The sequence below is a fragment of the Magnolia sinica genome, chromosome 4 (assembly GCF_029962835.1).
Source record: "Magnolia sinica isolate HGM2019 chromosome 4, MsV1, whole genome shotgun sequence".
In the NCBI taxonomy this organism is placed as follows: Eukaryota; Viridiplantae; Streptophyta; class Magnoliopsida; order Magnoliales; family Magnoliaceae; genus Magnolia; species Magnolia sinica.
The window spans coordinates 24,391,053-24,463,141 of record NC_080576.1 but is presented as its reverse complement, the minus strand read 5'-3'; the positions used below and the strand labels follow the sequence as shown (position 1 = coordinate 24,463,141).

At 41.5% G+C, this 72,089-nt stretch overlaps 3 protein-coding genes across 6 annotated transcripts in view; 2 read left to right on the top strand and 1 right to left on the bottom strand.

Annotated features, from left to right (window-relative positions):
• LOC131242808 (F-box protein At3g07870-like) overlaps positions 1 to 831 on the top strand; it is a 1,414-nt gene extending 583 nt beyond the window's left edge. Inside the window, exon 1 of the mRNA XM_058241703.1 lies at positions 1 to 831. This exon is cut by the window's left edge and continues 583 nt beyond it. Within this exon, the coding sequence (XP_058097686.1) occupies positions 1 to 617 (617 nt within the window). The 3' untranslated portion in view covers positions 618 to 831.
• A 39,292-nt stretch (positions 832 to 40,123) lies between these two features.
• Positions 40,124 to 47,710, top strand: LOC131242807 (uncharacterized). 4 transcript variants are annotated; one of them, XM_058241699.1, is made up of 4 exons: positions 40,124 to 40,409; positions 44,349 to 44,398; positions 44,588 to 44,889; positions 46,627 to 47,710. In XM_058241699.1, the coding sequence occupies exons 3-4, from the start codon at positions 44,736 to 44,738 to the stop codon at positions 47,376 to 47,378; spliced, it is 906 nt and encodes a 301-aa protein (XP_058097682.1). In that variant the 5' UTR covers positions 40,124 to 40,409; positions 44,349 to 44,398; positions 44,588 to 44,735; the 3' UTR covers positions 47,379 to 47,710. The 4 variants fall into 4 exon arrangements, with proteins under 4 accessions (XP_058097682.1, XP_058097683.1, XP_058097685.1 ...); XM_058241700.1 differs by having other exon boundaries at positions 40,124 to 40,452; XM_058241701.1 differs by lacking the exon at positions 40,124 to 40,409 and adding an exon at positions 40,442 to 40,465.
• Positions 47,711 to 50,028: 2,318 nt separating this feature from the next.
• On the bottom strand, positions 50,029 to 64,681 carry LOC131242806 (heat shock 70 kDa protein 6, chloroplastic-like). The gene is made up of 9 exons (XM_058241697.1): positions 64,436 to 64,681; positions 63,641 to 64,278; positions 62,380 to 62,632; positions 60,483 to 60,562; positions 60,221 to 60,363; positions 60,015 to 60,113; positions 51,438 to 51,627; positions 50,862 to 51,260; positions 50,029 to 50,569 (listed from the first exon to the last, which is right to left on the bottom strand). Exons 2-9 carry the CDS (start codon positions 64,205 to 64,207, stop codon positions 50,177 to 50,179), a joined length of 2,124 nt encoding a protein of 707 aa, XP_058097680.1. The 5' UTR covers positions 64,208 to 64,278; positions 64,436 to 64,681; the 3' UTR covers positions 50,029 to 50,176.
• Between the last annotated feature and the right edge of the window lie 7,408 nt (positions 64,682 to 72,089).

Here is a 72,089-nt window from a genome sequence, read left to right as displayed (position 1 = left end):
TCCCTCTTGGATGTGAGATTACGACCGTCGGTTCGGATTCTTGGAGAGAGATCGACGGTCCATTTTTTGGGCTAACTGAATTACGCATTCCAATCTCAGCAAGTGGGATTTTGCATTGGGCAATTGGGATGGATTATATAGTTTCAATGGATGTGGGCAATGAGAAGTTCCACAAGACTCCATTTCCCAATTGTAGCAGGAGAAGTTACCATTTTCTTGAATTGGGTGAGTTTCTATCTTTTGCGAACCGCGAATCGCCGGTCCAAATCGATGTGTGGATCTTGAAGGATTTAGATGGTGGAGAATGGATTAAACAGCTTAGCATTGGTGTGGATTGTTTAGGGTCATTGCTGTCGCAGGATTTGCGTTGGGGCGGGTCGCTCGATCCGGTTCTTCTTCTTGCTAGTTTTAGGAATGGTGAGGTTATAATCTTTGAGTGCTTTGCTATTGACATTGGTGGATTCTACTTATATGATTTCAAGCTAGAGCGGATAATCAAATTCGATGGGAGCTGCGGCATTCAGCTGATTGCGATGGATACATTGTCGTCTCCGATTCATGTCAATAGTCTAGTCTCATGCGAACCTCGCAACAATCGCAGATACTTGAGTAACTAAATCAGCTTTAATATCCCAAATTAATATATATGATATTCGACAGAATGATTGTAATAAGTCTATTGAAATATATACTCTGGCTGAAATATGAGGAAACATCCCAACTTCGGGAGAGTCACAAATTATGTAAGGATCACAAATGAGTGACTTATCAATGTTTTTTAACCATTCGTTTTAATGGCTAACGTTTGGACAGCTCGGATCATTTTATCGATGTGATTTAATTGTTGCAGCTAATAATTGGTTGATTTTGGGTATCATTAGTTTGCCACATATGCAATGGATTAGCAGCCTAGCAACACCTTTGTTGTTTATGCCTTGTCTTTAAAAAGGAGCTGAAAAGGCATTTCTCTTATATTATACTGAGATTTTAAAGCATACCAAAAATGTATATTTTGAATATTTCCAATTTCATTTACATCTAAATACACATAACCAAACAATGGATTTGGAGTAAAACCCCCATAAATCTTCTCAAATGCATTCAAATACAAATGGCCCTTTGACATTTTCCAAACGGCCCCCCCCCCTTTTATTTTTTATGCTGTTGCAAACAATTTTGAGATTTTAGGGGAGGTTAAGCTTGACCTACAATGCCATGTGTGGGGCCCACCATGATGTTTACATGGCATCAAATCTGTCCATCTTGTGCTCCCCCCTCATGTCATCGCTGGGACTGAAAATCAGGCGAATCCATATCTCAGGTGGGCCACACCATAATAGGATGGGGACCTCCACCATCAAAAGCCTTCCTAAAATATTGTATGTGGGGCTACTCTGCTTTGTATACGCAATCCAATCCATTTAGAAGATGCCCCACTAGGATGAATGAATGCACCAGAAATCATGCCATATCAAAACTCTGGTGGGCCACAAGATTTTGGAGGTTCTAGTCGTGATTTTACATGGTGTCGCACACCTGAAATTTGAATGGAAAACATGAGCGGACACATGATGGATAGATTGATTTCATGAGCATTTCATGGTGGGCCCCACACAGACGTGGTTTAAGCTTAAGCTACTAGCTTGTACTGGATCCAATCTCATCATGTGCGGTTCACCTGATTTTGTAATGTTTGCGGCCTTGTACATGGATATCTCACTTCGGTTTCTTGGAATGTTTACTCTGGCTATATTCAGAGGAGAGAGTTTAGTGATCAAAGGGTCCACATTCAAAGGATCATTGGTCAGACATCCAGTTGTGTGATATCCAAAACTTTGGTGTGATGGGCTCGCCTTGAGTGGGCCATTCACCAAAAATCCCAACTTGAAGATTCTATCTGCAGAATATTTGGCCTTTTAGTGGTTGAATTGGAACTGTCATGGTGTGGCCCATGATTTCAATGGTTTGGATCATTAAAAATGGACCCCACTTGTAAGAAATGAAAATGGAGTGAATCGTGCGTGTCCAATCTCTCACATGGAACATTGCATAATATCTCATCAGAGCATGGCCAACCCTATCAATGCATGTACTGGCCTGACCGCACATTTGAATGTGTAACTGGGTCCCAACCATCCAAGTCACGGACTCCACTATGGTTGGAGTATGGAGCCTCACAAATGCAACTGTACTTGTGGGGCCTGAAGTCCCCAAATCTGACCATTGATCAGATGGGCCCACTATCATTGGGGTCGCCAAACATCTCCCAATGGGGAGATTTTAACTTTGATCTTGACCTATTAAACGTTGGAAGTGAATAGGAGTGGCAATGCATTTGCAAACAGGCCTAGAATTCTAGAACCCGACCTCACAATCCATTTCCTTGTGGCTCAACCTGACCCACTCAAAATTCATTAAACCCATTGAGTTGGGCTAAACTGACCTGACCCAAAGGAGAGAGAGAGATTTGGACGTGGATTTCCTGCGGACGCTTTTCACAGGAAGTTCTTGCGCTGGAAAGTTAGGTGGGCCCACCTTGATGTTTGTTAGAAATCCACCGACTTCATTCATATTATGAGCTCATTTTAGTGCATGCAACAAAAAAAAATAAAATGAGTTGGAACCAAGACTCTAGTGGACCACAAAAGAGGAAAAAGTAGGGAAAGAAATGCCTACCATTGAAATCTTTTTGGGCTCCACCTTGATGTTTTATATGCCATTCAAACCATTTATAAAGTCATTGCCACGGGAATGAAGGGGATGTGGATTTCCTGCAAAAGTCTTTATTAGGAAGTTCTTGTGCTAGAAGCCTAGGTGAGGCCACATATGTTTTTGAAAAATCCATCCCATCTATCCGTTTTGTGAGCTCATTTTAAAACATGGGGCAAAAAATTGAGCTGGATCCCATACTCAAGTGGGTCGAAAATGTGAGAATTGAATGTCCATAGTTGAGATATTTGTGGGGCCACATAAGTTTTGAATTAAGTTAATATTTTTGTTTTCAATTCATAATAGATTTCTCACAAATATCAGGGTGGCCTGTAAATAATACAAAAGTCACCTCATCCACAAGTAAATATTCGAGAAGGTGTATTGTACACGTAAGAGCCTGTAACTATTGGGGCTACTCGGTGCTAAAGAATGTTCATAAGATCTTCAAATGGATAAGGATGCATTCAAAAAAGGGCAAGCACGATCAAGTAAATGTAACCGTTACTTTATAGTTGGCAATGTGAGAAAGCATAACGTAGGCAAAGGATATTCTCATGACTACAACAAAGGGTCTATAAATAATAGAAAAGAACACAAGAAATGATACATGATCAATCAGTCAAAGCCGAACAAATCAATTCTAGTGCAAAGCTACTTATACCGTCACCTGAGACATTTAGCTTAGCTTCTTCCATCGCTCAACAATCATGGAATTCTTAGTCTAGGATTAGTTTAGTATGTTCCTACCTTAAGCTAGATCAACCTAGTGATAGCGAGTAACCGTAATTTCCTTCCATCTGTGCTCATGTGTCGAATTTAAATGAAAATTATAACTCTAGGAATCATCCACCTATGCTCACACATTGTGTCGATAATGGCTTGTAATTTCAACATTACTCAGTATTCGCTCATCAGCACACTTGTTGACGAAGCATCCTGTTGTTCTCAATTAGATTGGTGATTCTGTTATAGTGGTAAGTCTCACTTTTTCGCATTCATCTTCATTTCATTTCTGTTCAATCAAACAATTGTTGTATTTTCAAAAATTCCTGATTTTCCAGGCAAAAAAAGAACTAATTAGAAAAATATCTCCAGCCTTTGTAAATTTGAATTCTCGTATATCACATTCATCAATTGACCCAATAAATGGCAATTCACACATTCGGCCCTGCACTGCTTTATCTTGACACCAAGATCGATGGCTTTGGTTTTATTTGGACCCAATTGACCATGGCAAACTCACATATTTCTCACGTTTACCACATGACTGAATTTTAGACCAACACTAATAATATATAGTTACCACATATATATTAAACATAACACATGCTAACATTAATAAAAGCCACGTGATTGGACATGTATTAAAAAAGCTCTGTCCGTGTACAACTTTGGTCATGCCCTTGATTATGCTAGCAAAATTACCCAAAAAATAAAAATAAAAGCACATGTAGAATACATACTGACATTAGAACTACATTAAAAAGAATGCAATAGCACATTGGTATTCTCAATGCAGCGACTGGCTACTGGATGGTGTTCTGCGAGCCCCACCACAATGTTTGGAAACGGATTGGCTACTCCCCCTGACACCAGCCATGGCTGATGGTCAGTGCTCGCTGGTCCACCTGAGATTTAAATCTGCTTCATATTTTGTATCATTCACCAAAATGGGCGGTCAAAATGGATGCACGGCGTGGATGTAAGGTACATGCATCAAGCGCGCTCCTGGGGACAATGGATGCTTACGGTTGACTTACACGTGGAAAAAAGTATACATGTGCGAGACTGGAGACCCACAGCCGGCGATCCCGATTGTGTTGATGTCTGAAAACATTGGCTCATATGATCATCAGGTGGGCCCCGTTAACACAGAATTTGGACTTGATGTTAAATCTGTGGGGCCCGACGTGATGTATGTCTTATCCACACCGTCCATGCATTTTATCGGCTAATTTTAGGGTGTGATTCCAAAATTGAAGAATATTAAGAGTAAGTGGACCACACCACATGAAACAGTTTAGATTTAACGTCTACTGTTGAAAATTCCCTGGAGCTATTGCAATTTTGAATGAAGCTGATATTTATGTTTTGCCTTTAATCCAACTCCTTGTGACTTTACTAAAATGTTGGACGACCAATAAACATTACTGTAGGCCCTTGGAAGATTTCAACTGTAGATGTCATTAACCCCATTATTTCCTGAGGTGTAGTCCACTTGAGTTTTGGATGTTCTTAATTTTTTTTTGTTTTTACCAACGCCCTAAAATCCGCTGGTAAAACAGATAAACGGCGTGGATGAGTCATATCACACACCATGTGATTGGTCTAAGCTCCGTGAGGCACACCAGGATGTATATGTTTTATCCGTACTGTTCATCCCTTTTGAAAGCTCGTTTAAGGTTATGAGCGCAAAAATCATACGGATCCAAAGATGAAGTAGACCACACCACGGAAAACGATAAGATATTGAACACCTGCCCACCGTTGAGAACTTCATAGGGCCACAAGTTTTGGGTTAAGCTTGTATCTATGCTTTCCCACCTTATGAACAGATTTTATAGCAACTAAAACTTCACAGTGGGCCTTAGGAAGTTTTCAACGGTGGGGTGTGTGCGTGTTTAAAAAAAAAAGAAAAAAAAGGTGTGGTGGGTATTCAATACCCCATTGTTTTCTTTAGTGTGGTCCACTTAAGCTTTGGACCTGCATTATTTTTAAGCTCATGGCTAAAATGAATAGCCAAAACGGATGGACAGAATGGATAAAACAAATACATTATTTTTGTGGGCCCCACAGATCTTGGGCCACGACGTGCCACGAGGATATTCCTGTGGCGGGTGATGCTGGCAATCCGCTCAGTAGGCTTTTATGGTATTGAGTAAACTTTGTTGGGCCCACCGTGAATGTATGTGGTCTTCTAACCCCACTGCCCAAAACAGACCCTTAGGGTTTAGCCCAAAATTGAAACATATCCAAAGCCCAAGTTGATCACACCACAAGAAACAGTAGGAATAATGATTTCCACCGTTTAAACCTTCTTAGGGTTTACAGTAACGTTTGTTTGTCATCCAATCTGTTCATAAGATCATACACACATAGATGAAGGGAAAACACAAATATCAGCTTGATCCAAAACTTCTATGCCCCCAAAAGTTTTTCAACGGGAGACGCTCAATTCATATTATTTCCTGTGGTGTGGTACACTTGAGATTTAAATATGCTTCATTTTTGGGTTCAACCCGTAGAATTATCTTGTAAAATAGATGGACGGAGTGGATAAAATACATAAATCACAGTGGGCTCCACGTAGTACGCAATTCGCTTCCGTGTGAGGGTGAAGCTACGGCAACGTCTATTTCAAATTTCGAAGTGCACTCCAGCGAATGCACGGACCACGTACCGGTCGGGCTAGCAATGGCATTCCCCCATGAAAAGTTTGATGCTCTGGCAGAAAGTGAAAGCTCATACACAAGCGCTTGCAAATTCTACACATTTCATGTAATAACAGAAAATAAAAAAATAAAAAAATCAACGGCATGAATAGAATAAAAATCCATTATAGAGGTTTGGATTATTCAAATAGTGGGCCATACCTTATCTGGATCTTAAATTGAGAATCCAAGTATTTGGACGGTTTAGTTTGATCTAGATGCATGCCAAGTGTACAATTTCCGAATGCACGAGTGTGAACCTTTACACTCTTCCAGAGTACTAAATAACCCTCTTTAATACGCCAGCTAATTTCTGATTTCCAATTAATTGCTTGCTTAAAATGACTCGCAACGCAAATGTTCAGAGCCTCTTGCTTAAAGCCCAGCTTTGAGGGATTACACAAAAGATTTTCTAGTTCTACACGCGCGTAGGACCGTACACAATCACACGCGATCACACGTCCAAATATGAAAACTTATGTAAGATCCAATCTTTCCATAAGGTTGGAAACCATATTCATATATTCTCTATAGAAAATCAGACACTTCATTCCTCGGTGGTCCGCAACGATCAAAGTAACTGATGGTTCATTTTTTGTTAGCTATTCAATTCATTATGGTGGGGCCCACATGAGTGTGAAATAACCTGATATTTGTGCAGAAGATCTAAGTAGTATATTTCATCTGATGGGAAGGTCAGATCTCACAAAAGCATTCTATTGCAACATATGTGCATGCACATCGATGCGTGCGGTTCTCCGTGCGTGTCCTTACCCAATTCTACGGGAATGTCTGTACTAGGGGTGTCAATGGACCGGGCTCGGGTTAGACAAAAGAATAATTTTAAATAAACCCGGCCTCCGGCCCGACCCGAAAAGTTCATAATCCAGCCGAGACCAGGCCCGGCCCGTTGACAGCCCTAGTCTGTATACACTGTCCATTACAGTATGGACAAGTGGGGCCAAGTGTCAGCGATCCAAGCTGTCAACATGGAAAGCGACTTAGCTGCGAGCCCGGATCCAACGATACCGTGGGGCCCACCTCAAATGTATAAGTTGTATATCTTTGATGCTGTTCCAAATTCAAGTGGACCACCCCACTCGTAGTCGTGAATGACCACTAAAAACTTTTTCAGATTGGGAAGAAGATAAGCATTTTGGTGGACCCAGGAAATTTTAGTGGACGTTTCATCACCGTCATTTCGTATGGTGTGGTCCACCTGAGATTTAAATTTACTTCATTTTTTAACCATGTCATAAAATTATTTGGCTCAATGAATGAATAACATAGATATACAATGCATACATCAAAGTGGGCCCCACAATTACAGTTCCTTTTGTATCGTTGGACTGTAGTTACAGCTAGGTTGCGCCTGTTATCCCATAAGGCTGACCAAACACCCAATTTGTTGAGGGTCGGACACGGCAATGTTTGACTGGTCCAGTCCTGTGTGTTGTTGTCACTACTTGAACCACTTTCAACAAGAAGCTTTACCTCTAACAATGACACGTGGCTCAATCAAATCGTGTTGGGGCTCAACTAGATGCGTGTTTCCCAACCCCATTAAGATGGGTACCGAATCAAATTCAGTGCCGTGGGGCACCTTTGGTGTGCCCAACTTGATTTGATTAGACCATTTGCTTTAGCCGCTGTTTCTTGTACTATTGTTTATGTGAGATTTGAAACTGTCTCATTTTTTTCATGCCATAAAATGAGCTTTAAATATGGATGGATGGTGTGGATGTAGTCACATAAATCACAGTGGGTAATAGGTGGGTCCCTTAACTGTGGGGCTCACGTTGATGTATGTACCTTAAATCCGCATTGTATAACTATTTTGAAAGCTCATCTTAGAGCATGATACTAAAACGAAGGATGCCAAAATCTTATGTAGACAACACCACATGAAACCGTACGTCATTGTTGAATTCCCATCATTAAATTTTGTGGAATCAGATTCTACCTAAATGTCTATTTACCATCTAACCTATTGATAAGGTCACAAACATTTAGATCAAGAGACCACACAAATAATATCTTAATTTAAAGCTTTTGTGGTCCACAGGAAACCGCCACTTCAGTGCTCTGGCTTATTTGGAAATTCGAACTTCTTTCTTTTTGGATCATGCCCTAAAATGAGCTTTCAATGCGGATATATGGGTGCATGTAGTCACACAGTTAACAGTGGGCCTATAGTCGGGTCCACCCACATTGGTGGATCCAGGGCGAGACCCCATCCACTGAGGAGGGTGAGACCCCTCGCTGTGGGGATTACAGTGATGTGTATGCCTTAAATCCATACTGTCCAACCATTTTGAAAGCTCATTTTAGGGCATGATGCCAAAAATGAAGTATGCCCAAATCTTAGGTGGACCACACCACAAAAAAGTGCTGGTCAAACCCCTACCATTAAAAATGAAGTATGCCCAAATCTTAGGTGGACCACACCACAAAAACAGTGCTGGTCAAACCCCTACCATTAAAAATGAAGTATGCCCAAATCTTAGGTGGACCACACCACAAAAACAGTGCTGGTCAAACCCCTACCATTAAAAACTTCGCGAATTCAACTGGAATATTTATTCTTGACATCCAACTTGTTGATATGGCCACAAACACCTGATTTAGGAAACCAAAGAAAGGAGATTTGGAGAATGTCCCTTCTCGTTATCTAATGGACTTGGGAAGAAAGAAATGAGAGATGTTTCAGGAATACTTCAAAATTGACAGATTTTTTAGTCAATAGGGTGAAGTTCCTCTCGGTGGAATGGGCCTCCAATGTTGCCTCTCTAAAGGGTTGTAATTTGTCTTTCTTAATAGAGTAATTTGCTCGTTGGGTTGATTTTCCTTTTTATAATATATATCTCTTATCAATATAGAATCGTCACTTTTCAACAAAAAAAAAATAAAACACCTAGATTAAGATACCCTACAAATATCATCTTGATCCAAAACTTTTGTGGCCCATAAGAAGTTTTTAATGGTCAATCACCACTGTTTACTCTACTATGGTCTATCTGGGATCTGGAAATGCTTTTTTTTTATTATTATTATCATACCCTAAAATGAGCTTTCAATAAGGGCAGATGGCGTGGATGTAGTCACATACATCGCAGTGGGCCCTACAGTCAGGGGTCCCACCCACCTCGGTGGATCCTCCGTCTCACCTAATCCGCTCTCGTTTCAAGGTGGTACACATGGGTAGAGCTGGGCATTTCATACCCGAACCGGTGGATCCGGCCCGATCAGACCCGATCCGACCTGATTCGAACAGAACCGATGGTTAAGATCGGTCAGGATCGGGTAGCATAATATAGATCCGAATTATTTTCGGGTCGAATTCGGATAGTCCCTGTTCCGAACCGACCCGATCCGAAACCCGATCCGATTGGATCCAATTCGGACCGACCCGATCCGGACCGCATATATTAGTGTGTGTGTGTGTGTGTGTGTGTGTGTGTGTGTGTGTGTGTGTGTGTATTGTTTTTACTTTTACCACTTAAGCTTTCGCCTCGGCGCCAAAAAATCCCGCCCAATATACACTTGAGCTCGTACCTATCACTCTATCTCTCTCCATCTTTCTATATCATATATTCTCTTTCTATATTTGCTTCTCTATTTCGGTTGAAGAAAGAAGGCGAGAAGGAGGTTTCGGAGCCTGGACTTTGCTGCTGGAGAGAGATAAAATGAGAAAGTTAGCAAGAAGAAGGCGAGAAGCCAACGGACTCAGGTAACGTTAGCACGTTTTGTGGATTTGATCACGAGGTATGTGTTATATCCAAACCGTCCATCCAGTTGGCGAGCTCATTTTAATGCTTGAGACAAAAAATAAGGCAGATCTAACCATCAACTAGACCACCCTGCAAACACTAGAGGGAGATTGGACGTCTACCATTAAAACCCTTTTTAGGGTCATAAGAATATGAAATTTGTTTTTTCGTTCAAGCATGTACCTGTCGCCTTATGAAATATGTTTTTTCAAGTAGTTGTTTCCGCATAAACAGATTGGATGTAAAATAAACGTTATGGTGGGCCTTAGAAATTTTTTAACGGTGAAAATCATGATATCTGCTGCTATTTATGGTGTGGTCCAGGTGATCTTTGGATATGATTCATTTTTTGGATAATGCTTCGAAATGATCTCTAAAAATAGATGAACGGTGAAGATATAGTAAACACGTCACTGTGGGTCATGTAACGTGTATCTCCTTTGAACCGTTCGTACAACTCAGAGCTCGAGGCACGTCAGTGCTCATTTCGCATGACACGTACCTAGATTAGCTAGGTAGGCTAGCTGGTGCTAGCTACAAACAGTAAGGCGCGTGGTGATGGTCGGTGCTGTGGGCCCCACCATGATGTATGTGTTTCATCCATTTGCATCCATTTGGCAACTCATTTTAGGGCTTGATAAAAAAATTATAGGGATATAAATCTTATGTGGGCCACACCACAAAAAACAATAATGAATGGATATTTACCATTAAAATCCTCAAGGCCCATCGTATCTGTTTAATTGAAATCCAATCGGTTGATTTGGTCATGAAGACCCAAGATGAAGGAAACAATAAATATAAGCTTGATCCAAAATTTTTATTACCCTAAAAAGTTTTTAATGGTCAAAATTTACTCAACATTGTTTCCTGTATGTGGTCCGTTTAAGATTGAGATATAGTTCTTTTTTTCATATCATAAAATGATATATAAAAATAGATGGACGGCATGGATGACACACATACATCATGTTGGGGCCCACAGAACATCGAGCACTGTACTTTGGAGTTATAAAACTTCTCCAAGAAGCCTCTTTGACGTAAAGCTTCTTCAAGAAGCTATCTGATGTACAGCTTCTTCGAGAAGCTAAGGGCCTGTTTGGCCGGCTGGAGTAGATGGGCTTAGGTGGGATGGAATAGCATCTGGTCCTGTGCCATGTTTGGGAAGAGTGGAAAAGCTTGGGAGTAGGTGAGATGGAATTGTATCGGGTCCCGTGCTAAATTCACTTAATGCTAGCAAGTTGTGTAGGTCCCACCATGATGTGTGGACTATATCCACACCATCCACCCATTTTTCGAGATCATTTTATAGCATGGAGAAAAAAATCAGGTAGATCTAAAGCTCAAGGGGACCTCACCATAGAAAGCAATGGGGATTGAATACTTACCGTTGAAAAATTCTTTGGGGCCACATAAGTTTTGGATCTGCCTCATTTTTAGGCCCATACCATAAAATGAGGTTACAAAACAAATGAACGGTTTAAATATAACACATGTATGTTATTGTCAATAGTTTCAAATGATGGTGGTATATCCTTTCAATGTACTACCCTATTACAAACCAAAAAAAAAGGGATTAAGCTTATCGCATGGTAACAGGGAACAGTCGTTGTCATGGGTAATAATGAGGTTTTTTGAATCCCATCCCACCTAATACCGTGGGTTCGGTCCGGCCAAACAGGCCCTAAGCGTCTATTTTATCCTACTGAGTTAATTATGTGAGGCCCATTTTGAGCTTTTTTTGGTTTATCCACACCATCCATCTGTTTTTTATTCAAACGTTACTTAATCCGATCCGACTCAGTTTTCTGACCGAGTCGGAGTCGGATCGATTCAGACCAGCAATGGTTAGGATCTGTTCGAGTTAAATGATTCGGATCCGGTCCCAAATCTGATCGGGTTCGGGTCAAGACCTACCAATTTTGAACCTGATCGGGTTGGACCAAATCCGATCCGACTCGGTCCGATGCCCAGCTCTACACATGAGCGAGGGCGATCAATAAGGGAAACGGATGGGCTACTCCTAGAGCTGGGCATCGGACCGAGTCGGATCGGATTTGGTCCAACCCGATCAGGTTCGAAATTGGTAGGTCTTGACCCGAACCCGATCAGATTCGAGACCGGATCCGAATCATTTAACTCAAACAGATCCTAACCATTGCTGGTCTGAATCGATCCGACTCCGACTCGGTCAGAAAACCGAGTCGGATCGGTTTGAGTGACGTTTGAATAAAAAACTGATGGATGGTGTGGATAAACCAAAAAAAGCTCAAAATGGGCCACACATAATTAACTCAATAGGACAAAATAGACGCTTAGGGCCTGTTTGGCCAAACCGAACCCACGGTATTAGGTGGGATGGGATTCAAAAAACCTCATTATTACCCATGACAGCGACTGTTCCCTGTTACCATGCGATAAGCTTAATCCCTTTTTTTTGTTTGTAATAGGGTAGTACATTGAAAGGATATACCACCATCATTTGAAACTATTGACAATAACATACATGTGTTATATTTAAACCGTTCATTTGTTTTGTAACCTCATTTTATGGTATGGGCCTAAAAATGAGGCAGATCCAAAACTTATGTGGCCCCAAAGAATTTTTCAACTGAAGTATTCAACTCTATCGCTTTCTATGGTGAGCTCCTCGAGCTTTAGATTCACCCGATTTTTTTCTCCATGCTATAAAATGATCTCGAAAATGGGTGGATGGTGTGGATATAGTCCACACATCATGGTGGGACCTACACAACTTGCTAACAATGAGTGATATTAGCACGGGACCCGATACAATTCCATCTCACCTACTCCCAAGCTTTTCTACTCTTCCCAAACATGGCACAAGACCAGATGCTATTCCATCCCACCTAAGCCCATCTACTCCAGCCGGCCAAACAGGCCCTTAGCTTCTGGAAGAAGCTGTACATCAGATAGCTTCTTGAAGAAGCTTTATGTCAAAGAGGCTTCTTGGAGAAGTTTTATAACTCCAAAGTACAATGCGCGATGTTCTGTGGGCCCCAACATGATGTATGTGTGTCATCCATGCCGTCCATCTATTTTTATATATCATTTTATGATATAGAAAAAAAAAAAAAAAAGAACTATATCTCAATCTTAAACGGACCACATTACAGGAAACAGTGTTGAGTAAATTTTGACCATTAAAAACTTTTTAGGGGTAATAAAAGTTTTGGATCAATCTTATATTTATTGTTTCCCTTCATCTGGGTCTTCATGACCAAATCAACCGATTGGATTTCAATTAAACAGTACGGTGGGCCTTCGGAGGATTTTAATGGTAAATATCCATTCATTATTATTTTGCTGTGGTGTGGCCCACGTAAGATTTATATCCCTATAATTTTTTTTATCAAGCCCTAAAATGAGCTGTAAAAATGGATGAACGGAATGGATGAAACACATACATCATGGTGGGGCCCACAGAGCACCGACCATCAGCCACGGGCGGGTGTACCGTGTTTGCTCTGTAGCTAGCACCAGCTAGCCTACCTAGCTAATCTAGGTACGTGTCATGCGAAACGAGCACTGACGTGCCTCAAGCTCCGAGTTGTACGAACGGTTCGAAGGAGATACACGTTACATGGCCCACAGTGACGTGTTTACTATATCTTCACCGTTCATCTATTTTTAGAGATCATTTGAGCATTATCCAAAAATGAATCATATCCAAAGATCACCTGACCACACCATAAATAGCGGCAGATATCATGATTTTCACCCTTAAAAATTTTCTAAGGCCCACCATAACGTTTATTTTACATCCAACTGGTTATGCCGAAACAACTACTTGAAAAAACATATTTCATAAGGCAACAGTACATGCTTGAACGAAAAACAAATTTCATATTCCTATGACCCTAAAAAGTGTTTCAATGGTAGACGCCCAATCTTTATGATTTGCAGGGTGGTCTAGTTGATGGTTAGATCTACCTTATTTTTGTCTCAAGCATTAAAATGAGCTCGCCAACTTGGATGGACGGTTTGGATATAACACATACCTCGTGATCAAATCCACAAAACGTGCTAACGTTACCTGAGTCCGTGGCTTCTCGCCTTCTTCTTGCTAACTTTCTCAGTTTATCTCTCTCCAGCAGCAAAGTCCAGGCTCCGAAACCTCCTTCTCGCCTTCTTTCTTCAACCGAAATAGAGAAGCAAATATAGAAAGAGAATATATGATATAGAAAGATGGAGAGAGATAGAGTGATAGGTACGTGCTGTAGTGGATAGTGGGCGGGGTGTTTTGGAGCGGAGGCGAAAGCTTACACACACACACACACACACACACACACACACACACACACACACACACACACTAATATATATGCGGTCCGGATTGGGTCGGTCCGAATCGGATCCAATCGGATCGGGTTTCGAATCGGGTCGGTTCGGAACAGGGACTATCCGAATTTGACCTGAAAATAATTCGGATCTAGATTACGCTACCCGATCCTGACCGATCTTGACCATCAGTTCTGTTCGAATCAGGTCGGATCGGGTCTGATCGGGCCGGATCCACCGGTTCGGGTATGAAATGCCCAGCTCTAGCTACTCCCCTGCCACCGGCCCTTTGGCTGATGGTCGGTGCTCTATGGACCCCACCATGATGTATGTGTTTCATCCATTCTGTTCATCTATTTTCAAAGATCATTTTATGGATTTATCCCAAAAATGATAGGGTTATAAATCTCAGTTGGACCACACCAGAGGAAAACAATAGTGATTGGATATCTACCATTAAAATCCTCCTAAGGCGCAATGTACTGTTTATTTGACATCCAATCTGTTGATTAGGTCATAAAGGCCCAGATGATGGGAAAAAAACAAAAATCAGTTTGATCGAAAACTTTTATGGCCCCAAAAAGGTTTTTAATGGTTGACACTCATTCAACACTGTTTCCTATAATGTGGTAGATTGGAATATATATCATTTTTGGTCTCATAACATAAAATGATCTGGAAAAATAGATGGACGGCATGGATGAAACATATACATCATTATGGGGCCCACAGAGCACCCACCACCAGCCCATTGGCTGGTGGCAGTGGGAGTAGCCAATCCGTTTCCATCAATGAGCGCCCTTCAAGACAGGGTCTCACCGAACTCAGCAATTACCCTGGTTCGCCGCATCCAGTTCCAATGGGCTTCGTACGGCTTATTTGAATCTGAACCGTTGCTTTGTTCTCTTTCTTAACCATCTATCTGATGTCAGCGATTGATTGGTCTGTATTCGTGTGCTATCCAAAGTTAGGCCCCGCCACATCAACGCTCGAATGAGTAAACGCAAGCTCCAGTCCACTCGTGTAAGCAGAAAGCCCGAACAGTCCCATAAAAACGCACCTCTGATATCCGAGTTAGGTGGGCCCCACACGCCAGACCGTTCGGCCGTAGTCCCTGGGGACCACCTGGCCTCGAATCGCGCGCCACGTACGCAATTCGACACGCAGCATGCAAGACACGTCGTGAAGCAAAAGACACCACGCTGGAGAGGTGGGACCGCGGCACGTGGTGAGGGGAGGCGGATTATGTGAGACCCAGCTTCACCAGAGACCGTGCGGCCCTTACCGTGGGGCCTACCTTGATGCATGTATTATGTATCCACTCTGTCCAACCGTTTTTTAGATCATTTTAGGGTAATATTTAAAAATTAAAGTAGATCCAATTATTAAATTGGCCCATACCATAAGAAACAGTGGTGATTGACCGTCGTACCATTAAAAACTTCTTACGGTATAACTTAATGTTTCCGTAGTGTTTATTTACCATCCATTGATAAGGTCACATAAGCCAAAAACAAATATCAGCTTGATCCAAAACTTCTGTGGCCCATTAATGGTCAATCACCACTGTTTCTTATGGTATGGTCCACTTGACCATTGGATCTGATTCATTTTTCGGATAATACCCTAAAATGATATGGAAAAAACATATGGACGGCATGGATGCAGAATAGATACATCAAAGTGAGCCCCACGGTAAGGGCCGCACCATCTTTGGTGAGGCCCGGATCACACTTGATATTGACGAGGGAAGCAATGCTGTTTTAGCGACACGTGGCAGTAGCTTTCGGCAGTTTAAGGTTCGGACAAGCGATATCGTTGCGGGATAGACGCTTTTCTGAAAAACGCTTGCCTAACCCCGCATGGCCGCATTAGGCCGCGCCTACCGCTTCTTTGGGGACAAGGACTTAATTTTAATTAGATCCAAACCGTCCATTAAGTGCGCCACCTAATGTATGGCCTTAAACCTCAAAATCGCACTCATCCGTGGGCCTTGCGACAGGAAACAGTACAAATAATGCCTAAAAGTGGTGTGGCCCACCTGTTTCAGAGCAGATTTATTTTGGACCTTCCCTTTGTTCTTCTAATATGAGTCAGATGATGAAATATGTCACGGTGGGCCCCACACTCAACTAGTTGTGAGAATTTCATCCCAAACGGTGTGGCCTACCTGAGTTTTTGAACCATCTTATTTTGGGGTTCCATGGTGTCCAGAAGGCAACGCACATGATGAATGGAGTGGATTGATTTCATTCCAGTTACCTCCACACGTGCCTCTCGGTTCGTGTGAAGCTATGCGTTTCCTTCTTTTTGTTCTTTCGTGGAACGCTGTCAACCGCCATGACCTGCCAGCCATGTGTGAAATGACTAAAATGCCCCTTACGCGCTATTTCGTGAATTTCACCAAAGTCGCGACAGAGTCTCGGGAGTCGGTCGCCAATTACGAACCGCCGTATGATTGGCCAGTTAATAGGAGATTAACTAGCTTTAGTATTTGCTAAACTAGTTAGAACAGAATATATATATATATATATATATATATATATATAAGCATCAGTGCTCTGGAAGCATATAAGTTATAATGCTGCTGGTATCGGTAATTTCGACAGCCCACTAGATTGATCTAAACCGTCCATTAAGTTAGAACACATTTCAAGGGCTACCAAGCAAAAGTGAGACTGAATTTGAGGATCAGATCTATCTTAAATTAGGCCCTTTTTTTGTAGCCATCAATTTTCCAACTTATGGATGGAATGGTCAAGATTGACTAATGGAAGCCAACATTTAGAATCATCAGTAATTCGTGATGGCAGCTATTAAATTCCGACCGAGAGATAAAGAGTCAAGAGCCACAGGCAAGACAGATAAGACACATAAAGTTAATTCCGCTAATGAGGCAGCAATGTTTAAAGGGGCCGGTTGAGGCCCAAAAGGCTAAAAGCCACCTGATCGACCATAAAACCAACCCACGTAAGGCCGGTTAGTGTCGGTTATCGGACTAAGGAAGGACATCGGCTATAAACCGATTCTGTTTCATCCGACAGTAGGTAAAAAGGCTCATCCTTGTAGCCAGCAGAGACTGATTTGATATCAGGGTCGGTTGAGGCCGAGCCGAGCAAGGGAGAGACGGTGTAATCCTGAATACCATCCCGAAGATCTTGTAGAAGGATTCCCGATTCTGACAATTTCGGGATCGGGAAGTATTTGTAAACGGATGACAAACAAATCAAATCTCCTAGAAATCAGGGAGAAAATTCCCTCACGCCGAGACCTCTCACTCCTATAAAAGCAGGACTTTACAGGACTAAAGGTACGCAAAAAACCCTTCTAAAAACCCTTCTTACGATGTCCAGTGACTGACTTAGGCATCGGAGGGTCCCCAGCTCTAGCCAGGGTCTCCTTTGTTTCATCCTTGTGCAGGCAGTAGATCAGAAGGAAGGCCCACCATTTTTTTGCATCAACAGATTGGCGCCGTCGGTGGGAAATGGTACAAAAAGTCATTTTCCACGCTCTATCCAGAAGTTGTAAACGCGCTCTAATGGTGATAACTAAAAGAACGATTCAGGAAGAGCCAAATGAAGCAACTGTTACTGGACCACCGAGTGCAAGCGAAGCCCAAGGAGCTCAGAATCAACCGGACAACCGCCAGGATCCCGCTGCTCATCCAGCAGCCTCTGCCGCGACAAGAAATACCCAGCGAAACTGAGGCAATGGGCGGATGGATAAAGAGGTCCAGGAGCTTACATTTGACATAAATGTCATTAAACAAATGTTGAAACAGATACATCGGCAACAAGTTCAGCCTTATGCTCAGACGACCAACGTCCCACAACAAGTCGCCAACCCTGAGCCTACCGCTCCGCGATCAGCAATCTTTCAGCGAAGTCAGCCCCACGGTCCGTCCGAGCCAACACCCGCTCATTTCGCGACTGCCATGCTGCCCCCTGCTGATCTCCGACACGAGATCGATCGGCGAAGGCGCAGTCGGCCTCCAGTTGAGGGAATGGCAGAAAGCGACGAATCTTAAAAAGTCAACCTCCAGGACTTCAGGAAAGAAGTACGGAAAGAAATTGCGGACATAAAGCAGAATCGGAATGCACATCAAAATAGGTCCGAAACAAAGGCATCCCCGTTTGTGGAGGAAGTAATGCAGGCTTGGCTACCAGAATAGTTTCGTCTTTCGCAAATTACACCTTTCACCAGTAAAACCGACCCAACTGAACACATCGAATACTTTCGAACATACATGGAGTTACATGATGCCTCGGACGCCGTGATGTGTCGAGCTTTTCTCCCTCACCTTAGCTGACGTAGGTCGAGTTTGATTCAAACAGCTGAAACCAAAGTCCATTAGCTCGTTTATGAAGCTCAGTGATGCATTCCTCACCAACTTCATTGGTGGAAAGAAGAAATTAAAGCCCCCTGTGCATCTGAACAACATAATTCCGAAGGAGGGAGAGCTACTGAAAGACTACATCAAGCGTTTTAATTTTGAGTCGCTCCAAGTTCAGAAACATTCAGAAGAGATAGCACTCAATTCCATCATGCAAGGCGTTAGAGATAAGTCGTTTCTGGCATCCCTGGATAAGAATCTGTCGAAGACTTTGGCTGAATTCATGACTCAGTCAGATAAATACGCGAATGCCGAGGAAACACAAAACCTGCGTGAGGCCACCCAGAACGCAAAAACCTCAGCCAAAGAGTCAGCCAAAAAGAAGTTGACTCGGCCGGAGGAAAGAAGCATAAGGACGATTGAACACGCAATGAATGCAAGTCGGGCAAGCGACCCGACCAAAGGTTTTCTACATATACCCCGCTTAATAAACCTCAAGAGCAAGTGTTGATGGAAATCAAGAGTGAGGGATTTGTCAGTTGGCCGAATAAGCTTCGAAGTAATCCAAACCGGCGGAATGAGGATAAATACTATCACTACCATCGCGATCATGGCCACAATACGAGTGATTGTTATCACTTGAAGGAAGAGATCGAAAGGCTTATCCAAGAAGGTTGACTTAGAGAACACGTTGAAAGAACCGAGACAGCGGAAGAACGTCCGGGTGACAACCGATCCACAGAGGAAATCCGGACTATTGTGGGTGGTCCCCTAAGCGGAGGCGACTCAAATAATGCTCGAAAAAATCACGCCAGGAGTATCAGTCGACCCAAGTCTAAGATCCTGATCATAGCTCGGCCTTCGAAAGAAAAGAAGAGAGAAAAGTATTGTATTTCATTCACCGATGAAGATGCTCAAGGTATCCATCATCCTCATGATAATGCATTAGTTATCACTCTAACCATCATAAAATGAAGGGTGTTCCACATACTCATCGACACAGGATCATCTGCTAACGTGCTGTTCACTCAGGCGTTCGACAAAATGGGTGTTGAACGATTGACCTTACGACCAGTGCCTACCCCATTGATCGGATTCTCGGTAGGACAGATACTCTCGGAAGGTATCATTTCGCTGCCACCTACTACTAGAAACCCTCCGCATCAAGCGACAGTAATGGTCGACTTTCTGATAGTCGATCAGTCGTCTGTTTACAATGCGATACTTGGCCGACCCTCTCTGAGTCTCGTCCAAGCCGTGGTATCTACATACCACCTCTCCATAAAATTTTCGACTGAGTCGGGAGTGGGATCGTTAAAAGAGATCAGCAAGATATAAGACGCTGTTACACAACCGCCATAAAAGTCCTGGCTAAGGTATCAATGATCGAGTCACTGGATCCCCGATTTGAAACTCACGAATGAGGACAACCTGTGGAAGACCTTATTTCAGTACCTTCGGTCAAGACCGACGAATCCAAAATGGTGCGAACCGGCTCGTCCTTGCAGTCACCCCTGAAAGATAATCTGATAGCCTTACTCCGACGATACGCCGATGTCTTTGGTTGGAGTCATGAGGACATGCCGGGAATCAACCCATCAGTAATGACTCACTGACTTAACATTGATTCGACCTACCGGCCGATTCGATGGAAGCGACGCGCTCGGCCCTGAAAGGTACGCTATCATTAAAGAAGAGGTTAGCAAGCTCCTTAAGGCCAAATTCATAGAAGAGATATACTACCCAGAATGGGTAGCTAATGTCATACTTGTGAAGAAAGTCAATGGGAAGTGGCGAGTCTGTATTGACTATACCGACCTAAACAAAGCCTGCCTAAAGGACAACTTTCCTCTTTCGAGGATCAATCAGTTGGTGGATAGCACTGCAGGGCACGAACTTCTTAGTTTTATGGATGCTTATTCTGGGTACAATTAAATTGTAATGCATCAATCTGATAAATCTAAAACTACCTTTGTCACTGACAAAGGTCTTTATTGTTATCGAGTGATGCCGTTTGGTTTGAAAAAAGCTGGAGCGACTTATCAAAGGTTAGTGAACAAAATATTTGCTCGGTAAATCGGTTGAACCATGGAAGTGTACATTGATGACATGCTCGTCAAAAGTATACATGCAGCCGATCATATAGCCAACTTAGAAGAAATGTTCCTGATCTTGCGCAAGTTCCAAATGAAGTTAAATCCAAGTAAGTGTGCCTTCGACGTGAGCTCGAGAAAGTTCTTCGGATTCCTAGTTAGTCAGCGAGGGATCGAGGCAAATTCGAAAAAGATCAAGGCATTGCTCGACATGGAGTCTCCGAAGACGATCAAAGACATACAAAGGTTGACCGGACGAGTAGCCACAATCAATCGCTTCCTCTCCCGAGCTACCGATAAATGCCTCTCATTCTTTTAACAACTGAAGGGACGTCAAACGGTGGATTAGACGGACGAGTGCGAAGCAGCGTTCTAGCAATTGAAGTCTTATCTCAGATCTCCGCCTCTCTTATCGAAACCCAAACCGGGGGAAGCTCTCTGTTGTATCTCGCGGTGTCCGAGGCAGCGGCTAGCTTCGCTTTGATACGAGAGCATGAAGGAAAGCAGCTGCTGGTTTATTACATCAGTAAAGCATTATTACCGGCAGAGTCGAGATACCCACTTGTGGAAAAAGTGGCCTTAGTCTTAGTAGTTTCCTCACGGTGACTGTGGCCATACTTTCAGGCTCATACCATTGTCGTTATGACCGACCTTCCACTGCGTCAGATTCTAAAGAAACCAGAAGCTTCTGGACGACTTACGAAGTGGGCGATCGAACTCAGTGAATTGGACATACAATTCAAATCGAGAGTAGCAATCAAGGGGCAAGCCGTGGCCGACTTCATTGCTGAAGTAACACCAAAAGCAGATTTAATGCCTCGGAATACCGAGCCTACTGAAGAATCGATGACCGCTTCTCCCGAGTCCTCACCCGACCCAATCCCCTGGAAGCTGTATGTCGATGGTTCCTCCAACTCTAAGGCAAGTAGGGTACAAGTAGTCTTGAAAACTCTCGATCAAACCTACATGCAGTATGCCTTAAGACTTGGATTTTAAGCCTTGAACAATACAGCGGAATATGAAGCTTTATTGCTCGGCCTTCGACTCGCAGCCAGTTTCGGTGTTACTTATCTTAACGTTTTCAGTGATTCACAATTGATCGTCAATCAAGTTAACGGTGTATATCAAACATGTAAAGAGCAACTAAAAGCATACATGGAGAAAGCCAAAGCCGATCTACTAGCAAAACTCACTTCTGTCGACGAAGACGACATACCCAAGTCAGTTCCAATCAAATACATCGCTAAGCCGGGTATCACTGACCTGGTTAACTCGATCGTACACACAATTGATTCGGAACCTACTTGGCTCGACCCGATCGTCCGATATCTCGACAATAGAGAGTTGCCCGAAGATCGTGTCGAGGCTCGACGATTGAAGATCCGAGCTTTCTGCTACACCATTCTTAACGGGATGCTATATAAAAAAGGTTTCTATGCTCTGTTATTACGATGCCTAAATCCCGATGAAGCCAACTACGTACTACGAGAGATCCATGAAGGGATCTGTGGAAACCACTCAGGAGGGCAATCACTCGCGCACAAGGTCTTACATCAAAAATACTACTGGCCGACCTTCCAGCACGACGCTCGTAAGGTCGTCCAAAGATGTGACAAATGCCAACGGTTCGCGGCTATTCCGAGGTAACCCCTGGAGGAGATGACTCCTATGACCGGTCTTTGGCCCTTTGCGCAATGAGGAATTGACATCATTGGATCGCTCCATATGAGGAAAGGCCAAACCAAGTTTGCTGTCGTAGCAGTGGACTACTTCACAAAATGGGTCGAGGCAGAGCCATTGGTGAAGATAACCGAACAGAAAATCACGGACTTTATATGGAAAAATATTGTCTGTCGATTCGGGATACCCCGAACTATTATTACTGGCAATGGAAAGCAGTTCGACAATAGGTGTTTCGAGAGATGTGCAATAATCTTGGAATTAGAAATGTGTACTCATTTCCCCATCATCCTCAAACGAACGGACAAGTTGAAGCGGTCAATAAGATAATCAAACAGCATCTTCGAACCAAGCTCGATCGAGCCAAAGGAGCGTGGGCTGAAGAACTCCTGAAGATACTGTGGGCATACCGAACCACGGTTTGAACCGCTACAGGGGAAACTCCATTCTCCCACGCTTATGGCTCGGAAGCCGTGACCCCAGTCGAGATCGGGTTGCTTTCAGCCCGAGTTAGTCATTTAATGAAGAGGATAATGAAGAACTTTTGGCCCTTGGACTTGATCTTGTGGATGAACAAAGGAAAAAAGCTCGACTACGAATGTTGGCTCGGCAATAATAAGTAGCTCGGTTCTACAATGCCCAAGTCAAGGTCAGACGTTTCCGAGCTGGGGACATGGTCTTCCGAAAAATGTTCCTCAATACAAAGGAAGCTGGTGCAGGCACATTGGGACCCAATTGGGAAGGGCCCTATGTCGTCTCAAGCACCATCCGACCGGAAACGTATCGATTGGAAGACCTGGCCGAACAATTGCTGCCTCATGCATGGAATGCCGGGCATCTAAAAATCTACTACCCCTAGGTCAGCCTAGCGAAGCGTTCAGAAAGACTCAAAAATGACAAACATGTAAATTGAATTAAAATGAAACAAGTATATTCATTCATCAGTATGTTTGTTACATCGAGTTATATCTTGCTTCAGCATTACATTAATAGAGTAAAAGGCTTAAAAGCAAAAGGAAAGGTGGGCTAAGACACACAAGCTCCTTCTTCGGCTGTGGATACTCTCGTGCTTGCCCTGGAGCTCGGTCTGGTGGGAGAGCTGGTGTGAGTGCAAAAAATGGAGCTGATGATGGTACCAAAAATTAGCTGCAAGGTTCGCCGGGAGTTAACTCAAGAAGTGGCTTAGGCTTAGCTACTGCCACCACTTGGAGCGACCTTAGGAGCTGCCTCAGATTCGACCTCGATACCAGCCGCAGCATCAGCAGACTCGGCAGCCTCGACCTCCGGACCTTCAGAACTAGCGGCACCATCATCGAATCCCAATAGATCAAGGTTGGGAAAAGATTGCTTCATCGCCTGGATACAAGCTGTGTACCCACTCTGATACAAGCGATCCCTCTCATTTGAAAACTCTTGGGACTCGAGGAAAGCCTTTACGGCTTGATCTTTGGCCTGCTCAATGGCTGCCTTGGCCTCAGCCTTGACCCGCTTCAGCCTATCTTCACAAGGAGCATGAGCCATACGAAGTCGCCGACTCTCCTCCTGAACCTCTTTCAGCAGCAAGGCTACACGGGCACACTCAGCCTTGGCATCCTCAGCAGCTTTTCTAGCAAGACCCAAGTCGCTCGACAGTATGCCAGCCCGAGTCAGAGTGCCTTCGAGCTGCATCTCCACTGTGCCTCCAACTCCTTAACTCGCTTCTCAGCGTCAGCAAGGTCCGAGCTACCCTTAAGTACGCAAGGGGAAAACTGAGAAAAGAAAAACCCAAGGTCAGGACTAAGTCGTCGAGATAAGTTGGAGACTATTTAAGACGGTAAAGACCAAAAATTTTACCTCAAGCAGCACCATCGCCACATGAGTAAGAACCCGCCTCGAAGGGGAGCTACGGAGGTCAACATAATCCGTCTCTCCCCCGTGAGAGATGGCCCAAGGGACCATGGTCGATACATCCCGCTGAAGGGGTGAAGGCTCCTGTCGAGTCATCTCCCCTCCCGAGGCCTCTCCTCTATGCTCCTCTCTCGGTTTTGGTACCCGTTCTGCAACCTGACTCAAAAGCCATCTGGGACTCGGCAGGAACCGCGCTTGCTTCTTCTACCCTCTCTTCGGGGTCAGGCTTCGATAGAAGCACCAACCTCGGAGGAGCCTTCATCTTCGACGCTAGTTTCAGAAGGGGCCTAGCTTCAGCCATATTTGTATCAGACAAAGTAGAGAGTTAGGTAAAATCCAGGAGAAACACGTTAAAACAAATAGAAGATACCTATCACGGCAGAATCTTGGCTCGAGAGAAGAAGACACTCTGGCTGAAGAAGGTTCTTCCAAGACCAATCTTCCGGACTTAGCTCCCTCAGTTCCTTGATCCGAGCTAAAATGTTCGCCCTTAACTTCGGCCTTTTTCTTGGGGATGTCTGCAAAATGCATTCATTCATGTTCAGAAGAATCATAACAAAAAAGGACATAGAAAGGATATGTCGAGTCACCTACTTCAGAAAATGCTCGAGGAACGCAAGGTGTAAAGAGCCCAGACTCGGCAGTCTCCCAGCGACCGCACGCCCGGAACCACCTCTCTCTCCAGTGCTTGTTGGAGGTATGAGGGTCGGTTATCAAATAGCCGCCCTTGTTCCACCAAGTGCTCAAAAAATACCAGCCGGGCTGCTGAGGGTTTGGTCGTACTTGGTAAGATAGAGGAACTCGTCAATGGTCAGTGGGGGCTGCTCTGCTTCTGCCCACAACACTAAGCATCGGAATAAGTTCCTCCACCCATTCAAAATTATCTGCCCGGGAGTAATTCGGAGTAAGGAAAGAAAATCTCGAGCAACGGGTTGAAGGGGTAGACGCAAGCCACACTGCATGGCGACTTGGAAAATCACGACAATCCCAGGAAGAGGATGGTCGGGTAATTCACTCGGGAGGGGAAGGCGAAGAATAACTGAGTCAGGGATATGGTACCCAAAACGAAGTCTGTCCAAGTCTGCCTAAGTTAAAACTGAAAGAACCGGACCCTTTTGTTCATCCTTAGCCTCCCCTTCCTCAGTCACCGATTCAACGGTCCTCGCCAATCTCCGCAGAGGAACCGACTTCGAGGTTTCCTCAAATTATTCATCCTCTTCTTCCAGGTCATCCCCCAGGAAAATGGAGGTTAGGTCTACCTGGGGCAGTTACCAGAGACGCCCCTCCGTCAGAAGGACCTGTCGAAGCAGGACGTTCCGTTGAAGTTCCAGACATTCTTTCAGAGAACCGGAAAGCTTCATTGGCATTAATCACTATCTCTATCAGCAATGAGGGCGATTTCAAGACATTTCAAAGATGTGCCGTTTCGTCCTCATCACTGGAAGTCCCTTCCTGAGGACTTGAAGAATGCATTGCCATTAAAAAGTTAGAAGGAAAGGGAGGAAAAGGACTTACCGGAGAGGTGAAAAGCACACAGATAAGGAAGCAATGGGGAAAGGAAAATGAAAATAGCGAAGAAAACGGCAACAATGAAGAAGAGAAAACGAGAGAAGGAGCAGATGCGCAAAAATGGGAAAAAGGCGTCCCGCTCCTCCTTTTATAGCCCTACCACGTGGCAGAGGCATTTAAGGAGGAGTTGAATCAACGCCTGTTTCAACTCCCCCGCCCGACATGTGGCGCACGCCGACTGACGCAAGTAACGCCCTCGCTACGCGTCCGATGCTCATAAGCGGAAGAAACGTTCTAACGGTTGTCCGCTCCTGCGACCTCGAGCATCGAACCGACGCCTATTAGGGATGACATAAGAAGCATTAAATGTTCCATCATAACCTCGATCTTCGATGCAAACCGACTCAGAAACTCGTTACTCCTTAGTGTCAACACGACTGACACAAGGAGTAAGGGGGCTTACTGTTAGGGAAAAATACGACAAGTCTGGAAACCCGATTATGGAATGGACCAACTCTACTGACACAACCCGAGGATCGGAGATAACGGGTCCGACCGTGGCAAGACAGTAAAGCCTAAAAGAGAGACTTAACTTGGATTGCAGAAAATAAATTCCGACCGAGAGATAAAGAGTCAAGAGCCATAGGCCGAATGTATAAGACAGATAAAGTTATCTCGGATAACGAGCCAACAACGTCTAAAGGGGATCAACTAAGGTCCAAAGGCTGGAAGTCGCCTAATCGATCAGAAAACCGACTCATATTAAGTTGGTTGTAGTGTCGGTGAGGATCGGGTTAGTCATTTCAGATCCGAATGGTTTTCGGATCTGACTCGGATCGTGGTCAATCCAGATAGAACCAATCCGAAACCCGATCTGGATGGACCCGATCCGATCTGATTCGACCCGATCCGGAGCCTGGGGAGGATTTTAATAGAGGATATCCAATCATTATTGTTTTTCTATGGTGTGGTCCACCTGAGATTTTTACCCCTCTAATATTTTTTATCAAACCTTAAAATGATCCGTAAAAAGGGATGAACGGCATCGATGAAAGACATACATCATGGTGGGGCTCACATATCACGAACACAACGAGTAGCCCATCCATTTCCGTTAGCACCACTAACATTGTTTTATGGCACAGATGACGTATTCAGTATGCTTTTATGTCATTGAGTAAACTCAGTGGAGCCTACCATGAATGTGTGTGGGTTATCCACGTTGTACATCCGTTTTTCCAGCTAATTTTAGTGGTTGAGCCGAAAATTGAAGAATGGACAAAGCTCAAGTGGACCACACCACAGGAAATAGTGGGAATAATGACTTCCATCGTTGAAACCTTGGTAGGCCCCACAGTGATGTTTATTTGTCATCCAACCTGTTCATAAGATCACAAAGGCAAGGATGAAAGGATAACACAAATAACAGATTGACCCAAAACTATTGTGGCCCCTAAGAAATTTTCAACAGTATAATTTCAATTCACACTGTTTCTAGTGGTGAGGCCCACTTGACATTTGGATATATTTTGTTTTTGGTCCAGGGTCCTCAAATTATCTTTTAAAATGGATGGATGGAGTGGATAAAATAATAAAATCATGGTGGACTCCACAGAGGCTGGCGTGCTGAGTTACTCGGTACGCCGTCCGCATCCCAGACTCCAGTACAAGCACCAGCTGTGCCATAGGCTGTAGCTTAGGCTAGCTGGCTGTGGCGTGCGAAGACGACACTGACGCAGACGCTCCTCGAGCTCTGAGTTGTACGAACGCTCAAAGGAGATCAAGTTATATGGGCCCACAGTGATGTATTTATTATATCTACACCGTTCATATATTTTTAGAGATCATCGTAGAGCATTATTCAAAAAATGAATAATATCCCAAGATCATCTGGACCACACCACAAATAGCAGCAAAGAATGATTTTCACTGTTAAACCATTTGTGTGGTCCACTTGATAGTTAGATCTACCTTATTTTTCGTCTTAGGCCTTAAGACGAGCTGGCCAAATGGATGAATGGTTTGGATATAACACCTACCCCATCGTCATATCTACAAACCTAGCTAACGTGGATACAAAATTCGAATTCACTCAACCGTGCTTGTGTGAAAAGCAATCAAACAATTTCTCGAAGAGAAGTAACTTTAAAAGTTAAATAAAAACGTATACACGAAGATTGGAAGTTCTTTCAGAGCCATGTAGGGCCCACCTTGATGTATATATTTCATCTAAGCCGTTTATCCATTTTGAAATATTATTTTAGTTATTGAGTACAAAAAGGAGATATATTAAAGGTTAACTTAGACCACACCATATGAAACAATTTGATTTAATTCATATTGTTCGAATCGTACCTAATCCGATCCAGCTCGGTTTTTCTAACCGAGGCGGACTCAGTTCGGGTAAGGTCAACCAGGCATCGGGTCTGTTCGAATCAGGTGACCCAAATCTGATCTTGGATCTGATCGAGTTCGGGTCTAACCACAGATAAGACACATAAAGTTAATTCCGCTAATGAGGCAGCAATGTTTAAAGGGGCCGGTTGAGGCCCAAAAGGCTAAAAGCCACCTGATCGACCATAAAACCAACCCACGTAAGGCCGGTTAGTGTCGGTTATCGGACTAAGGAAGGACATCGGCTATAAACCGATTCTGTTTCATCCGACAGTAGGTAAAAAGGCTCATCCTTGTAGCCAGCAGAGACTGATTTGATATCAGGGTCGGTTGAGGCCGAGCCGAGCAAGGGAGAGACGGTGTAATCCTGAATACCATCCCGAAGATCTTGTAGAAGGATTCCCGATTCTGACAATTTCGGGATCGGGAAGTATTTGTAAACGGATGACAAACAAATCAAATCTCCTAGAAATCAGGGAGAAAATTCCCTCACGCCGAGACCTCTCACTCCTATAAAAGCAGGACTTTACAGGACTAAAGGTACGCAAAAAACCCTTCTAAAAACCCTTCTTACGATGGTATCGGTAATTTCGACAGCCCACTAGATTGATCTAAACCGTCCATTAAGTTAGAACACATTTCAAGGGCTACCAAGCAAAAGTGAGACTGAATTTGAGGATCAGATCTATCTTAAATTAGGCCCTTTTTTTGTAGCCATCAATTTTCCAACTTATGGATGGAATGGTCAAGATTGACTAATGGAAGCCAACATTTAGAATCATCAGTAATTCGTGATGGCAGCTATTAAATAGATGGAAAGAATAATTGATTAGAACTAAAATTTTAAATGATCTTGACCGTCCACATTGGAGGCCATTTACCAGTTAGTTAAGATCATTTTATTAGTATGATATTTGCATGGTAGCACATGCAACTCATGCTGTATCTAATGGACAGTCCAGATCAATCGACTGGGTTGTATAAAAGTCTCAATTTAACTAAGAGTGCTATAAGAATCTCTTAATAATTATATTCTTTTAAATAATCCACATTACCCACATTTCCTTCAAGGACGCCCATTGTATACAGAATAATTCATTACCTTAAAAAAATTCTGTGGGGCCTACCATGATGCATGTGCCTTAGCATGCCATCTATATTTTTTTTCAGCTCATTTTAAGGCATGAGCCCAAAATTAAAGTATATCTAAATGTAAAGTGGACAATAAAGGGATTATAACATCCATCATTGAAACCTTCGTAGACCTTATGGTATTGTTTATTTGTCTTTGATGTAGAGCGGGTCGCGGACAGTTTCATGGCCAAGATGGATCAGAAAAGAGCTTGATTCAAAACTCACATGGCTCTTAAGAAATTTTTAACAATAGGCATTCAATTCCCATCGTTCTTTTTTTGAAAAAAATAAATTATTATTTATTAGCTTGTTAGTACACCCACCGTTAATTCACACTTCACTATTAGCCACCCCCATTAGGGAACTGATGCCAAGACCTCAGTGTTGAAACGATGTATCTTTCACTCAGCCTACCATTTTAACAATAGGCATTCAAATCCGCCTATTTCCTATAGTGTGGTCCAACTAAGCTTTGGATATGCTTCAATTTCAAACTTATTTCTTAAAATGAGCTGACAAAATGGATAGACGGCGTGAATAAGGCAACTACATCATGGTGGGCCTACAAAGTTTGCCGAGCAAGACTTTACCAACGCAAGCATGCCAAAGAACACGACACAGTATCTGAAATCTACTCTGTTTGTCAGTTTTACCCCCCTAACATTACAATACAAATTTGAGAATAAATCATATCTAAAACTCAAATAGGCCACTTGGAAAACAATGAGATGAAAAGGCTCACCATTTAAACTTTTCTAAAGCCTGACTGATCGATATTTATATGCCAGCCAAACTGTTAATAATTAAGGTTATTCTCATCAAAATGATCTGAAAATACAAATATTAGCTTAGTTATGTGGTTCAAATGATTTCAATGGTGGGGTTTAATTCTTGTTATTTCCTGTGGTGTGCCCCGCGTGAGTGATGGATTTACATCATTTTTGTACCAATGTATTAACATGAGCTCACAAAACTGATGGACGGAGTAGATCACATAGGAATCACAGTAGGTCTCCATGTAGCCTCCGTATGCACGATCTTCCTATAAGTGAGGGCAAAGGCAATTTGCATCCATCCAATCTATCTTTCAAGGAACTAATACTAGGCTGGGCCCATCGCACCTAATCCTTCTCAATACCATGCGCCAAACACCACGCGGTGTCGTCCGCCAGCATTTTCAATCATCCAAACTGATTTTTTTTTTTCTCTTCACTTCACCCTGGTGAGTTACACATGGCTACCAGGTTTGATGAAAGATATACACCATGGTGACCCACATGCAAACCTATGGTTGGCATCCTACCCCCGTTGTTCCACTGGTGAGGTCCACCTGAGTTATGAATGTGACTGATTTATATTCCTATCACCTAAAATTGTGGATAAAACCTGATTGATGGATAGATTGGATTTTACATATAAAACTACTGAACACCAAAGAACTTACGTATTTTACATTACAAAACAGGGCATAAAACTGGTATTAGAGAGGATTTCAGTTATAGAACACACAACTCTATGACCCAACATGTTATATATGTAAAATCCACTCCATGGGCCCACCACGTTATATATGTAAAATTCACTCAGTCTATCAGGTGAGAACCCTCATGCTCATTGTCCATATAGTGTCGGTCCGATGATAAACTTAGATATGTCATACCAATGGGAACAATGAAAAATTATACCTAAAACTTCAAGGTTATGCACAGTGGCCCATTTGAGTTTTGGATCAAGTTAATTCTTACATTTTCTTTTCATCTAGTTAAGTAACAAGCACCTGTTGTCTTGCCTCAATGATAGACTTGCTGGAGTTCCAACACGAGTCACGGGTTCAAGCAACAATTGATTACTGGATTTATTGTTGTACGCCTACGTTTGAAGAAAGAAAACCATCTTTAATTTATTTATTTTTGTCACTTTTTTATGATTTATTTTTAATTGATGTTTGCAACGGTCAGTTAATCTCAAATTACTTCTTTAATCCAATGGCTAGAACCGGCAACTGGTCCAGAATTATGAGATAATAAAGTAATGAAAACAATCAAAGTATAAACCACATGACATAAGAGATTTTACGTGGAAAACCCTCAAAAAGGTAAAAACCACGGGACCTCATCCAGATCAACAATCCACTATCAAGTAGAACGTTACAACCGATCATAAGCACACACCGCTTGGATCAAACCTTCTTTACTCACACAGGAGTGGATAAACAATAAAATAATAAAAAGAAAATGAAGAGATCTCACTGATCACGAGAACGTAGAAGCGCCGAGACGTCGACTCCCTTCCACAACTCTTTCTCTAACTCTCACACACCTTTGATAGCCCTAAACCCTTTAACAAATCCTTACAAAGCTTTAGGAAACTCTCTTGCATTACCTCTTTCATACCCTAGAAAAGCGTTAGGGACCCCTATTTATAGTTTATGAAACTCCTTTTCGCAACACGGCAAAAACCGCCTCAAATTTCCACAGTCTACACAAGATCCGGACTCAAATCTGCATAAGCTCAACTGGTTGTGCAGAATCCTTGACCAGTCGAGCGGCACCTTCGACCAGTCGAGCACATCCCACGACTGGTCGAGTACCTCGGAAATCCAAAACCTCAACTCGCTGGAAAATGAGTCGAGCCATTTCACAACTGGTCGTGTACCAGCCCTCGACCGGTCAAGCGACACTTTTTTATGATTTATTTTTAATTGATGTTTGCAACGGTCAGTTAATCTCAAATTACTTCTTTAATCCAATGGCTAGAACCGGCAACTGGTGCCCGATCCTAAGACATGATTGCAGTCAGGTAACTGCTTTTAAAAATATCAAAATCGAAAGAAAATTTAGTTTTCTTTCTTCTTCAACATAGTGGCCAAACAGTCGATGCGCACATCTCCGCCCACCCAAGGGAGGTTTGTGAGAGTCGCAATTTGGTAACATGTATTTAAAAAATTTGAAATTTTGAAAATTTGCAGCACTCTCATAGCACACCATGTAATGAATTTTCTTTTGCTTTTTCTTTTTCTTTTCCTTTATCTTTCAAGTTAGACGGTTGGGACTTAAATGTTTTGAAATTGAATTTATATTTCAAGAAAAAATATTTATTTGTAGAAAAAAAAAAGTCTCAAAATTCATTCCCCTTTCAAAGATTCTCCCAAAATATTTTGTGTGAGTTAATATCTTTCATAAAAGAAGTTATACTTATATTATGGGAAACTTTTAACATTTTCATGGAAAAGCCCTATTTAGATAGTCGAAATTTATGAGGAAAAAAATCCTTAATTTGAAGTTTTCTCTTATTTTAGTTGCAAAGAAAATTATAAATTCTAAAATCATTATTAGCTTTATTTAGAATGAACGTACATGAGGTATTGAGCCGATTATTATTAAGGGGCTGTTTGATTTTTTATTTACTAATGTAATTTATGATAAATAAATCATGACTAGTGATACATGTAATTTCAGCAGTGGTTATGATGCGTGATAGGGAGCTCGTTTGTAAAGCTTCGGGCTGTGGAGAATATATTCATACAATTTTGGCATGTACAAATTGTGGGGCCCACTGTGATATAAGTGGAGACTGTTCGCGTCCGACACAGACAGTAGTCCTGCAACGTGATATATATATATATATATATGGGAAAAGGTACTATGCGCTCGACCTCACGAGTCCGTCCCATGAGGTCGAGCTGTGTGGGCCCCACCGTGATGCGTTTCGAACATCTACCCCATCAGTCAGATGCACCATTCCATCGTGGGCCTAGGTCTCAAAAATCAAGTCAATTCGTGACTTTTGTGGGCCACACCACATACAGAAGTGGGGAGGGGCCGTGCACCATTAAAACATTCATAATCATTTTTTGGGCCCACCGAGATGTGGTTTGCAAATCCAGCCCATCCATTATGTGTGTCCCACTTGGATGAGGGTTCAGACCAAGTTTCAGTAGCATTCAAAACTCAAGTGGGCCCCACCAAGTGCTTTTATATGTTTTAACGGTGTCTTCACATGATTTTAGATGGTATGGCCCACCTGAGTTCCATATATGGCTGATTTTTGGGATATCCCATAATTTAGAGGGGACCCATCAAATGCACGATGTTGATGGTCGACACGCATCACAGTGGGGCCCACATAGCTCGACCTCACGGGAGCTTATCGTGCGGTCGAGCGCATAGTACCTTTTCCCACACACACACATGTGTATAATTATCCATGTTGTCCATATGTTTTGCTAGCTCATTTTAGTGCATGAGCCAATAAATAAAGCTGATCCAAATCTTAGGCGGACCTTATCAAAGGAAGTAATGGTGATTGAATGCTCATTGAAAACTTCTTGAGGGCCACAAAAATTTTGGATCCATGTGATTTTATAAATGGATTGGATGATAGCTACATATCTCTGTAAGCCCTAGGAATGTTTCAATTTGAATGATGGATGCCATTCACCCTCTTGTCTGGTGGTGTGTTCCACTTTAGCTTTCAATTTGCCTCATTTTTTTTGCTCATGCCCTAAAATAAAATGGTAAAACAGATGATCACGTGGATCATGCAAATACATCATGGTGGGATGTATAGATTTTAATGATACCCGATTCTTGTTCAATTTCTTGCATTTGGATGTGGTTTTTGAGGTGTAATTATATAAGTATTTTTTCTCTCATTCAAACACCCCTTATAGTTATTATTAGCTATTTACCACTATTTATAATTGGCATTTAAAAAACAAACAGCTATGTAGAATTTCCATTTGCCAGTCGAGAATGTAGACTTTCCTTTCTTGTTCTTGAAATTGGATCCAATCTTTATTTGAGTTGCTCACTGATAGTCCATTTTTAATTAAAGAAACATCTTCTTTCCTGGTCGAGTCATTCATCATACATATTTGAAGCCTTTGCCCGCCGAACCATGCTGCGGATTCCACGTGTCTTTCGGTACTTTACATGTACAGTAAGATGACGGGGCATGCATGGAATGTATTCCATTACTTTTATTTAATAAAGATATTTCTCTAACATATGCAATGTATTTGAATCAAGTAAATTCGCAAACTATTACGAGGAAAGAGAAAGAGAGAGAGAGGGAGAGGGAGGAGGTCATCAGCTCGTCCACGTGGGTCCCATCTAATAATCATCAATTGGCTCATCTTTAACAGTAGCACGTGGCCTAATCAAATCCTACCATATTACCATTGCTTCTTTTTCAAATATGGTTTGCATATGGGCCCAACTCGAATAGCGTAGCTCTATTAAATCCCGCCCCGTTACATCACCAAGCAATCCACGTCACTTTCATCATACAATCAATTTGGATTGCATGATGACCCTGACCGACATCCATGGTGACCTAATGTGGTAGGATTTAATTGGGCCACATGCAGCTGTCCGAGATGGCCTAATGCAAAACTTGTTTGATAGGTTGAGTACCTACTGAACCTGTCATCCCTAACAGCCGCATGTGGCTCAGCCAAATCCCACCATATGGGGTAACCATGTAGGCAGCCTAGTGTCCGGGTCATACTTGGATTTGATAGCGACCCCTCCGGTACTAAGCTGGTACTGGTCAAGATCCAAAAAGCTATTGGGGCACTCCATGATATACATTATGGGCCCACCATTATGTATGTGTTTGGTCCCACTGTTTATTTATTTTGCGAGCTAATACTAAGGCATGATTCCATAAATGAGGCATGCAGATGTAAAGCTTAAGTGGACCGTGCCACGGGAAGCATTAGCAATTAAATGCCCATGGTTGCCTGTTCACAACGTCACATGAACCTGGATGGAAGGAAAACATAAAAATCAGTTTAATTTAAAACTTATGTGGCTCATGAGAAGTTTTAAAGGGTGGGTGGATCCCCACTGTTTCTTTTGGCATAATCCACTTGAGCTCTGGATCTACTTTTTGGGTTGATGGCTTAAAATGACATGGAAAAATGGATAAGATGGTGGATAAAACAAATACATGATGGGGCTCATAAGCTTTCATCAGTACCATCCCATACCTATATTCTTGATACTGGAGGGGTCAGTACAAATCTGACGTAGAGTGGGTCGCGGACACTTTCATGTCCAAGATGGATCAAAGAAGGCCCGATTGGAGGCAGAAGTCATCAAGACCATCAGAATCTTAGAACAGGAATATCTCACAAAATGGAATGGGTTACTCAACGTGCCATATGTGATTTTGGGGTAAGACGAGCTACTTTATCCAACCAACCCAGTTATTCCGGGTTACCCATGCCAAATTTATGAGATTCCATCATATCGACGGTCAAATTCCATGTTTATTTCCGTTTTTACTATTTTTAGTAAGTTTTAGTTTGATTATAACTCTTCATCTGTTGGGCTTTAGGAGTTGTGTCCGACATGAAAAGTGTTTAGAAAAATTAGGAGAATAATGTGGTTAAGCCACATAGGACACTTACTATAAATAGTAAATTTACTATTTATAGTAAGTTGCAAATTTTAGGGAGTTATAATTATAGTTTAATTCCTAAACTTATTCCAAGTCTTAGTATCCCTATTTAAAGAGTTATAGACTCATTTATTCCATAGATCAATATTCAATAAATTATTTTGACTTTTTAGAATTATTTCTTGCTTTTTCCTCATGGATTTGAGAAGTCTCGTGAGGAGTCCAGAGAAACTCCGTGGATTCGAAGTAGTTATCCTTGAGGAAGACGGTGATCGACCTCATCACGTTCATCCCCGCATCAATTGGTATCAGAGCGAGGTCTCCCCATGAACCTATGTCAAGTAATGTCAGAATGAATCAAAATCTTATGGACGGTGATTCAAGGATTTATTATCTATTTGAAAGAGTGAAAGCTTTCCATCGAGAGAGTTATTTGACCATGCAAAAGCTAATTCCGATGACCATAGGAATTACTTTTTATAATAAGTGTTATTCATTTGACCATGCGAGGGCTAATTTCAATGACCATAAGAAAGAATTAAAGCTTTCCACGGGAAAGTCATTTGACCCGTAGGTAACCTCGACCGCCTCTGCAGATGCGCTAATTCCATCCTGAGCTCAAAGTGATGCTTAACCGCCCGTGGTTACGACACAACCTCGATTTCCGTAGAGCATTACCAGTGGTGAATCTAGGGCTATACCAGGATAATGCGAGTTCTAGCGATGAGGACTTCGATGATCTCTTTACCCGATGACCACCCATGGAGCAGATCATACAGATCATATTGAAAGAGACTATCGAGGTAAAGTCGAACTTCCTAATTTTAATGGATTATTACGTAGGCCGAACTTCCTAGTTTTAATGGATTATTACGTATAGAAAATTTCCTCGATGGCTTGCCAAAGTAGAACGATATTTCAATTACATAGATGTATCAGAGCATAAAAATGTGAAATTAGTAGCATTCAAATTAAAATCTGGTGCTTCTATATGGTGGGAGTAATTACAACTCTCACGTGCTTGACGGAACAAGGCACCCATCTCATCATGGCCACGGATGAGACGCCTTCTTCGATCACGATTCCTCCCTAGTGATTACGAGCATATATTGTTCCAGAGATACCAAAATTGCTAACAAAGAAATCGAACTGTCATAAATTACACTGAAAAATTCCAGTGGTTGACAACACGAAACAATCTGTCAAAAACATAATCATAGAAGGTAGCACGATTTATAGGTGGGTTACGCTCGGCGATTCAGGACCAAGTTCAGATGCACCCAGTCAGGACTGTGGATGAATTACTTCAGTTGGCAGGTAGGGCAAAAACACAGCTTGCAAGAGTTCCTATTCAACCTTACCCTTCAACTCGACCCCTCATAACAGGTCTCAATCAAGATTCAGAACTGACACGAGGAAAAGAACTAGTAGTAGGACATCCTCAACCTTCTGCAACCAATGGGAGCGACCCATCTAAGCTTCAATGCCTCGCCACCGACTTGACCATTAACAAATGGGGCATTGAAGGTGAGGCCGTAAAAGAAGACCCTGACTTTGATAAAGAGGAACAAGCCACTGAAGAAGGAGCACATGATGAAGAATGGATGGACAATGATCGTGGTGAATCTCTAGTCGTGAGGCGATTAATGTACACCCCACGAAAAGAATTACATCCACAATGACATAATATATTCCATACATGGTGTACAACCAAGTTATGATGTGATCATATACAGTGGTAGTAGCGAGAACATCATCTCGAAAGTGATGGTGGAGAAGTTGCAACTATCTACAACAAAATATCATTCCCCCTTTTCAATTAGTGGATTAAAAGTGTCAACAAGACCAAGTTAACTAAATAATGCACTGCCTCGTTTTCAATTGGTAAAACTTATAAAGATCAAATGCTTTGTGATGTGGTAGGCATGAAAGCATGCCATATGTTACTTGATCGACCATGGTAGTCAGACTATGATGCAACCCACCGAGGATGAGACAATGTTTACATATTTGTTAAGGACAGTCGAAAGATAATCCTTGCCCCTATGACACCAGAGAAACACCCCGAAGCTTCTAAAGTGGAGGAGAGCTCCCTCTTGACCATTCGAGGTTTCGTGGAGGAATTCAAGGAAGACGACGAGGTATACACCCTAGTGGTAAAGGGTGAAGAATCGAAGCCCTTAGACATTCCTCCAAGTTTAAAGTCTTTCCTTAATGAATTTAAAGAAGTCTGACCTGAAGATTTATTTGATGGATTGCCCCTTATGAGGGACATCCAGCATCACGTAGGCCTTGTCCCTGGGCTAGCTTGCCCAACCGCCTTCACTGTCAGGTGAGTCAGAAAGAATGTCAGATCTTGAAGGCATGAGTGAAGGATTTGATTGATATTAGTCAAGTCAAGGAAAACATGAGTATATGTGTTGTGTCAGCAAGAGCCTAATGCCAATTACAAGAAAATAACTAATAAACATCGGCGTCGAAAGTTATCTAGAATCATGAGCCAAGTTCCTTAAGTAACTCGAGGATGAGTTTTTTTCAAGTGAAGGTGTCTAATGTAAAACGTGTCATAGATACATTCCCATACATGGTTGGACCAAAAGAAGGTGGATCGTAAATTGATCATAACTTTTGATCCGGTATCGTTACGGGGCACTGATCGAGTATCAAGAACCAAAGCAACACGAGAACTCAAGGACGAGTTCTTTAAAGTGGAGGGACTTATGTAGAGCAGGTCGTGGACACTTTCATGTTCAAGATGGATTAAAAAAGGCCTGATTGGAAGCGGAAGTCATCAAGACCGTCATAACCTTAAAACATGCATATCTCGCAAACCGTAATGAGTTACTCGACGTACCATATATGATTTTGAGGTTGGACGAGCTACTTTATCCAACCACCAAGTTGCCCACGCCAAATTTGCGAGATTCCATCATATCGACGGCCAAATTCCATGTTTATTTCGTTTTTACTATTTTTAGTCACTTTAGTTTAATTATAACTCTTCATCCGTTGGGCTTTAGGATTTGTCTCCAACATGAAAAGTGCTTAGAATAATTAAGAGAATAATGTGGTTAAGCCACATAGACACTTATTATAAAAAGTAAATTTACTATTTATAGTAAGTTACGAATTTTAAAAAGTTTTATTTGTAGTTTAATTCAAATTGAACAACACTTAATATCTCTATTTAAAGGGTTATGGACTGGTTTTTTCATTAATCAATCAAATTACGAACTTTATAGAATTTATTTCTATTTTTCGCTTTCTTTTCTAAGACGGTGATCGAGTAGTTATCATTGAGGAAGATGGTGATTGAACTCATCATGTCCCTACACCAATGACCAATTACAAGGAACTTAGTATGATATAGTGTATTCAGTAAAATCTGTAAGGTCCACCGATTTGTATGTGTCTTATCCAGATCGTTCACCCATTTTACAGATTATTTTAGGCATAAGCCCAAAATTAAAGTACATCCAAATCTTAAGTGGATCTTGGCCGGGCAGACCGGATGGGATTAGATTGTATTGGAAGAGATTAGAGGAGCAATCCCGGATTGGCGGCGTGCAAACAGCACATTGAACTTCTGCTGGATTGAGCAATCCCATGGGATTGCCAACAGCAATCCACCGACATCACCATCATTACCTTGAAATCCACCCAATCCCTCCTAATCACATCTATTTTTCCCGGACATTTGGGTGACTGATTGGAAGGGATCGTCGGCAGATTCCAGGATTGGCCAGTGGGCCAAACCTACTAGGTGATAGATTCCCGATATAGCAATCCACCGGTGCACCATCATTACCTGCCATCCACCCTAATACAATCTAATCCCATGGGATGGGACCATCCAAACACGCCCTTAGTGGATCACACCATGGGAAATAATGGAATAATGATGTCCACCATTAAAACCTTCTTAAGGTCATATTGATGTTTATTTGTCATATAACCTGTTAATAAGGTCACAAAGACATTGACGAAGGGTAACACAAATATTAGATTATCCAAAACTTCTTTAGCCCTCGAGACATTTTCAACTGTAGGTGTTTGATTACCACGGCTTCGTGTGGTGTGGTCCACTTGAGCTTTGGATATGCTTCAATTCGTTGACGGTCTACAATGAGCTGGTAAAAAGGATGGGCGGCGTGGATAAGACACATAGATCATGGTGGGCTCGATACCTCTAGACGGCCTGTGGTTCAAAATTCACCCAAATCAGACAATCTTAGCCATCCATTTTGCTTCATACATTTTGGGCGAATCCTTGACCATCGGCCATCCCTAGTGGGGACCACTAGATTCACCATCCCGATCCCCAGTTTACCCAGCCGAGTTTACTGGAGAGAGGTGGGCCTATATTCAAGGGGAAGAGTATATAGGTAATTTACGTCATCAATGGCATTATTCCGAAATGCAAGTGGGAGAAGCGTATAAAAGAGGCGTTGGTTTTTTTGTCTTAGAAATGGAAAAAAAGAAAAGAGAGAAAGGGAAAGGAGAGACGTTGAGAAACCTCCATTCCCGGATAGCGAGGAAAGGAGTAAAACGTATTTTCCCATTTCTTTTCAGCTCTCCTTGGAATATTCCTTTCCCTTCTCTCTTCCCTTTTCTAATTCCCAACATATAAATACCAGATTTCCAGTCGCTTCTCCAAACATCTCTCTCTCTCTCTCTCTCTCTCTCTCTCTCTCTCTCTCTCTCTCTCTCTCTCTCTCTCTGGATCGAGCGCTCGTGGCTGAGGAAGAAACACACGGTACTGATCTACGATTGCTGCTCTCTTTCTCCTCGTAGCTGAGGTAGAAATATACGGTATCGATTTTCGATTTCTGCTCTCTTTTCACCATCTCGGAGTACTCTCTATCTCGTAGATTGAGCGTTTCTTATGATTATTGAGGTTTTTTCTTCGATCGGAAGATTATTTCCGTTACAGGTTTTGGATTTTGCTGTTGAGTCGGTCGCGATTTGGACATGGGAGATTCGATTTCTGTTAGTTTTTGCGATTTCTTCTTTAGTGCGTTTTTTTTATATAGGGGAGCCATTGGGATAGGAATTTTATAGCAGATTCGATTAAAATCTGGAAGGATCGTTATTGGAGCTTTGATTTCTGCTCTTTCCTGATTTGAGCTGTTTTATTCGCCATTAGAGGATTTGTGCGATCTAGCAGTTTTTGCTGTAAAAGACTGTAGAGAGTATCGTCCGGAACCGGTACGTATCGCCCGAAACGATACCGATGTATCGGCCCGAAACATCCGATACAGGCAGATACGTGGCTGTATCGTTGGTGAACGATACGATACCTGACACACCGATTTCAAACCTTGGTGGGAGGCGGTCCCACGATGCCTGCTCCTTCTGCCTCACCATCTGATGATCCTAGCTGCTCATCCAGAAGGATCCACTATAAATCGATCAGATATCTCACCGTCCATACCGTGTAAGTTAGAATCAACGGTCCAGAAAAGCAGTTTCTTACTTGCCTTGAATAGATGGTGAGGATCTCAGTAGATTTTTCTTTCCTCCGTGGAGCATATAAGCTGGATGAACGCTTTGGATCATCACGCGGCTGCGAGTTCGGAGCCAGATCGCATGGGAAATCTTTTCCTTTTTATCTTAATAGTTTTTTATATATAGGGATTTCGTGCTAAGGGTACACGCGTCTGCAATAGAATTCGTGTACGCGCCGTACATGTGCCAGCATGGCACGTACGTGTGAGATCTGTTCCATCCATCAGATTGGTCGGATGGGTTTTAGAAAACTTCAGTCAAGTTTTTCAGAGCCGTCGATTTTTTTTGCAAACCGTGACCCAACTGAACGGTAGATCAACCTACTTGATTGGGCAGGGCATCTATCCAATGCTTCCAATCAGATGGATGGACTGGATCTTGGAAATTTCGTGCCATGCTGGCACTTTTGTAGCCTGAACATGAGCTTTATTGCACGCGTGTGGGCCTAGCAAAGGTTTTTTTAAAAAAAAAGCTGCAATCTTGATTCCTTCTTTCATTTTTCTTTTTGGCCAAATGTTTCCATGATCCGGACCGTTCACTGGGTATTTCCCCATTTGGATTGATTGCTATCACGAGTTTCAACAGTTGACAAATCACACCCGTCCAATTGGTAGAGCTATTGTTTGGATGGTTAAGATCGTATGATTTTTTATTAAAACTTTCTTTTCTAGGATATTGGAAATTATTTCATATCATAGGATTTGGGTAGTGGAATGTGGACCCCATTTGGAGTGTCCCTATCAAGTACAAGTTTCAGGTAGGACGTCTGAATTAGGGCGCTTTTGGTGGTTATTTCCCTTGAAGGAAAGTACCCAAGGTGATCAAAGAGGGAAATGAATAGCCACCAACCGTACACGTCCCTGCATGGAACACGTGTGCGGGTATGGGCCACTCGATCAGGTGAGAGTCACCGTGCTCCGTCGTAGATATCGACGTCCTCTCATCGAGTGGGCCGCACGTGTAAATTACAGTAGACAGCCGGTCACTTCTTTCTTCTGTCCATTGTTTCCATACACGTGACATGCACATGATGAGCTGAATGTCCCGATTTTTTAGCCCCACCTGCTGAATGGCCGAGATCTCTTCAATCTTTTCCCGTTCATTCTCCTTGGACTTCTCTATCGCGAGGAGATTACAGGAAGTGGGGATGATGAAATTGACCCTTGAAACCTTCTACTGCCTACAGTGAGCCCTAATGGGTTTCATGTCTAGGCGTTTCATTTCCACTTTTTTTTTTTTTTTTTTTTTTGAGGATATGCTCCAATTCTAGGCTCATGCTCTAAAACTAGCTGAGGCAATAGATGGATGATGCAGATAATACACAGATATCAAATGGGGGCATAGAGTTTATATCAAATGGGGGCATAGGGTTTATTCAGACCGTGCTGAGTGACCCGCGCGCTGAGTTATTCGGTACGACAATCAGTGGACAATCTACCCAAGGGGGTACTGTGCATGTAGCTACATGGTGCGAGGACGCTAGGGCCCCCCATGATATATGTATTTCAATTCCATTGTCCAACCATTTTTCCATATTGGTGTAGGGTATGATTTCAAAACTGAAGCATATCCAAAGTTAAAGTAAACCACACCATGAGAATCAGTGGGGATTTAACACCCGCCAGTAGTAACTTATCTTAATTTCTACTTATAAAGTAGACCACACCATAAGGGGACGGTTGCAAGTTGCTTTAGATAAGTTACTTATGCCACAAGTAACTTATCTTAATTTCTACTTATTAAGAAGGTAAGTACATTTGTTAAGCAAATACTTATTAGCTTCTCCTTTCTGTCTTAAACAAATACTTATTAGCTTCTCCTTTCGGTGTCTTTTATTTTTTTCTTCAACAACTTATGAAAAGTAGAAAAACTATAAAAAAAAATTAACTCTATTTATCATTTACTTTTAAGTAAAGAAGTTACTTATAACTAATTATAAACCAAACTTGTTTATTTGAAATAAGTTACTTATCGATCACATTAAGTAGAAAAGGTAATTTATTTGGTAGTATCCAAATGAGCCCCAAGTAGTATGAATGGGATGACAAATAAATTGTCGGATCGGATACTCTCCCATCAAGGACCTTGCCTGAGACGGATGTCAAGGGCTTTGTGGGGTCCATCATTATATATACGTTTTATTTTTATCTATATATTTTGAAAGTTCATTTTAGAGCAGAGCCTAAAACAGAGTCAGATGAAAGTAGACCTCATCACAGGAAGTAGTGGGGATTGAAAATCTACGGTTGAGAACTCCTTGGATCCGATGTAGTTTTGTATCAAGCTGATATTTATGTTTTATCCTTCATACAGGTCCATGTGACCTCATGAACAAGGTAGATGGCAAATAAACATTAGGCAGGCCTCAGCGAGTTTTCAATGATAAGAGTTTAATCCATGCTGAATCGTATAGTGTGGTACACATGAACTTTCAAATTGCCTCCTACTTAGCATCATGTGCTAACGTTATCTTTCAAAATAGATGGACAGAGTGGTTAAACATATACATAATGGTGTGCCCCACAATGCCCTGACCTGACCGTCCGTCTCTAGCCTGGTGGGGTAGTACCGAATCGGCTCCCGCAACATCACTGTAGGCCAAGGTTTAAACAGTGGATGTCATTATCCCACGGTTTCCTGTGGTGTGGTCCACTTAAGATCTTGATATGTTTCGATTTTGTGCTTATTCCCAGAAATAATCTGCCAAAATAGATATACGGCGTGGATAAAATGCATACTTCATGGTGGGCCCCACAAAGTCCTGACATCAGTGGACCCACGCAATCCACGTCCGTTGTAATCGAATCATCACACGTGCCAACGTATGTTAGGTAATCCGGGACGCTCATCAGAAGGTGCATTGGTTCAAGAACAGTAGCCGGTACACTCAGCAGATTAACGGCAGCACATGCGCGTCGAAATAGACCATTGATTATCTTATTCATTCGTAACCGTCCGTTTCTTGGTTCACGTTTGCCGCGCTACACCTACTATAAACATTCATAATAAGGATCCTCCAACAAACTTCTCGAATCCCGTACGAATGTTCCTCGTGGACGCGTGTGCGGATGCCCTGTAACTTGAGGAGAAAGAGAGATTCTCAATTATTATTATTTTTTTATTTATAATTCCGTGAGCTTTATTTTATTATTATTTATCTGATATATATAAATAAATAATTTTTCAGGTTGGTGGAAAAGAAGAGGAAAGGAATCTAGGGCAAGGCCGATCTGAGAGGTTCGAGAAACTTCCAAACTCGAATTTATTTATTAGTTATTTATAGACGGTTTGCTGCAAAAGCTAGCACACGTGCCATCAGGGCGTACGTGTGCTCGATTCTATCTCTCCATAGGTGGGCCGTCTCTCTATTTATTGCCCTTCTCCGTGTCTAAGAAGCGTTTGGCGATTTGTTGCATGCTTTTATAGGAGCGGAACTGAAACGTAGGATTGAGTAAATTTCTGTCGCTGGTCGGATCTTGGACGGTTGTTTTGGTGGTGAGGGCGAGGTATAGAAAAGCGGGAAGACATCACGTTCCGTGGTCGGGACCTGAATATCGGCGAGTAGAGAGTTGGGATGGGCGAGGAGGCAGTATCGTCGCCGAAGAATCGGGTGAAGTTCTTGTGCAGTTATGGGGGGAAGATATTGCCCAGGCCATCAGACGGACAGCTCAAGTACGTGGGTGGGGTCACACGTGTCGTGGCTGTCCCCCGTGACATCACCTTCTCAGGCGAGTTTCTTCCCCTTCTGCTTTTTTCATATGCTTTCCTGCTCAACATTATACCCGATTGCATTGCATTCTAATCCGCCGTTCGCGTTTTTGGACCGTCCAATTTGTGGACTTCGACCTAGATTGAGCATAACCTGAAAATCACACTGATTGGACAATCTGAACGCTTGATTTGCCCTACTGATCCTATTGTTTCCAATTCTCCGTTTTTTTTTTTTTTAAACACTGAATGGACGGTCCAGAATGGCTATATATAGCCCTTTCCCATAACATAAAAAGGGGAATGATTGCGTGCATTCGAGCTGAGTCGGGCACACCCGCAATGTTTATGTTTAATCCAAACCGTTCATTAGGGTAGACTCCTCGTGGGCATGGTACATCCCCAGAATCATCCCTGTCAAACTCAGGTGGGACACACCACATGAGCAATGTACAATCATTTCTACAGCCTATGTATCCACTTGTTATGGCTGACTTTAAAATTTGAAAATTTTGAGATTTGGTTAGCCTTAATCATGGTGGGGCACACCTGATGAGTGGGTGTGAGATGATATATACACTACACGGTGGATCCATATTCCATCTAGAAGTTTCTAGAGTGGGTCTCTCCTCCCTAATGTTTGCCCTGTGGGTCAGCTAAGTTATGAATCGGGCTGGATTTTGGGATGTAGGCCTAACATTGGGGCATATCTAATGGACCGATTAGATGGTATTCACACATCATTGTAGACCCCACTTAGTTTGAATGTACGAGTAATTCACATGAACTAACGATAGATGATATTCAGTTTGGACTGACGGTTATCCTCTTTTAACTGTCCATTTCTTTCATACATGTGAGGATTGATATAGGTGGACCCCCTTCTATAGGTCTAGGCACATTGAGTGCTGGCTCGACTCAAACATGACTTCACCCGTCTCTTTCTCTACTCTAGCGCTAATTGCTCACATGTCACTGCACATGAATTCTCAATTGCCACCATGGCCAAACCTAATATCAGCCAAACTGGACAAAATCCCAATTGCTTGTTACAATGCTCAACAGTAACACTGGCGCCTTTTCCCACACAGAGCACTCAGGATCTCCCAGTCAACCTGATTTTGGCCATAGCCCCATGGGTATGCACATGGTGATGGGCTGGCCTGCCTGATGAGCGGTCTGTATCATGTACACGTGTGCCATACTCAGATTGCATAGTGTAGCACACAGCACGGTTCTTGGTCAGTGCTGGAAAAGTTGTGGGCCCTACCATTATGTATGTGTGTGTTTTACCCACATTGTCCATCCATTTTGCCAGTTCATTTTAAAGCATGAGCTGAAAATTAGGCAGATCGAAATCTCAGGTGGACCACACCACAGGAAACAGTGGTGAGTGGTGATTGAACTGCCACATTAAAAACTTCCTAGGACCCACTATACTGTTTATTTGCCATCCAACCTATTGATTGGGTCACACAGACCTGGATGAAGGGAAAACACAAATATCAGCTTGATCCCGAACTGTTGTAGCCCCCAAAAAAGTTTTTAATGGTGGGTGTTCAATCACCACTGTTTCCTTTGGTGTGGTCCACCTAAGATTAGATCTGCCTCATTTTTGGGGTCATGCCCTAAAATGAGCTGGCAAAATGGAGGAACGGTATGTGGATAAAACACAGACAATGAGAACTGTCCAAATTGAATTCCTCTGCATGTCTCTCTTTTGTTAACATTTCTTTCTTTTTTCCTCCTCCTTGCAGAACTGATGAAGAAGGTGACTGGCTTGTTGGAAGGCGACCTAGTCCTCAAGTACCAGCTGATTCCAGAGGAACTCGACACCTTAGTCTCTGTCACATGTGATGAAGATCTCAACCACATGCTCGATGAGTACAATCGCCTGTCCAAATCATCATCCCACGGCGGGGCTCCACGGTTTCGCACCTTCCTCTTCCCATCAACCCCCATCACCTCGAGCAGCATTGCTGGGGACTCTACCACCAATCCGCTAGAGCAGCGTTATGTTGATGCTATCAATGGTATCTTACGTTCTCCTAGCAGCGTGGGCCACTCGATCTTCACCGTCTCTTCCACAGGCTCTTCACCCAAGTCCATCGCCCCTGAAACCTCCTACAATTCGGATCACGATGCAGTCATGTGTAACAGTGTAGTTGGCTGCAGCCATCATAGTCGTTGCATACAACAGGAGGTGCACAAGGTGCATAGCTCACCCAACCTACTTAGCAATGGGCCTTACCAGCACACCCACCATCAGCATTTCCACCACAACATGCTTGTTGGAAAGCCAATGCCACCGGCAGTGACAGTTCGAGCTGATGCTGCACGGATTCAGACGGGGCAGGCTGTGAGGTACTACTCTCCAGTTGGGCCATGCAGGGTGAGTGGTGGGTACGTAGGATGCGGACACATGGATGGGTGTGGGGCCTATAGGAGTGGAGGACTAGGGGATGGAGATGGCCTCCCACGGAGCCCCATGAGACACAGATGGGAATAAGAGAGAGACTGATCATCTGATCTGCCTACTATAGTGGGTCTTGGTTCAAATGGTTTTTTTTTTTTTTTTGGGTCTGTGGTGTTTGGAAGATGTGCAATGAAGGTTGTTAATGTAGGAGGGATTTGCAATTCTTTCAAGATCATGGATTGGCAGGTTTGAGTAAAAGGGATGTGGTGCTTTTGAAGAGAATCCCTTGGGGGGAATACACAAGAAAGCAGAGGAAATTCTATTGTTAAAAGAGTAAAAGATTTTCATCGGGTGGATAATTTTTTGTTGAAACCAATTCGTGATATAGAATCCGTTGAAAATGGGTCAATACATTTTCCCTTACAGGATTTTTCTTTCTTTTATTTATTTATTTTGGGGGGGTGGGTGGGCTGGCTTGGAAATGGATTATGGAATAGTAGGATTTGTCGCATAGAAAGACAAACATGTCCCATAAGTGTTTAGCCTAAGCAATTAGGCAGAACTGAAACGGATCGAGAAAATTCAGCTTGTTCATGAATAGTGAGCAAATACTCTCTCTCTCTCTCTCTCTCTCTCTCTCTCTCTCTCGTTTTGGATGGTAAGCTTTATTAACCGACCAAAAAGGTGGAATGCCTAAAAAAGGGTAGCGGATTGGCTAGTGTACCTCACACTATATAGCTGCTGTATTACACTATATAGCTGCTGTATTGACCTCAGTGAGTTCTGTGGGTCTGATCATGAGGTATGTGTTATATCCAAACCGTCCATTCATTTGACGAGCTTGTATTAAGGCTTGAGACGAAAAATAAGACAGATCTAACTATCAAGTGGACCACACTGTAAAAAGCAGTAGGGGATTGAACGTCTACCATTGAAACCCTTTTTGGGATCACAGAAGTTTTGGATCAATATAAATAAATAAATAAAAAATTCCTCTTTATTCAAGTCTTTGTGACCTTATGAATAGATTGGATGGAAAATAAACGTTATGGTGGGCCCTAAGAATTGTTTTAGGGTGAAAATCATTATCTCCTCTGCTAATTGTTGTGTGGTCCAGATGATCTTTGGATATGATTCATTTTTTTGGATAATGCTCTAAAATGATCTCTAAAAATAGATGAACGGTGTAGATATAATGCTCTAAAATGATTCAGAAGCAGAACTGAAATGGATCGAGAAAATTCAGCTCGTTCATGAATAGTAAGCAAATACTCTCTCTCTCTCTCTCTCTCTCTCTCTCTCTCGTTTTGGATGGTAAGCTTTATTAACCGACCAAAAAGGCAGAATGCCTATAAAACAAACAGAGCATCAAACCAATAAACAAGACGACTTGTTCAGTGGAAATAAAATACGTGCCATTAGCCCTTGGTCGTGTCCAAAACAAGACTGAAACAATACCACGGTTCAGGAAAAGCAAACTAAAGCCGTTTATATATCATAAGATGTGTTAACTCTTTATTTCCAACCAAAGACATCAGAAGCTGCAGTTAAGCGAGAAGGAGACGATGCACAGCTTTCATGGGAACCACCTGAACGAGCTTCAGAACTTGTGGCAATGCTCAGCCATACTTAAAAGTCTCCAAGAGTAGTCAAGCCCATCGAAAATGTAAAGGAAATCTTAAGCATTGAAACTGATCAGAATGGAGCAGAGGAAATCTTAAGCATTGAAACTGACCAGAATGGAGCAAGAGCCAGCGAGCCTGGATTTCGAACTTGGGTCCAACTCTCCAGAGCCCTCTTCGAACTTTTTGAGTGCATGTTAACAGCCCTAGTCTACTCTTCTCCCTAAATGATATCACCTTTACAAACAGCAGCTTGCGTGCAAACCAGCTCCAACTCACCAATTACCTGTCCCCTCATATAACAGGCCAAACCTTGTGCAAAATGAATGTTAATTCTACAGGCAACTTGCCAAAGGCCACACTTAAGAGCCCACCTCATTTCTGGGACACACCATCTTTCCCTAACATGTCCAGCAACCATGTAATAGTGGGTGCACATGCAAGATGAGTGTAGGTCCAGCAAACCTCCACTATGAAGTAGGAGGAAGCAAAAAGCTAGTCCTAATTGTTGGGTCGCATTATCCTTTTAATCAGGACCATTAGTTCTTGCTCTATGAGGTTGTCAGGCAGCGTGGCTTTCAAGGGGCTTGGATTCAAAATCTGAGTGTTTGACAGCTTGAATTTTGAATCATGTGAAATTCAGAAATTGTGTTTGGCAACCTGGATTTTGATTAGAATTATAGTGTGTTTTTTTCTCACATGTGAATAAATTTAATGATAGAAATATTCACAAAATTTCCAACATAACCAATATAATCTTGGGACTGTAGATTGGGAACAGCAGGGTTACACTTGGTTTCGATTGAGCTAACCCGTGCCACTAGCATAATATCTATGGGCTTACAATCGAAATACCAAAAGGAAGATCTCGAATCTTTTTGAGGATTTAAGGGGTCAAATTCCTCTTAAATCCTTGCTATCAAAGGTCCTTAAAAAAGGGATGAAATGGATTCGCAAACAAACTACTCTTTACATATTCACCCGATTGACACTAATCTAAGGCATAAAATAAAATAAAATAAAAATAAGAGGAAGAAGAAGAAGACACCCGTTCCTTTCTTTAAAAGCCTTTCCAGAGAACCGCGTCTGCAATTGTGGGCTTTGCTATAACAACAGCATAAAATCCTAGTATCTATTTCTCATTCCAAAACCCCACAAGAAAAAGAAAAACTATGTCCTAATCCCATTATTCCTCTTACAATCGTATCCTATACAGGTCACCAACCAAAAAAATAAAATTTAAAAAAAAAGGCTCACCTTTCACCTTTCTCACTTGCTATCAGTAAAGTCAGCATCAATGACATCGCTGCCGTCTGGTGCTTTGCCAGTGGCTGGCCCAGACTCGGCCCCAGGAGCAGGTCCCGAACTGGGTGCACCAGGTTGGCTGTAGAGGGACTGGCCAAGCTGCATCACCTCCTGGTTGAGTGCATTCATGGCATTCTTCATGCCTTGAGTCGACCCACCAGAGAGCGCAGCCTTGAGCTCTCCCAGTTTGGACTCCACCTTCTCCTTGACAGGGGCCGGGACCTTGTCTCCCAGCTCCTTCAGCTGCTTCTCCGTCTGGTAGATGAGGGACTCTGCCTGGTTCTTTGTGTCTATGGCATCCCTCTTCTCTTTGTCTTCCTTTGCATACTTCTCTGCCTCGTTCACCATCCTCTCCACCTGCAACATACATTTTCTTGTAACAATCAATCAAAATCCATTGGACTAGACTTTGTTTTCCAAGCTCATGTAGCTCATGTTAGCAGGATCAGTGAAGAACCCATTTACAGAAATCTCTCTATTTTTTTAGCATTGACAGAACTCAAAACTAGATGAAGGTGAATTTATACTTTTACAAGCTTAAAATAGTATCTGTTTCAGCATTGATATTTTCACATGCAAGACCCAGTCTTCTAAGAGCTGATTGACTATTAATAGCGGCTGCAGTAAAATAAATAAATAAATAACAGACCTCATCGCTGGGCAATGTGCTGGCGCCAGTAATAGTGATGTCTTGTTTCTTCCCCGTGCCCTTGTCAACAGCAGTAACGGAGAGGATACCATTGGCATCAATGTCGAACTTGACTTCTATCTGCGGGACACCACGAGGAGCTGGTGGGATTCCATCTAAACGGAAGCTACCAAGAGATTTGTTGTCCCTCACAAACTCCCTCTCCCCCTGGAGAACATTGATCTCAACGCTCGTCTGACCATCTGCAGCAGTTGAGAAGACTTCAGATTTAGAGGTGGGCAATGTTGTGTTCCTCGGAATGATCTTCGTCATCACCCCACCCAAAGTCTCCAAACCAAGAGATAACGGCGTCACATCTAAGAGCACAATGTCACTAACATCCCCAGCCAGTACCCCTGCCTGGAATTCAGTGAATTAAAGTAACGGAGATCATGATATACCCAAACATCAGCACAGTCATACAACAGAATCATCTGGAGAGTCAAGACAGTTCTTATGAAGGTCCATTTCTGATGAGAGAATGGGGAACATATCAGAGTAAATACAGAACTTTGGAACACAGATATCATGACTCACCTGAACCGCAGCACCAAGAGCAACAACTTCATCTGGATTAACAGTGACATTGGGCTCTTTTCCGGTCAACTTTTTCACAAGTTCCTGAACTGCAGGAGTTCTGGTTGATCCACCAACAAGGATGACCTCATCCAAATCCTTGTAGGAGAGCTTCGCATCTCTCAATGCATTTTCTACAGGGGTTTTAAGCCTAGCAAAGACAACATGAAATTGTTTCAGCTTTATACTTGGAAGTGCCAAAAATATCCAAATTAGCAGGCATCTGTTCCATGACATCTAACAACAGATATGAAATCTGTCAATGAAACTGAAACTATGATATCTAACAACAGATGTGATCTGTCGATGAAACTGAAACAATGATATCTAACAACAGATATGAAATCTGTCAATGAAACTGAAAATATGTCCAAAAACAAAGCCCCTAAAAGAAAATAACAAATTTAAGGGAAGTCACTTCTTTCATAAATTCGAGTCTGTATAGCTCCTAAGGCCCTGTTTGGATTGACGGTCAGGATTGATTTGTATTGTATTAAATGTCGAAATAGACCATATACTATGTTTGATACTAAGTTGAAATCCAGGGTATACCATCCCCGCGAATACGTCACGGAATGAAGATTAAGAGATGGTGGTGCAATATTGTCCAAGGCGAGTGCATCGAGCAGTGCAATGCACTCATGATGTAGTATTGGGTAAGACATCCGGGACGGAAGGGAAGCCGCATCTATGGATGACCATTGCATGCTACTCCCTCACCTCTTCCCATCGTCCGCCTTCTACTGCATGTGGTCAGTCACCTCCTCCGAATCTCTTTCGACGGTTTGCGATTCATATCACAGGCGAAACTCGTTTTAAAGAGTTGGAACGGGACGATCTGGGATTTCCTTTCCCAGATCGGAGGTCTGAAACCAGATTGTTCAGGAACCGATGTCCTCCTTCCCTAATCCGTATCGGTACGCTTCTCTCCTGAAAAAATGAGCCAATTCAGGAGTTAGGTCGCACCGGCCTCTTTGAACTCAAGTAGCCCTTGTTCCAATGGGGTGTATACGGTCTGCGTATACACCTCTGTTTGTGAAAGAGATTTTTACTTTCCACATCTCGGTATACCACTGAATCAGGAGATTTTCAAGTAAATCTCAGGACGTCATATCAAAGGGTTTTGCAATATTCTTCAGTCAGTGTGGAAGATGGGATATGACCAATGCATGCAACCATTAAAGGTAAGTGAAGGGCATGGATAGACCTTGATTTGAAGAAGTCTACGATTATAAAAACCCGCACTCCTTTTTCTTCTTCTACACCATCTGTTTTTGGAAAGTTTTTTTTGCGGTAAGACTCTGCTACATCCGAGCTGATCATTGGTGGAGGTATTACTCATATCTTCCTTGAGTTTGTACGGAATGATGCACTGGGCCATATCCTGATGGGTCCCACAAGTAGTAGATCCTGGCAGCCGAATCGGATTGCCTCCCTCACCTCCATCCGTGGGTAATGATGGATGGCTATATGAGCCCCACCATGAATGGGCTGACAGGATGGTTTGACTACAAGGGCCTAATTCATTCACGATCTGACGAGTGTAAAATAGATGGACGGCATGGATGGGTCACAGACATCATTTTGAGGACCACATGGCACTGACCATCAACCCATCAAAGCCAGGTAGTGGTAAGAGGCAATGCATTTCGGCTTTGATATAAAAAGTATATACACTACATGGCCCATATACGTCGTATCCAAACATTGGCTACTTGGACGCATTTGTATACTTGCCTAACAAGCAATCTAATCCAAACACTCGCCTGTCCTCTGCGTATGTGGATGTATTTCGATTTTGGTCGAACGTATACTTTAACAGTAGATGGACACAATGCAACACAATGGTATATGTAAATCCAAACAGGCCCTAAGGGTGCAACTCATGCAGGTTGGGTCCGGTTGAGGATCAACCTTAGGCCCAGCCCAACCTCAAGAGGACCCAACCTGCAATCCAAACCCAAATTCCAACCTGAGGGGTCCAATCCGAATTCAACTCAAATTCCTCTATATTCAACCCAACCCACCCGGTCCAGATACATGGGATTATTCCCCTGTTGGGAGATTAGCATACACCTGCGGTGTACACAAATCTGCGTACGCATGTGGAATACCATACTTTGATTACAATTAGGATTAGGAAATCTAATCCCCTTTTTATGTTTATCTCATTAAGTCTCCTCTTGTAAAACAATTTCTCTAGCCTGAAGTCTTCTCTTTTAAATTCAATATCGAGGAGGGAGAGAACAGACAAATCTCTCTTCCTATCTCTTCTTCTCCTGATTTCACATGGTATCATAGCATTACTGATCCCATCTTTCCTTCCGTTCTCCACTTTAGCCAGTCCTGGTAATCCTACTCTTCTTCAGCCTTCATTTTGAAGGTTTTCAGTCAATTTTTTTTTAAACTGGTAAGATGGTGAAAGTGAGGAGACCGGTGTTTCTCCGCCACCCTACAGATGCATCAGTAATTCATCCGGAAGGTCTTTCTCCTCCGGCCTCCGGTCAGCCTCTTTGGAAGTAGAAATGGCATATCCCCAGATACAAATCTCACCAAAGAAGCTTCAGTACCCCTACTACAGATTCCGGCCCTTTTTTTGGCACCCAGATCTGTCACCAGAAGCCCCTGCAGTCACCAAACTCCATCGCTGGCATCAGATATGGATCTAGGAGTCCTAGTCGTTGCTGGATTTCAACCCTAAAGCCATTTCTGGTTCCAGATCAACAACCAAAGCTTCTGATGTCGCCAGAATCCAGTCTCAACGCCATTCTGTAGCCAGATCTGAGCCCTGAAGCCTCTGGTGCCACTGAAATCAAACGCAAAATCCTCTAACGTCCCCAGAGTCAAGCCCAAAAGCCTCTTAACATCGCCAGAATCAAGCCCAGAAGCCTCTAATATTGTCGAAATCCAGCCTAGAAGTCACTGACATTGCTGGAACTGCCTTGCAGGCCTCCAATTGCTGCAGGATCTAGCATTGAACTCTCCAGAACCACCTGCTGTCTCTGGAACTATCATATGGATGACCTAATGGCATTGGATCTGACATGTAATACTCCAATAAGCGCTCGATCGGTCTCCAAGACCACCTGCTGCTGCCAGATCTAGTGGAATCGTCTTCATTCATCACCAAATCTACCTTCTAGACCACCTGGATCATCATCTACCATTAGATCCATCCTCTGGACCAATTTTTAGTGGCAAAGCTAGCTTGCGATCCTCTAACAGGCACTCTGACTATTCTATAAAGTTTTTTTTTTTTTTTTTTAAATTCTCTAAATAGGAGATGATAAACACACCCAGATTTCATTTTGACAAATGGACAACCCTAAAATTACAATAACTGGAGTAACTAGATGGCACAAATTATTTATAGCACTCCCAGGCAGCCCGGATGCATATAGGAGCTTGAAAGAGACTGGATACATTACAAGAACTAAGAAACAACTCAATTCTGATGAACCCACATATGATGAATGGGAAAGTGAAAACTGGCTTGCAATGTCTTGGTGGCTAAACTCCATGCAACCAAACACTAATCGTGGGCTCTTATCTCTTCAAAACAGCAACGGATGTGGGATAAAGTCGCTAAAATGTACTCCCAACAAAAAGACTTAGCCCAACTTGATCACTCCACACAGAGATAAACAATCCCAAACAAGGAGATGGAACCGTCAAAGAATATTTTGCTAATTTGAACTAAAAAGTACTAAGAGTTGAATAACTGTCAAACAGCTATCATAGAACTGGAAGTTCTGAAAATTCAAATATGACAACTCTCAACTCTTTTAAGTTTCTTGTTAATCTGGGTTTGAACTTCAAACCTCAACAAATGCAAAATTCTCTCCCAAGAATCTCTTTCTACTACATACAATTACATACATATAGAGGCGAGACAACGGAATATTTCCCATGCCATCCTTCTAGAATAGTTAGCCTTGACTACAAACTCTAAAGATGCTAAGGGCAAGGAACTAGATGAAGAAACATGGACAAATATAAGCTTACGTGCACACATTGTGGAAGAAGACATCTAAAGGAATATTGTTAGGTCCCTCATCCTCATCTTTGGCCAAAGGATATCAAAACAAATTCTTTTGCCAATGTGAGTAGTATTGAAGATACTTCCACCCATAGTAATCAAGAACCAAGTGATAAAACCATTAGTGACCTAAAAGTGGCAGCTCTTCACACATCCATCATCGTTGCTAACCAAATAAATCAGTCATTTCATGTGCTTTTGCAACTACAAACCGTGTTTCCCAAACATCCTAGATCATTGATTCAAGGCATCTGATTGCACAACAGGTCCAACTGATGAATACATTTCATACTCTCCTATCTCAATATTAAATTGGCCAACGGTTCCCTTTTCAAGCTCTAAGAAAGGAAACCTTTTGTCTTTCTTATTCCCCGTCTATTTCTTCTACAGTGCATGTTCCCTTGTTTTCATCTAATCTTCTTTCCATAAGATCACTAACCAAACAATTAAATTGTTGTGTTACTTTTTATTAATCCCATCATGTCATCTAGGATCTGGCAATGAAGAAGACAATTGGTTGTAGCCACGAAGATCAAGTACTCTATCTTCTCAATCGAGAACGACCTAGCTGTATTTGTGTTTCAGCATTCGATATACAGATAAAAAAAATTGAGTGACCCTTTGGCACGCCCACCTAGATCATCTCTTTGTAATCATTATGTCATTTTTTTCCTAAAAAATTCAATAAAATTGATAACCAGGTCATATATCTTTGTAATCATTATGTCCATTTTTTTCCCCTAAAAAATTCAATAAAATTGATTACTTACAATGTAAAACTTGTCAGTCAAGCATTGTCAAACTACATTTACCTTGAGTAATATAAAGACATTGAATTCATTTCAGCTTAAACCATTCAGACACATGGGGAGTTGCTCCATAGTTTCTGTATTTGGCTTCAAAGATTTCCTATCATTTATCAATGAATTTTCACAATTTACATGGTTTATCTTATAAAAAGTTGTGAGGTAAGCCCCCAATGATTTTATATATATATATATATATATATATATATATATATATATATATATATATATAATGGTTTCTACACAATACAATACCAAGGTTAAAACATTTCGATCTAATAATGCTTGGGAATATATACACTAGGACTTACAAAAATATTTTGCGTATGTAATGTAGAACTTCAAACCTTGTGCCCTTACACACAGCAACAAAACAGAGTAGCTAAATGTAAAAACCGGCATTATTAGAAGCCACCCACTCTTGACGAAGAGGCCTATCCCTACCAACAAATTGAGATAAAGCTATTCTCCTTGCTACACAAGTACAAATATAATCAATCGGTCTCTGACCGATGTTCTCAAAGGCAACTACCCATTACAAGTTTTGCAAACTCATGCATCTCTATTTATCCTACCTCCAAAAGTGTTTGGGTGCATCATCTCGCACAAACCTAGGTCCACAATCAATAAAATGTGTTTGTGGGGTACTCAAAACTCTGAGAAAGGGTACAAATGTTATCATCCTGTAAATAAGAAAAGATACGTTGCTAAGGATGTCACATCCTTTGAGAACATACCTTATTTCAATTCACGAGATAATATACATACTCTTACACCGCTTCCACTTCCTCTCATTAACGAATCTCATATTTAAGAGGTCTTAAACCCCACTCCAACCAATTAACTCAAGGTCTACTCTCAGAGGAAGAAAATTCCCACTCGCCTCAAACACCACTCTTCAACGTTGGAACCAGAACAAATGGATTGCCTAGTTGCCCTCTACAAAGGACCTCGGTCTTGTACGCATCATTCCATTAGCAACTACGTCTCCTATCATTTATCAATGAATTTTCGCGATTTACATGGTTTATCTTCTAAAAAAGCTCGACCTAATGGGAAGTTCCCATGAGCCCAACCGTAGAAAAGGTTCTATGCGGTCGAGCTCATGGGAACTTCCCATGAGGTCGAGCTGTGTGGGCCCCACCGTGATGCGTATCAAACATCTACCCCATCAGTCCAATGCACCATCCATGGTGGGCCTAGGGCTTAAAAATCAAGTCAATCTGTGACTTGTGTGGGCCACACCACATAGAAAAGTTGAGAGGGGTTATCCTCCCATTAAAACATTCATAATCATTTGTTGGGCCCACTGAGGTGTGGTTCACAAATCCAGCCCATCCATTCTGTGTACACCACTTGGAAGAGGGGTCAGACCAAGTTTCAGATGCATCAAAATTTTAGGTGGGCCCCACCGAGTGCTTTGATATGTTTTAACCATGTCTGCACATTATTTTAGATGGTATGGCCCACCTGAGTTCCTTATTAAGGCTGATTTTTGGGATATCCCATCATTTAAAGGGGACCCATCAAATGCACAGTGTTGATGTTAGACATGCATCATGGTGGGGCCCACACAGCTCGACCTCGACCATATATATATATATATATATATAGTTACTACACAATACAATACCAAGGTTAAAACATTTTAATCTAATAATGCTTGAGAATATATACACTAGGACTTACAAAAATATTTCGCATATGTAATGTAGAATTTCAAACCTTGTGCCCTTACACAAGGCAACAAAACAAAGTAGCTAAATGTAAAAATCGACATTATTAAAAGTCACCCAATCTTTACTAATAGGCATATCAATACCAAAAAATTGAGATAAAGCTATTCTCCTTGCTACACAAGTACATATAAAATCAATCGGTCTCTGACCGATGTTTTCATAGGCAACTACCCATTACAAGTTTTGAAACCTCATGCATCTCTATTTATCCTACCTCCAAAAGTGTTTTGGGTGCACCATCTCGCACAAACCTAGGTCCACAATCAATAAAATGTGTTCGTGGGGTATGCAAAACTCTGAGAAAGGGTACAAATGTTATCATCTTGTAAATAAGAAAAGATATGTTTCCAAGGATGTCACATCCTTTAAGAGCGTACCTTATTTCAATTCACAAGACAATATACACACACTTACACCTCTTCCACTTCCTCTCATTAACGAATCTCATATTTAAGAGGTCTTAAACCCCACTCCAACCAATTATCTCAAGGTCTACTCTTAGAGGAAGAAAATTCCCACTCGCCTCAAACACCATTGTTCAACGTTAGAACCAGAACAAATGGATTGCCCAGTTGCCCTCCACAAAGGACCTCAGTATTGTACACATCATTTCAATAGACAGATATAAAACATGGCTAGTTGCCAAGGACTTCACTCGTAAGTATGAAGAAGATTACAATGAAACTTGTCACAGTGACCAAATTAAACTATATATGCATCTTGTCTATCGCCATAAACCGCGGTTGGCCTCTACATCAATTGGATGTCAAAAATGTGTTTTTACATAACGATCTTCACAAAGATATATAAAGATATATATATATATATATATATATATATATATATATCTTACACAAATTCACATTATGGACCACAATTTGGATGGTCTAAATTGATCCAAGTACTCTATCCACAATATGGATAGCCTAGATTGATCTAATGTAATGACATGTGTGATGGGAATGAGCCACTGCCATTTTAAAATAGGTGTTGAACTAACATAGAAGAAACACTTAAAAAATGAGATTTCGGGTAGCATACACGCTATGCTACATGCTCTATAACTTACGCTACCTGCATACACTATGTAGTGTTTTAGCTACGCTACATTCCGTAGCGTACACTACACATTATGCTACGAGCTACTGTGGGTAGCATATGCTACCCACTATGCTACATGCTCTGTAGCTTACACCACGTAGCATTTTAGCTACACTACATTCTATAGCATTCACTACACATTATGCTATGAGATAGCTTTGTCCTATACCCATTTGTTGGAGGTATGGGGGACGATATTTTGAATTTCGTCAACATCCCTTGGGTGATGCCGCACTTAGCGGAAGGGTTGGCTATTTTCATGGCACGATGGAATGCTAATCAGATCCAGAAGAAACAAGCGGAGGAAAGCCTTGCTTGCTGGTCTTTGGACCATTGGGTGGGTGGTTTTTGTTTTGTTTTTGTTTTTTTTTTTGGTGGGGGGGGGGGGGGGAATTTGAGTGCCTCTATTTCGGCAACAATTTCTAAGGCTTTCTTACTAATCAGCGATTGGGCAAGGTGCTCGATAACAATAACGGTGGCCGTTACAGCCACCGGCATTACTGTTATGATACGGGCTGTTATGGCTGTTGGGCCTTTTTTATTTTTTTGAAAACAATAACTGATTTGGGACCATTATGGGGCCATTATGGTCTGTAACGGGGCACTTTTTCTGTGACGGTCCTTTCAGCTCCATAACACGTAACGTTTATGGTTGTTACCATTATGTAACAGCCATTACATAAACATTTTGGTATACAATGGGATTAGGTCCCCAATTTGGGGGCGTCTTGTGTTGTTTTTCTTATTTCCTTTGGGTTGTATTCTTTTGATCTTCTTTTAATAAAATTCTTTGCCTTTCAAAAAAGAAATAAAGATTATGAACAATAGCATTAATAGAAAAGAAATTACTTACCGATCAAGTAGGTCAGAGCACAATTCTTCAAACTTGGCCCTTGTAAGAGTTGTTTCAATGTGCTTGGGGCCATCCGCAGTTGCAGTAATGAATGGTAAACTGACAAAAAGGAGAGTCATTTTTAGGAAGAGATACTAATAAGGAATAAAAAACAACCTGCATGAGAACCATCAAGCTCCTGGGAGCATAAAGACAAATCAACGAACCTAATATTTGTCTGAGTCAAGGAAGACAACTCCATCTTGGCCTTCTCTGCCGTCTCAGTGAGACGCTGGAGAGCTTGTTTGTCCCTTAGAAGATCAATACCTTCATCTCTCTTGAAGTTCGAAGCAAGCCAATCAACAACTCTCTGTTTGAATTAATGGTGCATGTTTAAAATCCAACAAACCATAATTACCATCTACAATACCAAAGGTGACAACTCTTAAAATTTTTCTCATAAATAATGGTGATGGATAAGAATCCAACCTTGTCAAAGTCATCACCACCCAAATGTGTATCCCCAGAGGTAGAGAGTACCTCAAATACTCCATCTCCAACCTCAAGAACTGCAATCCCAAAAACCAAACATTTAGTTAAAACAGTAGGTACATCATAGAACTTGGTCATTAACAAGTTACATGATGGTTTAATTGCACACATGCCAAACAAGGCAATGCACAACCTCTCATACACACCCATTTCACCCACCTGACCCCTCCTATCCACCCCTAACTAGGCCCAAGTCCAAGTTCTAGCTTGAAAAGGACTTTCTCGCAGTTGCTTTAACATCAATCTATGAAATTAAATAGGTCCAACTGATAGCCACGAAAAGGACTGCTGTGATACTGGAAGTCCTTTTTCTTGAGGACTATTAGTAATCAAGATAGAACTGAGTGATTCAAGCAAAATTCTCTGCAATCAGCATCCTTGTCACTGAGCCATTTCCTTGCGTTGAAAGCTCATATCTGATTTTTTTTCTTTTTTAATATTAGTCATACCTAAAATTTTCCCTAGTTGAAAGCTCCAAACCACAGATGGACGCTAGCACTCCAAATAGTTGCTCGAGTTTGACAACCACTTCCTTTCAAATGCTTAGAATTAAAGAAAATAAAAATAAAAAATCCATTGGCAATCTCTACATAAAGAAGGGAACAATTTTATTTTTTTTTTAAGTTAACGGAACAGTTGTTGTACAACATGACATGTTCAAGGCAAAAGGTAGCAACAGTGTCTACAACATAACATGTTCGACGCAAAAGGTAGCAGCAATGCTTCATGTGAACATGACACTAGAACCACAATAGAACAGACTCTGAAATACAATAACAGAAAGTGCCAACTAGATGACAAGCTTGAATGACTCTTGAGGAGATTACAGGAACTACAACAGTAAAAATGATCGCCATACTCAAAATAGAAAGGCAGATACAGCATTACAGCCAAGTATGTATGTATGCGTGTGTGTGTGTGTGTAGTTCAAAAGAAAGAAACATACAGGATTTATTGTGAGAAATGAAAATATCTCATTGGCATTCAAAATTATTAACTAATAGATGTGGAACAAAGGGTAACTGACAGTCTTTATGTGACTTGGAAAAAGGCATGCATGCAGAACATGGCCATGGATATGGGGTGTCAGTCGGTGACTTCCTACTCATCCATACAAATAAATATTCAAAACAATAACCATTATAATTTAGTAGTATCTTGTAATTACTCGATGACAAGGCAAAAAATCAATCGTTTATACGTCAAAATACATCCCAATAAGAAAAGGACCAATTATGCTGACAAAGAATCCAAGAAACGTCGCTATTAGTAATTTTTTGCAGGAACCATTACCAGGAAGGTCGCATGCACACGATTACAAAAAATGCAATGGCTTGTAATGCACGACGGGTTTGTAGCAGCATTAGTCATGGATAAAGGTACACCATGATGAACACCTATAAAAGGCATCCAGACCCCATTACCAGAGCTTAATAATAAGCTCGACCATCGACATTCACTTCTTTTTTAAAAGGGAAAAAAGAAAGCCATTGTTGAGAAATTGCCTCCAAAAAGCTGTAAAGGGTCAAGAGTCTCCAAGTGGCAAATATAATAGTGCCGCCACATCATAAATATATTCATACTCAAAAGTACACTCACATGCATATGAATGCCAGAAGTGGTAAGAAGATTATTTTCTTGCGGCAACCCAGTTCATGTGAGTTGCCATGGGAGTTCAGTGAACACCATAACAGGTTTTTAACTATTCCAGACAATATTTATTATGTTGCAGCTCCCTAAACTAAGATACACTGGTAGAGAAAAGGAATGAAGGATTCAATCATGTTAGACAAAGGCAAGCAAGATGAAGCAATAACATAAGTCTTCTTAATACCTGACACGTCAAAGGTGCCACCCCCTAGGTCAAATACAAGAATGGTTTCATTGTTCTTCTTCTCAAATCCATATGCCAATGAAGCAGCAGTGGGCTCATTGATGATGCGAAGAACTTCTAAACCAGCAATACGACCAGCATCTTTTGTTGCTGTCCTTTGGGAATCATTGAAGTATGCAGGAACAGTAACAACTGCTTTAGTGACCTTGTCATTTAAAAACTTTGATGCATCATCCACAAGCTTCCTCAAAACCTGAACATACAAGAATAATGCTTCCATGTTAGCTTAATGTCATGAAAATGTGTGCCCAAACAGCTAGATTTTCAAATCTCCAACCAAAAGGTGCGCAGTTGTGAATAAATAGGTAAAACTTGATATAATAAAAATTAGAGAACAGGCGCTGGTCTACTGTGGTTGATTTTTTTCCCTTGTAAATAAATGACTCAATCGTCGATGCATTAAGGAGAAACAAATGCAATAACTTCCTTACTGAAGGAGAACCAGGAACACAATGTAATTTCTGGACTCCCGGATTAACAACAATCTTATATTCTTTTTTTGAAAGGTTACATGGACTCAAACCTGTGACGACCTCAATGATGAAACCCACTGTCTACAACTGAGCCATGGTTTGGAGCCTACAACAATCTTATATTCACCATCCGCATTCAATAAATAACATGATCAATACTATTTTTTTTTTCACAAAGAAAGCATGTGCACTTTTACTTCCAAATACAGACTAGCTAAAAGATACAAAGAAGCATCCTTATACTAACAAAAAGCAAGGGACTGATGAAGAAGATGAGCTCGAAACCAATAATTCTCTTCCAGAATACAATAGCACCAATCACTACTTTTAACAACACAACTGGTAGAATTACAAGCTGCTTCAGACAATAAAGTATTGCACTCGCTCAAACATGTTGTCACTATTCAATTATGTAAAAAACTGAGCATTCATACAACTAATTCAAAACCATTAAATGGAGTAAATCAAATCGATCAATGAGAATAAATCAACTACTTCAGGTGGGTTCTCAATATGCTTTCTTCCCAAGATTTTTTTGTTAGCTTCCCGATAACAAATATAAAAGTTCTCCAGCATTGCAAATGTCAATATCTCAAAATTTCCATATCAACAATTTCCATAATTAAAACCACAATCCACCACAGGTGGTTAAGGATAAAGAGAACAGTATCACTTTCAGCGCACATTAGCATAACCCTCAAAAAGATAAAATGATAGAAGATTCGAACCTGAGCAGAGATCTCCTCAGCTGCAAACTGCTTCCCAATTGCAGGGCACTCAAGTTTGACATTCCCGTTCTCGTCCCTCACCACTCGGTATGACACCTGCTTCGACTCCTCATCAACCTCTGACATCTTCCTTCCAATGAACCTCTTGACAGAAAAGAACGTGTTCTCAGGGTTAACAACAGCCTGCCTCTTTGCAATCTGCCCAACGAGGCGGTCCCCATTCTTCGTGTAGGCAACGACGGACGGTGTCGTACGCTGCCCCTCAGCATTAGTCACAATCGTTGGCTTCCCACCTTCCATTGCCGCCACAGCCGAGTTCGTGGTGCCAAGATCAATCCCCACAACCTTCTCATTGACAACTCGAACAGGCCCCACCGTAGTCCTGGTGCTTCCGTTCCTCTTCCCCATCTTCAAGAAAGCCGACCGTGGCAAGCCACTGCTACCCAATCTTTGCCCCAAAAAAACCGTCCTCGGCGCGGCGGAGCTCCCTGTCCTCTTCGGCGTCGAATAACCGAATCCAGCGCCGCCGCCCAGAACGTGGATCTGTGCTGCCGACGACGACGCCATTTTCGACCGTAATCAGGTAAGTCTCCAAGAAATAAGGGTGTTGGATGCCAAAAAGAGGGGTCCTGAGGGGTCTGATTCAATAAATGAGAGATTACGGGAAAATCGAAAAAGAATCCTAGAACTGTAACAGAAGTTCGATAGAGAGGGAATTCAGAATCCTAGAACTGTAACAGAAGTTCGATAGAGAGAGAATTCAAAGATCTGGAAATAGAATGAAAAAACCCTAACCCTAGAAGCACTGGAAATGAACACTGGTTTTTCCTTTGCTGTTTTTCTACTTCTGAGTAGCTTTGATGTCTACGGGGAGATGATAAGAAAGGATGAGAGGAGCGAGGGTTTTATGGAGGGAAGGTGGGTTGCGTGCTGACATGTGGACGTTCTGGAAAACTCGCTGCCCGTAGGATGACGGGCAGCTATATCTTGTCTTAGGATCGGGCTCGGGTCTGCCCGGTCGGAAAGGTCGAGGAGCTTCTGGCTAGCCTGAGTCTCTTCTTCGAGTATCCGGACGACGAGAGGCTCGATTCTGGGACGCGACTTAGCTGCGACCAGGAACCAACGATGTGGGTAGGACCCTGATCATGGGCCCACCTAGATGTATGCATTGTATATCCACGACGTCTATCCGTTTTTATAGATTATTTTAGATAACAGTACTAAAATTGAAGTACATAAAAATCCTAGGCGGACTACACCATAAGAAACAGTGTTCATTGAACTCTAACCATTAAAAACTTCCATGGCCCACCGTAATTTTCATTTACCATCCAATCCGTAGATAATGTGACACAGACCTAGATGAAGGGAAAACACAATTACGAGCTTGATTGAAAACTTTTGTAGCCCACAAAATATTTTTAATTGTCATTGTCCACTATTTCCTATGGTGTGGTCCACCTAAGATTTTTATGTGGTTCATTTTAGGTACCCTGTTCTAAAATAAGCTGAAAAATGGATGAACGGCGTGGATACACAATGCATACATCGAGGTGGCCCCCACGGTCAGATCCCAACCACATCGGTAGTAGCTAAGCCGCGTCACCGATTCTGTGCCCACTTTCGGACGCGTATCAGGCAGTTGGGCCCACACCACTCCGATCCAGAGCATTAGTTTCTTCAGTGATTAGGTGGTCCCACTAGATTAACGGCAGGTGTATGGACGCGGATTTCCTGCTAATGGTGGGTTGAACTATGCATTTAAAAGTTTTGAATCAAGCTTATATTTGTTTTTATTCTTTCTTTCGTAGAAGCTCGCATGACTTTAACAACATATTGGATGGCCTAAAAAAACCTAAAAAACTGTTAAAATGTGTCTTAAGAAGCTTTTAATGTTAGAGCATTCAATCATCCCTGTTTCCACTTAATCGTCGTCGGATCTGCTTCATTTTTTTGAGATATTGTATTAGAATTATTTTTGAAAAAACAAATGGACGGCGTAGACACGGAATGTTTACATCAAGGTGGGGCGGTAAGTGCCCTTCCGTCTTGGGTGAGTCTGGGTCTCACCTAATCCGTTCACATCGGATGCGGATTGGCTACTCCAGCCACCAGTCTGGTGGCTGGTGGTTGGTGCTCTATGGGCCCTACCATGATGTATGTGTTTCATCCATTCCATTCATCCAATTTTAAAGATCATTTTATTACTTAATATCAAAAATGAGAAGAATATAAATATCAGGTAGACCACACCACATTAAAACAATAGTGATTGGAAATCCACTATTAAAAACTTCCTAAGTTATTTGAAATCCAATCTGGTGATTAGGTCATACAGACCCAGATGAAGGGAAAAAAACAAAGATCAGCTTGATACAAAACTTTTATTGCCCCTAAAAAAAATTTAATGGTCAACTTTCATTCAACACTGTTTCCTGTAATGTGGTCCACGTGAGATTGGAATATATCTAATTTTTGATCTCATACTATAAAATGATTTAGAAAGATAAATGGACGGCATGGATGAAACACATACATAATGATGGGGCCCACATAGCACCAACCAAGTAGCCAATCCGTTTCCGTTCACATCTAGCAATGCGTAAGAGCTCCTGCTGGTACTATGCGCGCATGCAAAAAACGTGACAAGTCCACCCGCGCATGGACTTATTGATTCTACGTGCGGTTATTTTCACGTGGGAAGAATAATACGGACTACTTTTCCTCGGGAACAGATCAGTTGAGACCCATACTCACCCAAGACGTGTGACCGTCACTGTGGGGGCCATCTTTGTGTATGCAGTCTACATCTAAACCGTTCATCCGTTTTTTCATATCATTTTAGGGCATTAACCCAGAAAAATAAAGCAGATCTAATTATCAGGTGGGCTATATCACATGAAGCAGTAGTGATTGACTATTAATGGGACATAAAAGTTTTTTATCAAGCTGAAATTTGTTTTTTCCCTTCATCCAAGTTTGTCTCACATTATCAATAGATTAGATGACAAATAAACACTACATAAACATTAAGGTGTGCCTTAAAAAATTTTTAATGGTAGAGCATTCAATCATCACTATTTCCTATGGTATGGCCCACCTGATGATTGGATATACTTGATTTTTGAGATAGTTCGCTAAAATGATCAGAAAAAATAGATGGACGGAATGGATACAGAATAAATAAATCAAGGGAGGCTCACAGCAATGGCCACACCATCTTTGGTGAAGCAGGGGTGTCGCCTAATCCGCTACCCTTTACCTCCCACGTTAAGCATGCGTTGGTCCCGCCAGTGACGTATCACCTTTCATCATCAGTGATATTCTCTTTCTCACGTTTCCTGAAGTGGTCTTGGAATCGAAGAAATTAAAATGTGAACATGGACGACCTAAGGCTAGGCCGAAATGAAACTTTCTTGGACAAAATCTCCACATAGTTAGTACCTTTGAATTTTAAAGGACATCAAAGGGTTATGTTTACATGGAAAGACACATATGGGCTATTGGTGTGTTTGCAGACTGGTTGTTATTTATTTAATTTTTATTTACTATATTAATCTTTGACAGGTACTGCAACTCAAGTTGTCACTTGATATACTTATATGCCCTATCATGATATATATGTTTTATCCAAGTTGTCAATTCATTTTATCATATCATGTCAAGACACCAGCCCAAAAATGAGGCTTTGGACAATAATAACACACACAGTTGAGCTCACCGCTTTTTGTGGTGTGGTCTATTTGAACTTTGAATTTACCTATTTTTGCACTCATGCCGTTTTAGGTATGAGAAAATTAATAGATGGTGTAGATATAATACACATCATGGACCATCCATATGATTTTGCTTATATGGTGTTGGGTTTTATCCTTGCATATTTTAAATAATTGTCATTATTCGTTATTATGGTTTTACCACTGCTTACCTTAATTATATTTATACCATATGAAAAAGGGCCTTGTAATTATTCATAAATATTTTATATTCTACAAAGGTTTACCGTTTTTAGAAAGTAAAATGTAATGATGAGAAATTATTACATTTTTAAAATATCCTCCATTCTTCTGTTTGGGGGACCGCGGAAGCACATACAGATGAATCAAATGAAGTAATTTAATCACACCAACCAAGCACAACACAAATACTCTGAATTTAACGTGAAAAAATTCTTATGGAAAAAATTATAGCACAAAGCAAACAGAAAGCACTATAAAAGCATAAATTAAAAAAGATAAAGAAAATACTCGATTCAAATAAGCGTCAAATCTCCCTTTATAAGCCCTTGAAATCCTAGGAACGAATTATAAAGCCTTAGATACATCTAAATCCCGATTATACCCAAATATATAGTCTCTAGGATAATCTCAATCAAAATTAAAAACAAATCTCACAAATTCACAATATACGAAAATCTGCGCGGAATCGTTCGATGACATTAAACATACTTTGATATCATCCAAACTTATCATTCGATGGCATAAAAAACATATTAAAACGTTCCAGCGACCAAACATGAAAATCCGGATATTACTGATGACATCAACCAGACCTTTGATGGCATCGAACAACCTTCGATGACATCGAACAATCTTCGATGACATCTTAAAGGGCACCAAAGTGTCCAACAACCAAATCGATTTTTCTGAAAAATCTTGATAACATCGAGCCGACTTCGATGACTTTGAAGCCTGCTCAATGGCATCGAATCTGTCATCGACAGACAGATGAATTACAGATTTAAGACATCTATCAACATCTTACGGCTATACAAAAGGCCCTTAGACGCTATCTATGACAAAAAATGATTCAATTGGAAGAGAAGAAGAAAATGATTCAGCGTCCTCTATTATTATTATTTTAAAAAAAAATAATTATATATATGTATTATTTGTGAGGCTAGCATAATTTATGTAGGTCATTCAATTCGTATATTTTCCATTTTTCCATAGTTGGACTCAAAAAATTAACTCGATCTTAAAATTAGATGAGCCATACCAACCATCTAGTAGCTTTAATAGTAGGTGTACTTGTCGTAATTGTCCCTCGTGGTCCCTAATCATCCTAGTCAATTGAACTATTTGATTGGATTAAATGGCACTTAGTTCATGGTGGGCCCCACACATAATCATACTTTGTGAATGGTGAGAGCCACCATCCCAACCGTTGCTTGTTGTGTGGTCCACTTGATCGTTGAATGCCATATTTGTTGAAAGATTATGTTAAAACATTTTGTTATTATTAATTTACTGGTATTTTATATCTAATTGTTTATATTAAGGGCTTATTTGTTTACTGATTACCATTGTAATGTAAAGGAAATTTACATTTACTTATTTTCTAACCATTAATTCTTTGGTTTATCGGTTTATTAACAGTAAATCATAATGATGGCATTTTTTCATTACTTAATATTTGAATTTAAGATTTTTATGGTGATGCAATAAAAAAGTGCAATGATTGTAAATTCTTTTGACTGTTGAATACTTCAACATTTGATACACGATTTTCATGTTTTGTTTGGTAATGATAAAATCGTAATTATGACTTCTTCTTTTTACATTAATAGGATAATTGGCATAAAAAAAACTAGCCTTAAATAGTCTCTCTTCATTCAATGACATTTAAAAATAATGGGCTTACTTTTTTAGTTCTATTAATGTATGATTTAGCTCAAGTACCGGCTTAATATTTTATCAAAATGGGTTCAACATAATAGTCCATTTTACATCAATTCTTTTATGTGATTTGAATATTTTAGAGGATTTTATTGCTCTGTGTGATGTAAGCCTATAAATTATAGGTTGTTTGGGCAAGATCTAACAACGTCAGATTCAACGTTACAAATGCAGCTACGTAGCAAGCATGAAATCCTTACGATGTAAGTCAAATATATAAAGGATGGCTCATTAAAAACCAGGTGTCGAAGAGTTGTATCGTTTGGGTTACCCATAAATAAAAACAAGAAATCAATAGGGCTACATCAGCATCAATGCTCGAGTACATGATTTTGAGATAAGGACGCATTTGGTAAATGGCGAACACAATAAAAAGGGGGTAATCGTTACTTTACAACTAACAATATTGAAGATTGCCACGTAAGCAACAATTATTCTCACAACTACACTGGATGTTTTATAAATAATAAAAAAGAACGCGGGATAAAAATCAATTAAACCAAACTCACATAAATCAAATCTAGTGCGATACTGCTTATCCAGTCCCTTGGGACATATAGAACATGTTTAGATGGTAAGTTACTTAACATAAGCTACTTGTGCCTTAAGTAGCTCATATTGGTTTCTACTTAATCAACATATAAGCATGTTTGGTAAGTATGTTTTTAAAACACCTCAACATAAAAGCCCTACGTTAAGTTTGATAATGCCATAACCATGGGCCCACTTTAATGTATGTGTTAGATATCCACTCCATTCATCTATTTTACTAGCTCATTTTAGATATTGGCCCAATAATGAACCTAATCCAAATCTTAGGTGGACCACACCACAGGAAACAATGGTTGTTAATGCTCACCATTAAAAACCTCCAAGGGCCCACTATAATATTTATTTTCCATCCAACCTATTGATAAGGTCACATGGATCAAGATGAAGGAAAACACAAAGACTATTTTGCTCTAAAACTTTTGTGACCCCCAAGAAGTTTTTAACGATGGGTGTTCATTCACCATGTTTCTTATGGTGTGGTCCACCTGAGATTTGAATCTGCTTCATTTTTTGGGCTCATGCCCTGAAATGAGTTGGAAAATTGGATGGAAGGCATGGATATGCAAGACATACATTAAGGTGGGTCCACAATCACGGCCTGTCTAAACAATTTATTTCCCTTATCTCCTCCACTCCTCTTGTTGGAGGCAGATCAGTGGGTGAACCCAACTCCATGTGCATAGGTCCACCATGATGTTTTTTTTAGAAATCCACCCTATCCATCTATTTTACCATATCATGTTAGGCGATGGGCCCAAAAATGAGGCAAATCTAAAGCTTAAGTGGGTTGATTATATGACATCCAAAACTAACTCGACTAAATAAGTTATTTTCCTTATCTTCTTCACTCCTCTTGCTAGAGGCATATTGGTGAGTGAACCCAACTCCACATGCATAGGTCAACCATGATGTTTCGTAGAAATCCACCCCGCCCATCCATTTTACCAGATCATGTTAGGATAAAGACCCAAAAATGAGGCAGATCCAAAGCTTAAGTAGCCTAATTGTATGACATGCAAACTGGTCACAAAGTCATTCCTAGACCCATAAGATCATAGGAAGAAACCGGTGGACAAGTGGATGTTTCAAAAAATCAATGTAGGCCTCATGACTATTTAATAGTGTGGTTCAATACTATTGATTATAGTAGTCCACTTAGTGTTGGATTTGTCTCATATTTGGGCCCACGACCTAAAATGAGCTAACAAAAATGATGAACAGGATGGGTTCTCAAAAACATCATGGTGGGACACACCAATTTTTTGAACTTCTCCATTTCGACGGTGGGGGTTTAATAACATTGTTTCAAGCTGCCTGGTCTACTCGAGTTTTTGATCTTCATTATATTTTGGCTCATCGATTAAAATCAATTGAGAAACTAGTGGATGGGTTGTATTCTCATAAACATCATGGTGGGCAACACAACAATGGGTGTGGTTCAATGGTGGGCATTCAATACCACTGCTACAAGTCATGCGACCCACTTGAGTGCTGGATATATATCATATTTGGGCCCACCTCCTAAAATGAGATGAATAAAATAGTTAACAAAGTGAATTTCTCAAAAAAGTTATGGGTGGATTTTATAACATGGCACATCTATTCATCACAATTAAAGCACACTACTCTTCACAGTGATGGTGGTTTAAGTTACTTTTCATAATTTTTTTTCTTCAAAATTCGAATGGTTAGCGCACCAATTCGCACAGAACTCGTGCGAACTTATTTTAGAACTCATCATACTCTATGTGAATCCAAAATCTAAACAATCCACGTGAGGCACCACCTCATGAAATCTCCTGCGCCCAATTTTTACTTTGATCCAAAACTTTGGTGGGCCATGAAAAATGAAAACAATTTCCTCCTTGATTTGCATTTCTCTTTGCTGTGGCCCACCAGAATTTTACATCAGGGTGAAAATTTTTCACTTTGGGTTTCATGGGATTCCGCAACAAATATTAGACACCCATGACACGTGTGCAAAGGTATGCATGTGAGCAGGTGAGCATGACTTTATATATATATATATATATATATATATATAAACATACCAAATTTCAAGAGCGTGCCCCCCCAATATGTTAATTATAAAAGTCGGCTCATACGAAGGGAACCCAGCCCCACCATGTCCAGTAAGAGATGCCCCCTAATGAGACGGGGCAAATCTCTCACCTCTTAAAGAACCCGAAGATTTTGGGATTCACTTCCCAATTTAGCTA

Coding starts and splice junctions, on each gene's coding strand:
- LOC131242807 (XM_058241702.1), top strand. CDS start 44,736: ATGGGCGAGGAGGCAGTATCGTCGCCGAAGAATCGGGTGAAGTTCTTG. Junction 44,890..46,626: donor CCGTGACATCACCTTCTCAG/GCGAGTTTCTTC, acceptor TCCTCCTTGCAG/AACTGATGAAGAAGGTGACT.
- LOC131242806 (XM_058241697.1), bottom strand. CDS start 64,207: ATGGCGTCGTCGTCGGCAGCACAGATCCACGTTCTGGGCGGCGGCGCT. Junction 60,114..60,220: donor TTGACTCAGACAAATATTAG/GTTCGTTGATTT, acceptor CCTTTTTGTCAG/TTTACCATTCATTACTGCAA. Junction 50,570..50,861: donor GCACATTGCCCAGCGATGAG/GTCTGTTATTTA, acceptor TGTATGTTGCAG/GTGGAGAGGATGGTGAACGA.